This window comes from Elaeis guineensis, chromosome 3 (assembly GCF_000442705.2).
Source record: "Elaeis guineensis isolate ETL-2024a chromosome 3, EG11, whole genome shotgun sequence".
NCBI lineage: Eukaryota > Viridiplantae > Streptophyta > Magnoliopsida > Arecales > Arecaceae > Elaeis > Elaeis guineensis.
Genome location: NC_025995.2, coordinates 120,792,771 through 120,862,677, shown reverse-complemented (window position 1 = coordinate 120,862,677; position 69,907 = coordinate 120,792,771). Strand labels below are relative to the sequence as shown.

At 37.8% G+C, this 69,907-nt stretch overlaps 5 protein-coding genes, 1 long non-coding RNA gene and 1 pseudogene across 15 annotated transcripts in view; 3 read left to right on the top strand and 4 right to left on the bottom strand.

Annotated features, from left to right (window-relative positions):
- Positions 1-4,385: 4,385 nt before the first annotated feature.
- LOC140856657 (probable F-box protein At4g22030) lies at positions 4,386-5,859 on the bottom strand (annotated as a pseudogene).
- Positions 5,860-9,193: 3,334 nt separating this feature from the next.
- Positions 9,194-10,878, bottom strand: LOC140856656 (probable F-box protein At4g22030). The gene has a single exon (XM_073254714.1). It carries the CDS (start codon positions 10,712-10,714, stop codon positions 9,434-9,436), a length of 1,281 nt encoding a protein of 426 aa, XP_073110815.1. The 5' UTR covers positions 10,715-10,878; the 3' UTR covers positions 9,194-9,433.
- Positions 10,879-24,942: 14,064 nt separating this feature from the next.
- On the bottom strand, positions 24,943-26,443 carry LOC140856655 (probable F-box protein At4g22030). The gene has a single exon (XM_073254713.1). It carries the CDS (start codon positions 26,357-26,359, stop codon positions 25,076-25,078), a length of 1,284 nt encoding a protein of 427 aa, XP_073110814.1. The 5' UTR covers positions 26,360-26,443; the 3' UTR covers positions 24,943-25,075.
- Positions 26,444-37,918: 11,475 nt separating this feature from the next.
- LOC105040482 (mitochondrial carrier protein CoAc2) lies at positions 37,919-46,659 on the top strand. The gene is given in 8 exon segments (XM_010917029.4): positions 37,919-38,178; positions 40,357-40,442; positions 40,549-40,756; positions 41,040-41,166; positions 44,017-44,079; positions 44,082-44,200; positions 44,285-44,407; positions 46,311-46,659. Coding segments are annotated over 8 exon segments (1,035 nt in total). The 5' UTR covers positions 37,919-38,010; the 3' UTR covers positions 46,452-46,659.
- Positions 46,660-51,574: 4,915 nt separating this feature from the next.
- On the top strand, positions 51,575-57,806 carry LOC105040483 (BEL1-like homeodomain protein 1). Of its 9 annotated transcripts, none has more exons than XM_073254711.1 (6): positions 51,575-51,768; positions 52,377-52,456; positions 54,225-56,071; positions 56,726-57,084; positions 57,181-57,241; positions 57,434-57,806. In XM_073254711.1, the coding sequence occupies exons 3-6, from the start codon at positions 54,764-54,766 to the stop codon at positions 57,587-57,589; spliced, it is 1,884 nt and encodes a 627-aa protein (XP_073110812.1). In that variant the 5' UTR covers positions 51,575-51,768; positions 52,377-52,456; positions 54,225-54,763; the 3' UTR covers positions 57,590-57,806. The 9 variants fall into 9 exon arrangements, with proteins under 9 accessions (XP_073110812.1, XP_010915334.2, XP_073110810.1 ...); XM_010917032.4 differs by having other exon boundaries at positions 51,575-51,792; XM_073254709.1 differs by lacking the exon at positions 51,575-51,768 and adding an exon at positions 51,881-52,143.
- A 1,348-nt stretch (positions 57,807-59,154) lies between these two features.
- On the top strand, positions 59,155-62,835 carry LOC105040485 (uncharacterized). 2 transcript variants are annotated; one of them, XR_003800147.2, is made up of 4 exons: positions 59,157-60,021; positions 60,384-60,485; positions 60,615-61,657; positions 61,770-62,835. It is a non-coding gene; the product is annotated as an uncharacterized lncRNA (long non-coding RNA). The 2 variants fall into 2 exon arrangements; XR_831135.4 differs by having other exon boundaries at positions 59,155-60,021; positions 60,615-62,835.
- A 150-nt stretch (positions 62,836-62,985) lies between these two features.
- LOC105040486 (ABC transporter C family member 8) overlaps positions 62,986-69,907 on the bottom strand; it is a 9,024-nt gene continuing 2,102 nt past the window's right edge. The window contains exons 3-13 of the mRNA XM_010917036.4: positions 69,212-69,907; positions 68,813-69,133; positions 68,589-68,675; positions 67,850-68,467; positions 66,567-66,731; positions 66,173-66,467; positions 65,808-66,022; positions 65,414-65,719; positions 64,911-64,974; positions 64,588-64,827; positions 62,986-63,476 (exon numbers count right to left, since the gene is read on the bottom strand). The exon at positions 69,212-69,907 is cut by the window's right edge and continues 1,250 nt beyond it. Of these exons, the coding sequence (XP_010915338.2) occupies positions 63,328-63,476; positions 64,588-64,827; positions 64,911-64,974; positions 65,414-65,719; positions 65,808-66,022; positions 66,173-66,467; positions 66,567-66,731; positions 67,850-68,467; positions 68,589-68,675; positions 68,813-69,133; positions 69,212-69,907 (3,156 nt within the window). The 3' untranslated portion in view covers positions 62,986-63,327. The remainder of the gene's footprint in view (positions 63,477-64,587; positions 64,828-64,910; positions 64,975-65,413; positions 65,720-65,807; positions 66,023-66,172; positions 66,468-66,566; positions 66,732-67,849; positions 68,468-68,588; positions 68,676-68,812; positions 69,134-69,211) is intronic.

Genomic DNA, 69,907 nt, shown 5'->3' with positions numbered 1-69,907 from the left:
CTTCAAAAAAGCAGGGATTGACTATAAATATTCATATAAATTTTTAGATTAAAAATGGTCAAAAAATTATTTTTGAAAAATCATGAAGATTAATTGAAAGATTACTTAAGCTAGAAAAAATATTTATCCCACCTTTTATATTTAACTAGGCCTTTTAAATAAAATAGACTCACATAAATATATAGACAGTCTCTCTTTCAAATGATGTTATATCCATCTATTTTTTTAATTGTATAGATAGCAGTAAAGTGATTATCACTTTTGGTCTGTGCTATGGAAAGCTGGAGGTATTGTGGAGGATTGGGCAATTGTTTTGTGGTACAGTTTAGCTTATGGCTCGACAAATGGTATTATCCATTTTGACCTACAGCGCATAACTCGAAGACTATATGGCTATTTTGGACATCATAATTTTATCTCTTAAAAGATGCCTTACGTGGGAAGAATGACTCTTTCCGCCTATACACCACTCTATGGAAGTACATAGACACAGTCTGTGGAGTACACAGATTCTCTCTTGATTGAAGGGACTATGTTGTGATGTAAAACGAAGGACATCATTAATCCCACATTAGTTGGAGTCAAGAAAAAATCTAGTTTATGTAGAAAGAAATCATCTTTTTCACGTGAGACGTCTTTTAAGGAGCAAAATAGTGAGGCTCAATAACGATCTATATAGCCCCTAAGCTATGGGCGGTAGGTCAAAGCGGATAGTACCTCACATGCCGAGCCATGAATATTTGACTGTAACATGTTTTTAACTATATATAAAAGCAGAGAGATGGATTATTTGCAACCTCTCACCAAAGAAAAGAAAAAATGATCAATTGTAATTTAAATCGGTATTGATCCATTAATTAGGTTCTATCAATATAGAAGAATTGCAAAAGACTATATAATATTTCTGGAAGACTAAAGCTATAGGTTTATGGTCTCCTTATATATATAAAGTTATAAATTTCAAGAAGATCCACTTAACTTTTCATTCTTCTTTTTTTTCTTTGTATTTTAACTTTTCATTTGGAAAATGAGGCATTCATGTTAGATAATATTGGATCATGTCACTATCCTTAAATAAAGGTATGCTTCCGGCTTGGTTAATCTGACAATAAAAATATGCATGTAAGGAAAATTTATTACATGGTAATATTGAGGGATTGGGGTATAGATCTTGAAAAAATCCAAAAGACATTTTTGGAAGACAAACTTGATATGATTTGTAAAAAATACAAATAATAACTTTTCTTGAAACATCAAAATTTTTTTTTTTAGTAGTAGTACTAAGTCCATGCATGATACTATACATCCACCTACTTCATTCGTTTGGCTCCTTTCGCAACACTTGTATTATTTTGGATCACTAAGAAATCGGGTACGTATGGTGAATCTCAAACTCATCATCTTGTCCAAAGAGGAGCATGTATCAACCACAAGGCTAATCTTTGGTTGGTACAGATCACCTAAATCTACCAAAATGTAAGTGGTAATCCAACCAAGTAACAAAAACGAAGCTAAAGTATTTGACGTTGCTTTCACCACCTTCTCTGACTAATCAGACATGAAACATTTGCATAGAAAGAAAAAAGAAGAAAAGAGAGAGAGACATGAAAGTCCAGCGTGTTGCCACACCATGCACGGACAACCCTTTGAATCTATCAGATGATCCAAGTGAGTTGCTATTTTACTTTGCGGACCTATGAGCAATTGATTGATCATGCATGGCATCAGGGTGGTTAATGTTTTTGGTCTTTTGGGAAAAAAATTTATATCTCCGCTTTCGGCTGAAAAATATATACTAAACATTGAGTGTGGTAAAAAAAGCCCGTTGTAATATTGAATTTGAAGATCTAAGATTTCTTCGTGATAGGATGGGTAAAGTCTAAGCGTCGAACATAAAACCCATGGATTAAGTTACTGGTAAAGAGCCTGATATCTTAAGGCTAAGTTCATGGGAAAGCTAGGCTGATAAATCGAATGGTTAAAATTGCTCGATTAGATGATCGGTTAGGCTATTCGTTCAACTTCAGAACATGCTAATTCAAATGGACCAAAAGAATGATGGTTCGGAGACCAACGTGTTTGAAAGTCATAAAAAAACGCTACAGGGGGTGAGCTAGAAAGAAGCCGAGAGTAGAATTTTCGGGGATCATGTTCCACAAAATAGGGCAGGTCTAAAAGCGCCGCAAAGATGACATCAAACGGGCCGAATGCGGCGGAAAGGGAGAACCTGAAACTTTGACAAAAAATCGGAGATAAGTAGCCAAGTAAGTGATACGTACTATTTGATGGCCCGGTGGCAAATCAGAAGCGTCCACAAATTAAAGAAACATGATACGTAGACTGGGTTTGATTTATGTCTTGCCTAATTTCACAAAGAACTTTAGGCTCCGGCCCTGTCCGTGGATGATCCAACTGACCGACCGATCAGACTCCGTTTAACATTTCAAATAAACATACTTTTTATCCACTCCACCTATGTCATCTCGATTTTTTTATGTTTACATTAATTGATTGTAACGTGCATTGCACATGTACGTCACCAGGTATGTAACCCAATAGCATATATTTAATTTAATATTACTTTAGAGGGAAAAAAAAATCATAGTCCATGGAAATTGCTAGAAATATCTACTCTTAATTAATGCTCGTATGGTTTATCGATTTTAGTCAAATTTTTAAAATCTTTTTACTTCTGTTTTAGTTTTCTCTCCATGGAAAAAGGATGAAAGTCTGTTTTTCCAATAGCTTTGCCTTTCCGGTATCTTTGTTGAAAAAATTCAAATAGAAGTATTTTTTAAAATTATACAAATAATAAGGAAATTTTTGACCAAATGGGATGATTGTGGTCATATAATTGACATTCCTATCGATAGCATGCCAAAGCATGCATAAATTTGACATTAGAACGATGGAATTTGGGAAAGTCCAAGGGGTGGAACCTGTCAATTGGCTTGGGTTAGACCTTCTGACAGGGTAAAAACTAAAACTATGGTTTGTGGTGTCTGACCTCGTAAGTAATTAATCTGTGCCAAGTTTTACCAAAAAAAAAAAGAAAAAAAATCTATACCAAGATTCAACTGTCAGAAAGTCGTTGGAGGTCCGTTAGAACAATATTCTGCTATAGGGGGTTGGGTCTGACCCTCTTTATCTGGTCGTGATTAAAATTCAAGACCTAAGACTTGTACAAGGATGGCTTCCCTGGGGAAAATCCAGAATCTAGCCTGTAAGTTAGCGCTCCTTTTTTTTTTTTTTGTCGTAAACGAGCATAACACTCCAGTTAAGAGGCCTGACTGACGTTGCATGAGTGGATCGGACAGAGTGATTTGCAGCAGGGCGGCGTTGCAACGCACCGTCAGTCTGGTGCCATATGGTTGCGGGATTTTTTTTTAATTATTTTTTTTATTTTTTAATTTTAAAAGTATCTTCTTTTCCATCTTATTTTTGAAACCACCGTTCACGTTGAAATCGCAAGTTCAATCAATAGTTTCACGATCATGTTGGCACCGACATAGGATTTTTTTTCTTTTTTTTTTTGGGCGAACGGAAGGGAGGAGAGTGTGGCCGGAGGGTCGGAGTGCAGTGTCAGGAAGGAAACACGGCCGAGAGGCCGAGGGGCGGTGTCGGATGCACGATGGGTGGGAGGCTGCAGGAGGAGGAGAGTGCAGAGCAACGATGGATGGCGCGGTCACAGGAAAAGAGGCGTGAGGGACAACGGTGGTGCCACGTGGGTCGGTCGCCGGTAGAGAAAGGTCGGTCGGAGGGGGATAGGAGGAAGGAAAGAGAGAAATGAGAAATAAAAAATATAAATTATAAATAATTTTAAAAAAAAATATTTTAAAATACCACGAACGGATGTCGTGTATGGATGAATTAAATTAATTAAGTAAAATTTTCTTTTCAGTTATCTGGCAGCACTATGATTTCAGACGTTTACCCATACAATAATCTCTGTCAGCACAAACAGCTCCAGGTGAGATGATAAAGATTCAAACAGCTTCCTTGAATACTAGGTAGCCTCTTCTCTATCTCTAAAGCAGAAGCAAGTTGATTCCAAGAACCTCCACATTCTGTCCTGTTTTTATTGAGCCTTGATCCTTGGCCCTGTTTTCCTTTGTATTGGGCACATATCTTGCTTTACCTTTTAGTAGAGGAGGAATTCTTAGGTAGATTTAGTCTACTATATGTGCTATAGATAATTAAAGTTAATAAAAAGCTGCAGAATATGTCAATCGAAAATGTTGATGCGGCAGGCTTTGTTGTTTAGGATTTCTCCTAGTGGTGGCGCTCTTCTGATGATACGTCTCGACCAGTCAAACCTTCCCGCGTGTTGAGGGAAACTCTCAGCTGACCTTTCCCTCTGGGCAAAAGATGTTTGCTCAGACAAGTCTATGAAACAGACCATGTCCAGTTTTAGTATTCTCTCAAAATTACTATATCCAAGAAAAAGTAAGTTTTATCTTGCCGAACAGAATGTACAGTAGAAACAGTCCGGAAAGCGGATGATACAATCAGAACAGCTTTCCGGCGAACTCTTTAATGTCTTCATCGTTACATGAGGGAGAAGCATGTGATGCCAAGTCTTTGAGCTCAGGGAGGCTCCTTCCTAGCTGCAATGCCATCTTCATCTCAAACAACTCCCCATTCTCCCTCTTCTGCAGATCTCTTTCCCCCAAATTCGACTCAATTTCTTCTTGTAACCTCCGGTAGAACCCGGCGTTGTTGCGAAACATATCAAACACCATTCCAACCTGCCCACCATGCTCCAAAGTATTCACTACAGCTGCAAGCGCCCCTCCGACAACCCCAAGCAATACAGGCAATTGCCCAAGAGCAGGAGAGCCAATCAAACCGGCACCGGCCGCAGCCAGGCCAGCCATTAGAGGGCCCGAGGTGGCTAAAGTCTTGTTAATGCTCAAGGCCAGCTTGCCCTCCCTCACATACTTCTCCTCGTCTTTCACCTTCAGCACTCTCAGAATGCCCTTCATCTCCTCCTCTAGCTCCTTGCTCCAGCCGTTGCTTTCCACCCCATTAACATACTTTGGACGTGTCTCCTTCCGCCTTAGTTTAGGCCACCATCGAGTAGGCTCCACGGTTTCAGGGAACTTCTCGAGCATCCCGGGGAGCAACGGCAGTGGGTAGGCCTTCTCGAGTGCGAGCACCTTCTCCATAGCCTCCTCGACATCCAATTCGGTAGGAGCTCCGAGGGCGAGTGTCGCATGGATCGATCTCTCGAGCTGTTTCCACAACCTGGTCGCATTCCTTTGTTCTTCTGCTAGCTGGGAAGGCTGGATCTTGTTGACGACCAGCATCATCCCGGTTGCAGCAGTGAACAAGACCATGGAAGAGAGCTTGAAGGCTAGGAGGTGGGGTTGGCTTCCCCCAGTGGGATAGACGAGATTCCAGCCATGAGGGATGCAGTGAGGTTGATGGAGTTGATGGAGTGGAGGAAGTGGTGATTCCAGTTATTCCTCTGTGCTCCGATGATCGCGTGCATCTCTTTTCGATCCGCGACTGCCTCAGCGATCGCCAGGAGCTTGGCTACCAGGCGATCATGATCATCTTTATCGGCTGTCATTGGTTGATGAGGTTGGGTGTAGCTACCGTCCGAATTAGTATGTTCTTTAAGGCCGAGTTCTTCCACTTTGATCAAAGCAGGGAGCTTTGGAAGGGAGATGGTCTTTGCTCCCAGAGGGGAGGGGACATGAAGACTGGCGCAGATCCTTCGTTGATTTGAGAAGGAAGAAGAAGACAGGAGATAGTTGCTACCTAATTGGAGAGTGGCCATGGTTATAGATCTTTGCAGCTAGATCTCTTTTGTGTGGGTTGTGGTGGTGGAGTGGCTCAGGTATCTCTGTTGCTTTGTGGCTTGTTGGATGGGATGAGGGGGTTAGCTATATATAGAAATGGTTGTGGAACGGGGAGATGGGTGAGATTTTAGCCTGGTATTCAAGTCGCAGTCTTCAGTGTTGACCAGGCAACGTACGCCTTTTGAATTGGTTAAATCCGAAGCGAGGGCTAACGTTGAAGGGGAAACCGTCAATGGCCCTAAATGGGCAAGACTTTTATGAGGGTTGATATGGTAAGCCTTTACGCGTTGGGTCAGACTCGCCCTCCGTCCTGTGCCTCTGGACTAAGCTAACATTAAGTATACATGGATTCGAGCGTGTTGGGAATAAATACAATGGGCGGCTAGAAGAAGAGCTGTACAAAAACGAACGTGAGAATGTAAATATGGAATGGAATTCGGCTTTGCAATGGAATGTATAAAAAGGACGTGTCACGTGTAGGTGATTGTACCCATGGTATTAGACCAAGTTTGGATTTCGGTTAAAACAATAATGATTCTGAATAAGTTGAATAATTTTTTTTTTTTTACTAAAAAAAGGGCTGAATAAATGCTTTTGGGTGAAACTATTGTACCAGAAACGCTGACAAAAAATCGGAGATAAGTAGCCAAGTAAGTGATACGTACTATTTGATGGCCTGGTGGCAAATCAGGAGCGTCCACAAATTAAATAAACATGATACGGATACTGGGTTTGATTTATGTCTGGCCTAACTTCACAAAGAACTTTAGGCTCCGGCCCTGTCCGTGGATGATCCAACTAACCGACCGATCAGACTCCGTTTAACATTTTAAATAAGACATAGTATTTATCCACTCCACCTATGTCATCTCGATTTTTTTATGATTTTAATGTGCATTGCACATGTACGTCACCAGGTATGCAATCCAATAGCATATATTTAATTTAATATCACTTTAGAGAGAAAAAAAAAATCATAGTCCATGGAAATTGCTAGAAATATCTACTCTTAATTAATGCTCGTGTGGTTTATCGATTTTAGTCAAATTTTAAAAATCTATTTTACTTCTGTTTTAGTTTTCTCTCCGTTGAAAAAGGATGAAAAGTCAGTTTTTCCAATAGCTTTGCCTTTTCGGTATTTTTTTGAAAAAAATTCAAATAGAAGTATTTTTTTAAATTATGTAAATAATAAGGAAATTTTTGACCAAATGGGGTGATTGGGGTCATATAAATGACATTCCTATCGACAGCATGCCAAAGCATGCATAAATTTGACATTAGAACAATGGAATTTGGGAAAGTCCGAGGGGTGGAACCTGTCAATTGGCTTGGGTTAGACCTTCTGACAGGGTAAAAACTAAAACTGGAACCTTGCCCCTGGCTCCTGACCGTTTATTTGTGAAAGAGGGAGAGCTTCTTGGCGAGCCGTAACAAAGAATTGTGAATGGATCACATCTTTCATAGAAATCCGTCTATGGTTTGTGGTTTCTGATCTAGTAAGTAATTAATCTGTGCCAAGTTTTACCAAAAAAAAAAGGAAAATCTATACCAAGATTCAACTGTCAGAAAGTCGTTGGAGGTCCGTTAGAACAATGTTCTGCTATAGGGGGTTGGGTCTGACCCTTCTTTATCCGGTCGTGATTAAAATTCAAGACCTAAGACTTGTACAAGGATGACTTCACTGGGGCAAATCCTGATTTTTTTTTTTTTTTTCCCTCCTGTCGTAAACGAGCAGAACTTTCCAGTTAAAAAGCCTGACTGGCGTTGCATGAGGGGATCGGACAGAGTGATTAACGGCGGGGCGGCGTTGCAGCGCACCGTCAGTCTGGTGCCACATGCTTGCGAGGATTTTCATTTGAAAAAAATGGATAGCTGGTAGTTTCATTTTTTTCGTGAACTACAGATTGCGGGATCATGGTCGTATTGACTCTGTTACAGTGATTATCATGAGTATCTGAAATTAGCATAATATTTATGGGACATCTCAGCTCTTCAATTTATCATCGAAATCATTTACGTAAAAGCAAAAATATATACAGTGCAGAGCAGCTTGCATCTGATCTGTCCTATGATCTATCCTGCATATTTTGTTGTCTTTGCAGGCCAATGTCTCAGTGCGTGTATTGTCCTGTTATAATAGCCGGCCCATCTTATGATGTACACGACAGCTGTCTACCTCGAGTGGATGGATTCAGACGTAACAGACTCCCCTAATCTCATAGGAGCAATTAAAGGCTGAATTATCCGTCCGTAATTGCATGTTCAACGGTCCTACAATCTCGAAAGCACACAATCTCATAGCTATTCGATCAGCTGTTCGACAGTCTTCTATATAAATAACCAAAATTTTGAGGATGAGGACAGTCAATCAATTTCTTTTAAAAAATTTGTTGCTGTTTCTATTATTCTCTGAATCTGATTTGAGCGTCGGAGGATTCTCGTCGGAGCAAAAATTTTTGTTTTAAACTTATTTTGCAGATCACTCCAACACCATCATTCCTGCATGAAGCTCAGTCGTCTTCTCTTCGATCTCAACTAAATCGAACAGCAACAGACTCCAACATCAAAATTATTCTATAGCAAAAATCAGAGAAGAAATTGATTGGCTAAGCTTGCTCAGGAAAAAATAAACTATGCCACCAAATCATATAAATTTTTTCTGCCAGAAAACAACATTCAAAATTCTAAATGTCGTGCCCTTTGCAAATATGCACTGCATGGGATCCCAACTCAAATCCCATCCACTGAGGAGAAGAGAATGCTCTCTGAAATATCAAGGCCTGGACAAGGTCGACCGCCCTTATCAAAAATTTTATTTACTATTATAATCTTGAATTATATCAATATACCATTACATACACAACAATATTAATATGCTATTTTTAAACAGGTTAGGTGATTTGAGTTTTTCAATGGTTATTTAAATCAATAAAACAGAAATAATTCAAGAATGCCTGTTGTCCCGGCAATGCGACAAATATATATAACAAATAATAGCTATGTACTAATAATTATTTAAATATTTCTATCTTCATCAAGGGCATAGAAATCCACTGTCACATAGATGTGCATGTAAGGCTGCATCTCATTCAGGATCAGTCTCTGGCATCAATCTTCTCTACTCTAGGAAAAGCACCAATTAATTTAAATAGATAAATATTTTTAATATATTTTAAAATAAAAATGATTTAGAAAATATAAAATATATTTTCACACAAATTCGAACAGTCACTATTAATAAAATCAGAATCATGAACCTTCCACCAAATTAATGTTTACCATTGAAACATGAGTTGCAGATAGCGAGCAATACATAATGCAATAGACACCTTCAACATTAGTGCGTCATTAAGAGAGAGGAGAGAGAGAGAGAGAGAGAATTCCTGTTATTTTAAAACATGATCTCCTAGAGACGCTTCAAATCTCTTGCAACATTTTATAACCAGAAAAATAGTCTCACTCATGACATTTTATAATTTTCCTTCACGGTAGAACCACCGGGACAAACACATCCCTCAAGTATTACAGTAGCAAATATTTACACTTCAAAGAATAATGCATCCAAAAAATCTGCTATGCTTTTATACACTAAGATCCTAACTACCAGCGGGAAAAACCAATTACAGTCAGAATAGCTTCCCTGCAAATTCTTTGATATCTTCATCTTGTGAAGACGGGGAAGCATAGGATGCAAAGCCCTTGAGCTCAGAGAGGCTTCTCCCAAGCTGCAAAGCCATCTTCATCCGAAACAACTCCCCATCCTCCCTCTTCTCCACCTCACTTTCCCTCAAGTTGGACTCGATTTCCTCTTGCAACCTCCGGTAGAAACCGCCGCAGTTGCGGAACAGCTCAAACACCATTCCCACCTGCCCGCCGTGCTCCACAGTATTCACGACTGCTGCAAGCGCTCCTCCGACAACCCCCACCAACACCGGCACTGGGCTGTCAACAGGAGAACCTATCAAACCAGCCCCAATTGCAGCCATGCCGGCGAATAGAGGTCCGGAGATGGCCAAAGTTTTGTTAATGTCCAACACCAGCTTGCCCAATCTCACGTACTGCTCCTCATCTTTCGTCTTTAGAACTCTATGAATTCCCAGCATCTCCTCTTCCAGTTCCTTGCTCCAACCGTTGCTCGCCATCCCATTAACGCATGCTTTCTTCGTTTCTTGCCCCCGTCTTTGAATTTTAGGCCACCAACGTGTAGGCTCCACGGTTTCTGGGAACTTCTCCAGCATCTCCGGAAGCAAAGGAAGTGGATAAGCCTTCTCGAGCGCGAGGACTTTCTCCAAAGCCTCCTCGATGTCCGATTCGGCAGGCTCTCGGTGCGCGATGGTGTTGTGGATCGATCTTTCGAGCTGCTTCCACAGTCTGGTGGCATTCCTTTGCTCTTCAGCCAGCTGAGAAGGCTGGATCTTGTTGACGATCAGCATCATTCCGGTAGCTGCGGTGAACAAGACCACGGACGAGAGCTTGAAGGCCGAGAGATGTGGTGCTGCTTCTCCCACCGTGAGAGCCGCGGAGATGCCGGCCATGAGGGAAGCGGTTAGATTGATGGAGTTGATGGAGTGGAGGAAGAGGTGGTTCCAGTTGTTCCTCTGATCTCCAATGATGGCATGCATCTCAGCTCGGTCCGCTACGGCCTCAGCGATCGCCAGGAGCTTGGCAACCAAGCGATCATCTTTATCGGCTGTCGTTGGTTGATGAGGTTGGGTGTGGCTAACGTCAGAGTTATTATGTCCTTTAAGGCCGAGTTCTTCCACTTGGATCAAAGCAGGGAGCTTTGGAAGGGAGACGGTCTTTGCTCCCGGGGGGGAGGGGACATGAAGACTGGCGCAGATCCTTCGTTGATTTGAGAAGGAAGAAGAAGACAGAAGATAGTTGCTACCTAATTGGAGAGTGGCCATGGTTATAGATCTTTGCAGCTAGATCTCTTTTGTGTGGGTTGTGGTGGTGTAGTGGCTTAGATATCTCTGTTGCTTTGTGGCTTGTTGAATGTGATGAGGATGAGAGGGGCCGGGGTTACCCATATATAGAGATGGTTGTGGAACGAGGAGCTGGGCGAGATTTTAACTTGGTTTTCAAGTTGCAGTCCCGACTCTTGACCGGGCATCGCCATTTGAATTGGCTAAATCTGAAGCAAACGTTTGTTGAAGGAGAAACCGTCAACGGCTCTGAATGGGTAGGACTTTTATGAGGGTTGATGTGGTAAGCTTTGGGCGTTGGGCCAGACTCGTTCCCCTTCCGGTCCCCCTCGATGTACTAGGCTAACTTTTACCACACATGGATTAGATCGTATTACCAGGCTAGGAAAAGAGTAGTACAAAAATGAACGTAAGAATGTAAATATGAAAAGGAATTCGGCTTTGCAATGCAAGGTATAAGAGGGAGGTGTCACGTGCACGTGATTTTACCCATGGTATTGGACCAAGTCAACAGTTTCAAAGCCATGATGAATCTGAATAAATTGAATAAATATTTTTGGAGGAAACTATTGTCTTTGAAACTTGCTAAGCTAATAAATGTTTTTGGATGAAATTATTGTGCATGTGGTTAGCTTATCTAATAAATCTAAATATCTAAATAAATTGAATAAGTATTTTTAGATGAAACTATTGTACTCGAGACTAGCTAAGCTAATCAATCAAAATAAGCTAAAAGGCTAGTTAAGCTACTGAAGCTGAATAAATTGAATAAATATTGTTGGATGAAATCATGTTACCATAGACTAGCTATTTTCACTCAAATAGGACACATCTTTAGGGTTGCACATCTTCGATCATCAAGTACATTTATCATTAGGCGAACAGTGCAAAAAATCAGATTGTCTCTTATATTGTCGAGCACTCTAGAGAAATATTGTGAACGAATATGAGAACTGTTCTGACCCTTTTTTGTGATATTTTATATTCTTGACTGTTTTGCATGTGTCTATACAAGGCTTATATGAGTGATCCATCATATAAAAAAATAATATATCTTGAAGAGTCCTTAGACATCCACAAATCATGTCCTAGGACTTAAGCCATATCATACCATGTCAATGAAGTTATTTACGATAAGAGTTGCCAATAATTGTTAGGTTGCTCAATTGGTGACTATCCTCCTAAGTGCTTGTCCTTGGAGGACATCCTGATTTCAAATTCTAGATATTGCTAAAAAGAAAGGTCATAACAAAAATTAAGAACCTAGAGAGTGATGTAGTTTGCTAAAAATGAAGGTTGAAAGATAACTAACTAATTAAACTCTATCATGCTTCAATACGCTATGCATCTTAGTACAGGGGGCCAACCTCCATTTTCCCCTAATATGCTTAGCTCAGGTAATATTAGAATAGGCCTTTTGATGCTTATATAGCTAATAACATTGAATTTGATGGAAGGCTACTTAGATATCTTGTCTCAACATTTATTGACCTTCTCTAACAGCAATGTGTCATACACAATATAAGGCCCTTGAAACCTGTTGGCTAATTGATTTTGACATGACAACATCTAGAGATCTTGTCTGCCAATCATATACAGTACTGTTCCTTTCCACACAATTGCCAATGATCAACAAAAAATACACACATATTTTTGGACAACAAATTTTCCAATAAAAAGAAACTTTGGGAAAATTAAAGTACAACTTTAATTAATATTTAATCTACTTCCCTTTTCAATTAAGCAACTAAGAATGATCTTCAAAAAATTAGAGATTGACTATAAAAATATTTGTATAAATTTTCAGATTAAAAATGATCAAAAATTTGTGTTAAAAAATCAGAAAGATTAATTGAAAAAATTATCCTACCTCTATCTTTTAGCTAGGCCTATTTAAATAAAATAGACCCACATAAATGTAGAGATGGTATCTCCCATCAAGTGATATTGTATCCATCCCTTCTTCTTCTACTTCTTGTTCTTCTTCTTCTTTTTTTTTTTTTTGCAGGTTTTACGGAGCCAAAAGTAGAGCGACATCACCAGTTGTGGTTCATACTAGAAAGCTAGCTCCAAGTACCCTGGAGAGTCGGGCAATTGTTATAACCATGTATAGAAGCGGAGAGGTGGATTCATTGTGGCCACTCACTGAAGAAAGATAAATATCAATTGCTCATATGGATCTATTAATTGTATACTATCAATGTGGAAGAATTAATTGCAAAAGACTACTGAATGATACTTTTGGAAGACTAAAGCTACATGTTCATGGTTTTCTTGAAACATCAAAATTTCTTGTTCTAGTGGTAGCACTGAGTCCATATATGACACTGTACATCCACGTACTTCATTCACTTTGCTCCTTTCCCAGGGTTTGCATAGTTTAGGCCACTAATAAATCGTGTACGGTGAAACTCAAACCCATGACCTTGTCCAAGAGGAGAAGCCGAGCAGGTATCAACTACAAGGCTAAATCTTGTTTGGCACCGGATCACTTAAATCTAGCAAAAGTGAAGTACGAATCTCAACTAAATTCAAAAATGGAGCTAAAGTATTTACCATTGCTTTCAGCATCTTCTCCGCTAACCAGACATGAAACTCTTTCATCAAAAGAAAAAAAAGAAAACTCCGATGTGTTGCCATGCGATGTGCCGACAACCCTTGGAATGTATCAAATGGTCTAAGTGAGATTGCTATTTTTCCATGCAGACCCATGAACAATTGATCAATCATGGCATCACGGTAGTTATCTGTCAATAGTGGTTACCATATTGCTTTTTCTGGAAAAAAATCTCTATTCTCCATGGAAAAACGTAGACTCAATCTTGAGTTTAGTGAAAAAAGTTTATTATTGGATGTGCACTGATCTAATATTTCTTGGTGATAGAATGTGTCTAACCATATGACGTAAACCCCCATGGATTAAGTGTTAGTAAAGAACCTAAGTTCTTGAGGCAAAGTTTATGGAAAGAGCTAGCATGCTTGATTCAGATGGATCATCGAATTAGATGTGGATCATTTTAACCACTATGGATATCCAGAAGAATCTCTAGACTTAATATGGATCACTTTTACTATTATGAAGACCGGATGCAGATTATATTGGTCACTATGAGTAGAGCTAAATAAAATTCAAGAGCAAGATCCACTATACCAAGAAATTGAATCACATGCTAAGTTTCAGGAGATCATAATTTGATCATATGATATCTATTTGAGATTATCTTTTTTTTTTAAATTGGATATTCTTTCGAGATCTATAACTTTGATATAGCTCATAAAGGTACTAAATCAAACCAAAATTTTATTATTTGAGTCTCAAAATAAACTAATAGAACTAAAATTTTCTTTTTTGAAAAAGATTTTGACTATAGATTATCTTCCAATATATGAAGAATTAGATAGAGTAATAGAAGATAAAATTAATGTAGAAGTCGAGATCTATCTTCTGTAAAATTTTAATTTTTTTTAAATTTATTTATATTTATCATATTTTTTTGTCGTTGAACTGAAGAGTTAAAATTGCTGGCTCGGATAATCTACTAGGTTTCTCGTTCAACTTTCATACATACTAATTCAAATGGATCAAATGACTGATGGTTTGGATACTAACTTGATTAAAAGTCATAGAAGCTGCGAGTGGTGTGAGCTAGAAGGAAGTTAAGACTAGTATCTTTCTGGTGGTGCGTGTAATGGCTCCCACGACCCAAGATTCGAGAGTGGAGAGGTCTAGCACGCCGCCAAGAAAACAGCAAACCGACGGAGTGTGAAAGAAAATGAGAACCGAAAGCATTGATAAAATCGAAGATAAGTGCCAAAGTGATACGTATAATTTGATGGTCTAGTGGTCAATCAGGACCGTCCACAAATTAGCGAAACGGAATCATTTCTATTTTTTATGACATTAAATGTTAGTTTGCACAATGTCCACTTTCAGAACTATGCAAACAGATGAATCATGAAAGAAAAAGATCGAAATACTTTGAAATCTATGCAAAATATAATCTAATGATTAATATCATGAGAAAAGATCAACCATTCTTTCATGTGAAAGACACAATCCATACTATTTCTATAAAAGATACAATTTATATGTTACTAATAAATATTAATGTATGATATCCAATAGCATATGTTTAATATTGCTTAAGAGAAAAAACTTCACAGCCAATAAAATTGCTAAAAATGTCCACTCTTATTAATACCTACGTGGCTTCTCAATTTTAGTGATGTGGCTTGTTAAAAATGAAGGTTGAAAGATAACTAACTAGCAAATTAAACTCTATCATGCTTCAATATGCTATGGATCTTATTACAAGGTACCAACCGCCCCTTTCCACTAATATGCTTAGCTGAGGTCATATGAGTATAGTTCTTTTGATGCCTATATAGCTAATAACATTCAATTTGGTGGAAGGCTGCTTAGATATCTCATCTCAACATTACTGGCCTTCACTATGTCATGCATAATATAAGACCTTTAAACCTATTAGCTAATTGGTTTTGATAAGACAATGTCTAATGATCTTGTTGACAAACCATAATAGTGTTTATTTCCACACAATTGCCAATGTTCAAGAAAAACTGCACGTATTTTTGGACAACAATTTTTCCGACAAAAAGAAAACATCTAGAAAATTAATATTATGACCTTAATTAACATTTTATCTGAATACCTTTTGAATTAAGCAACCAAGAATGATTTTGAAAAAAAGGGGGGAATGACCACATAAATATTTGTATAATTTTTTAGATTAAAAATGGTCAAAAAATTGTATTGAAGAATCATAAAGATTAATTGCAACATTAATTACTTAAGCTAGAATAAAATTATCCTATTTTAACTAGGCCTCTTTAAATAAAATAGACCCACATAAATATACAAATAGTATCTCTTGCTCAAGTGATGGTATATCCATTCATTTTTTCTGGTTTTCGTATAGCTAGGCTAAAGTGATGTCACTTTCTATGGTCTGTGCTAGAAAGCTCCAAGTACCTTGGAGGATTGGGCAATTATTATAATCATATATAAAAGTGGAGAGGTGGATTATTTATAACCTCTCATCAAAGAGAGGAAAAGAGCAACCAATGCATATTGACATGGATCCATTAACCATGTGCTATCAATATGGGAGAATTGCAAAAGACCCTACAAAATACTACCGGAAGGCTAAAGCTATAGATTTATAGTTCTCTCATATACAAAAAGTTGTGTGTGTATATATATATATATATATATATATATATATATATATATATATTCCAAGAAGATCCATCTAACTTTTTTTTTTTTTTTTTTTTTTGTATTTTCGCTTTTCATTTGAAATGGGACATTCATGTTAGCTAATATTGGATGATGTTGCTGTCCTTAAATAAAAGTATGCTTCTATCTTGATCGTTCTGGTATTTAAAAATATACAACATACAACTGGGCCCATAACAGATTTTGCTTACACAGTAATATTGAGGCTAGGGGTATCATGGTCTCAAAAAAGTTCAAGATAGACATTTTTGGAAGACAAACCTACAATAATTTTCAAAATATACAAATAATTAAAATTTTCCTTGAAACATCAAAATTTCTTGTTTTAGGAGTAGTACTGAGTCCATACATGACACTATACATCCACCTATTTCATTCGCTTTGCTCCGTTGACAGCGCTTGTATATTTTAGACCACCAAGAAATCGTGTGTAGTAGGGAATCTCAAACTCATGACTTTGTCCAAGGAGGAAAACGTATTAACTACAAGGCTAAATCTTGGATGGTACCCTTACAAAAGTATTTGACGTTGCTTTCACCGCCTTCTTCGCTAACCAGACATGAAAACTTCTCATTAAAATAATAAAAAAAAAGACATGAAACATTTTTGTATTAAAAAAGAAAAAGAAGACATGAAACTCCGGTGTATTGCCCTGCCATATGCCCACAAGACGACAACCCATTGAATCTATCAAATGATCTGAGACATTTGATGTATTACATAAGTAATGTTGCTATGATAATGTGATTGCAGAGAGAATATGATTATCTGATAAAATTATAGGAAATCTTATATTGCAATATTTGGTATATACAGTAATGTTGTTGCAAAATTATAGAAAATCCTATATTGTAGTATTTAGTGTATAATTTAGATTACATGAAATATAAGTTAATTTTTTCAAAGTATCTCCATTCTTACTTATTGATTATTGTCATTTTCTAGAGGGACAACTTAATTTCGAGACCAACCATTTTTTGTGACATTACCCATTATGTTTTCTTTTTTATTTTCACCAAGTGAAACTATTCATAATTTATTTTGATTTATTTTGATGAAAGTTTTTTGGTCCTAAAGTTATCTTGTTAAAAAATTACAGGATTACAAGATTACATGTAATCACATAGTCACATTCTCTTAGGCAATCGGATTATCTCTTTCTGAGATAATACTGCATTACATATAATGCAGCATTATCTGTGAAAGTGACGAAACAAACAATGTAATCTGATTATCTATTGTAAAATTATATGTAATATTTTTATGATTACATATTACCAAGCGTCCCCTAAGTGATATTGCTATTTGTTCTTATAGACTTATGAACAATTGATCCATCATGGCACCGTGGTAGTCATCTGTCAATGCTGGTTACTATTTTTTTTTTCAGAAAAAAAAAATCATTTCTTTGCTAAACAATGTAAACTAAATCTTAAGTTTAGTAAAAAGAGCTCACTATTGGATTTGAGCTGATCTAATATTTCTTTGCGCTATAATGTGTCTAATTAGTTTAAGGGTCTATCGTAAATTTATTTATATTTATCATATTTTTTGCAGTTAAACTGAAGAGTTAAAATTTCTGGCTCAGATAATCTACTAGATTTTTTGTTCAACTTTCGTACATACTAATTCAAATGGATCAAATGACTGATGGTTTGGACACTAACTTGATTAAAAGTCATAGAAGCTGCGAGTGGTGTGAGCTAGAAGGAAGCCAAGATTGGTATCTTTCCGGTGGTGCGTGTAATGGCTCCCACAGCCCAAGATTCGAGAGTGGGGAGGTCTAGCGCATCGCCAAGAAAACAGCAAACCGACGGAGTGTGAAAGAAAGTGAGAACTTAAATCGGAGATAAGTGACAAAGTGATACGTATGATTTGATGGCCTAGTGGTCAATCAGGATTGTCCACAAATTAGTGAAACAGAATCATTTCTTTTTTTTTATGACATTAAATATTAGTTTGCACAATATCCACTTTCAGAAGTATGCAAACAGATGAATCATGAAAGAAAAAGGTCGAAATACTTTGAAATCTATGCAAAATGTGATCTAATGATTAATACTGCATGGAAAGATCAATCATTCTTTCATGTGAAAGATACAATCCATACTATTTCTATAAAATTCTATAAAAGATACAATTTATATGTTACTAATAAATATTAAGGTATGTGATATAATAGCATTTGTTTAATATTGCTTAAGAGAAAAAACTTCACAGCCAATGAAAATTGCTAAAAATGTCCACTCTTATTAATACGTATGTGGCTTATCAATTTTAGTGATGTGGCTTGTTAAAAATGAAGGTCGAAAGATAACTAACCAGCAAATTAAACTCTATCATGCTTCAATATGCTATGGATCTTATTACAAGGTACCAACCGCCCCTTTCCACTAATATGCTTAGCTAAGGTCATATGAGTATGAGTATAGTTCTTTTGATGCCTATATAGCTAATAACATTCAATTTGATGGAAGGCTGCTTAGATATCTCGTCTCAACATTATTGGCCTTCACTAATGGCAATATGTCATGCATAATATAAGACCTTTAAACCTATTAGCTAATTGGTTTTGATAAGACAATGTCTAATGATCTTGTTGACAAACCATACTAGTGTTTATTTCCACACAATTGCCAATGTTCAAGAAAAACTGCACATATTTTTGGACAACAAATTTTTCGATAAAAAGAAAACATCTAGAAAATTAATATTATGACCTTAATTAACATTTTATCTGAATACCTTTTGAATTAAGCAACCAAGAATGATTTTGAAAAAAAGGAGGGAATGACTACATAAATATTTGTATAATTTTTTTAGATTAAAAATGGTCAAAAAATTGTATTGAAGAATCATAAGGATTAATTGCAACATTAATTACTTAAGCTAGAATAAAATTATCCTATTTTAACTAGGCCTCTTTAAATAAAATAGACCCACATAAATATACAAATAGTATCTCCTGCTCAAGTGATGGTATATCCATTCATTTTTTCTAGTTTTCGTATAGCTAGGGCTAAAGTGATGTCACTTCCTATGGTCTGTGCTAGAAAGGTCCAAGTACCTTGGAGGATTGGGCAATTATTATAACCATATATAAAAGTGGAGAGGTGGATTATTTATAACCTCTCACCAAAGAGAGGAAAAGAGCAACCAATGCATATTGACATGGATCCATTAACCATGTGCTATCAATATGGAAGAATTGCAAAAGACCCTACAAAATACTACCGGAAGGCTAAAGCTATAGATTTATAGTTCTCTCGTATACAAAAAGTTGTATATGTATATATATATATATATATATATATATATATATATATATGCAAAAGACCCTACAAAATACTACTGGAAGGCTAAAGCTATAGATTTATAGTTCTCTCATATACAAAAAGTTGTATATATATATATATATATATATATATATATATATATATATTCCAAGAAGATCCATCTAACTTTTCTTTTTTTTTTTTTGTATTTTCACTTTTCGTTTGAAATGGGACATTCATGTTAGCTAATATTGGATGATGTTGCTATCCTTAAATGAAACTACGCTTCTATCTTGGGCGATCTGATAATAAAAATATACAACATACAACTGGCCCCATAACAGATTTTTTTTACACAGTAATATTGAGGGCTAGGGGTATCATGGTCTCAAAAAAGTCCAAGATAGACATTTTTGGAAGACAAACCTACAATAATTTTCAAAATATACAAATAATTAAAATTTTCCTTGAAACATCAAAATTTCTTGTTTTAGGAGTAGTACTGAGTCCATACATGACACTATACATCCACCTATTTCATTCGCTTTGCTCCGTTGATAGCGCGTCTATATTTTAGACCACCAAGAAATCGTGTAGTAGGGAATCTCAAACTCATGACTTTGTCCAAGGAGGAAAACGTATTAACTACAAGGCTAAATCTTGATTGGTACCCTTACAAAAGTATTTGACGTTGCTTTCACCGCCTTCTTCGCTAACCAGACATGAAAACTTCTCATTAAAATAATAATAAAAAAAGATATGAAACATTTTTGTATTAAAAAAGAAAAAGAAGACATGAAACTCCAGTGTATTGCCATGCCATGTGCCAACAAGACGACAACCTATTGAATCTATCAAATGATCTGAGACATTTGATGCATTACATAGGTAATGTTGCTATGATAATGTGATTGCAGAGAGAATATGATTACCTGATAAAATTATAGAAAATCTTATATTACAATATTTGGTATATGCAGTAATGTTGTTGCAAAATTATAGAAAATCCTATATTGTAGTATTTAGTGTATAATTTAGATTACATGAAATATAAGCTAATTTTTCAAAGTATCTCCATTCTTACTAATTAATTATTGTCATTTTCTAGAGGGACAACTTAATTTCGAGACCAACCATTTTTTGTGACATCACCTATGATGTTTTCTTTTCTATTTTCACTAAGTAAAATTATTTATAATTTATTTTAATTTATTTTGATCAAAGCTTTTTGGTCCTGAAGTTATCTTGTTGAAAAATTACAGGATTACAAGATTACATGTAATCACATAGTCATATTCTCTTAGACAATCGGATTATCTCTTTCTGAGATAATACTGTATTACATATAATGCAGCATTATCTGTAAAAGTGATGAATCAAATAATGTAATCTGATTATCTGTTGCAAAATTATATGTAATCTTTTTAGGATTACATATTACCAAGCGTCCCTTAAGTGATATTGCTATTTGTTCTTACAGACCTATCAACAATTGATCCATCATGGCACCGTGGTAGTCATCTGTCAATGCTGGTTACCATTTTTTTTTCAAAAAAAAAATCATTTCTTTGCTAAACAATGTAGACTAAATCTTAAGTTTAGTAAAAAGATCTCACTATTGGATTTGAGCTGATCTAATATTTCTTTGCGCTAGAATGGGTCTAATTAGTTTAAGGGTCTATCGTAAATTTATTTATATTTATCATATTTTTTTTGCTATTAAATTGAAGAGTTAAAATTTCTGGCTCGGATAATCTACTAGATTTTTTGTTCAACTTTCGTACATACTAATTCAAATGGATCAAATGACTGATGGTTTGGACACTAACTTGATTAAAAGTCATAGAAGCCGCGAGTGGTGTGAGCTAGAAGGAAGCCAAGATTGGTATCTTTCCAGTGGTGCGTGTAATGGCTCCCACGGCCCAAGATTCGAGAGTGGGGAGGTCTAGCGCATCGCCAAGAAAACAGCAAACCGACGGAGTGTGAAAGAAAGGGAGAACTTAAAACGTTGATAAAATCGAAGATAAGTGACAAAGTGATACGTACAATTTGATGGCCTAGTGGTCAATCAGGATTGTCCACAAATTAGTGAAACAGAATCATTTCTTTTTTTTTTATGACATTAAATGTTAGTTTGCACAATATCCACTTTCAAAAATATGCAAACAGATGAATCATGAAAGAAAAAGATCGAAATACCTTGAAATCTATGCAAAATGTGATCTAATGATTAATACTGCATGGAAAGATCAATCATTCTTTCATGTGAAAGATACAATCCATACTATTTCTATAAAATTCTATAAAAGATATAATTTATATATTACTAATAAATATTAAGGTATGTGATCTAATAGTATTTGTTTAATATTGCTTAAGAGAAAAAACTTCACAGCCAATGAAAATTGCTAAAAATGTCCACTCTTATTAATACCTACGTGGCTTCTCAATTTTAGTGATGTGGCTTGTTAAAAATGAAGGTCGAAAGATAACTAACTAGCAAATTAAACTCTATCATGCTTCAATATGCTATGGATCTTATTACAAGGTACCAACCGCCCCTTTCCACTAATATGCTTAGCTAAGGTCATATGAGTATGAGTATAGTTCTTTTGATGACTATATAGCTAATAATATTCAATTTGATGGAAGGCTGCTTAGATATCGCGTCTCAACATTATTGGCCTTCACTAATGGCAATATGTCATGCATAATATAAGACCTTTAAACCTATTAGCTAATTGGTTTTGATAAGACAATGTCTAATGATCTTGTTGACAAACCATAATAGTGTTTATTTCCACACAATTGCCAATGTTCAAGAAAAACTGCACATATTTTTGGACAACAATTTTTTCGATAAAAACAAAACATCTAGAAAATTAATATTATGACCTTAATTAACATTTTATCTGAATACCTTTTGAATTAAGCAACCAAGAATGATTTTGAAAAAAGGAGGGAATGACTACATAAATATTTGTATAATTTTTTTAGATTAAAAATGGTCAAAAAATTGTATTGAAGAATCATAAGGATTAATTGCAACATTAATTACTTAAGCTAGAATAAAATTATCCTATTTTAACTAGGCCTCTTTAAATAAAATAGACCCACATAAATATACAAATAGTATCTCTTGCTCAAGTGATGGTATATCCATTCATTTTTTCTAGTTTTCGTATAGCTAGGGCTAAAGTGATGTCACTTCCTATGGTCTGTGCTAGAAAGCTCCAAGTACCTTGGAGGATTGGGCAATTATTATAACCATATATAAAAGTGGAGAGGTGGATTATTTATAACCTCTCACCAAAGAGAGGAAAAGCACAACCAATGCATATTGACATGGATCCATTAACCGTGTGCTATCAATATAGAAGAATTGCAAAAGACCCTACAAAATACTACCGAAAGGCTAAAGCTATAGATTTATAGTTCTCTCATATACATAAAGTTACACACACACACACACACACACACACACAAAGAAGATCCATCTAACTTTTCTTTTCTTTTTTTTTTTTGTATTTTCACTTTTCATTTGAAATGGGAGATTCATATTAGCTAATATTGGATGATGTTGCTATCCTTAAATGAAAGTATGCTTCTATCTTGATCGATCTGATAATAAAAATATATAAAATACAACTGCACCCATAACAGATTTTTCTTACACAGTAATATTGAGGGCTAGGGGTATCATGGTCTCAAAAAAGTCCAAGATAGACATTTTTGGAAGACAAACCTAAAATAATTTTTAAAATATACAAGTAATTAAAATTTTTCTTGAAACATCAAAATCTTGTTTTAGGAGTAGTACTGAGTCCATACATGACACTATACATCCACCTATTTCATTCACTTTGCTCCGTTGACAGCGCTTGTATATTTTAGACCACCAAGAAATCGTTTGTAGTAGGGAATCTCAAACTCATGACTTTGTCCAAGGAGGAAAACGTATTAACTACAAGGCTAAATCTTGGTTGGTACCCTTACAAAAGTATTTGACGTTGCTTTCACCACCTTCTTCGCTAACCAGACACGAAAACTTCTCATTAAAATAATAAAAAAAAGAAGACACGAAACATTTTGTATTAAAAAAGAAAAAGAAGACATGAAACTCCTGTGTATTGCCATGCCATGTACCAACAAGATGACAACCCATTGAATCTATCAAATGATTTAAGGAGGTATTTGGTGTATTACATAAATAATGTTGCTATGGTAATGTGATTGCAGTGAGAATGTGATTAACTGATAAAATTACAGGAAATCTTATATTGTAATATTTGATATGTACAGTAATATTGTTGTAAAATTATAAAAAATTTTATATTACAGTATTTAGTATATAATTTAGATTATATAGAATATAAGCTATTTTTTTCAAAGTATCTCCATTCTTACTTATTGATTATTGTCATTTTTTAGATGGACAACTTAATTTCGGGACCAATCATTTTCTGTGACATCATGCATTATGTTTTCTTTTCTATTTTCATCAAATGAGACTATTCATAATTTATTTTGATTTATTTTGATGGTGGTATTTTGGTCCTAAAGTTATCTTGTTGAAAGATTGCAGGATTACAAAATTACATGTAATCACATGATCACCACCTTGTCTTAGACAATCGAATTATCTTTTTTTGAGATAATGTCGTATTATATATAATGCAGTATTATTTGTGAAAGTCACGAACAAACAATGTAATCTGATTATGTGTTGCAAAATTACATGTAATCATTTTAGAATTACATAGTACCAAATACTTCCTAAGTGATATTGCTATTTGTTCCTGCAGACCTATGAATAATTGATCCATCGTGGCATCATGGTAGTCATGTGTCAATGGTGGTTACCATTTTTTTTTTCAAAAAAAAAAAATCATTTCTTTGCTAAACAATGTAGACTAAATCTTAAGTTTAGTAAAAAAAGCTCGCTATTGAATTTGAGCTAATCTAAGATTTCTTTGCGCTAGAATGGGTCAAAGTTTAAGGGTCCATCGTAAACCCCTATGGATTAAGTTGCTAGTAAAGAGGCCAAGATCTTGAGGCAAAGTTCATTGGAAGAGCCACTGGAGAGCGACCATCCATCTCTGTGTTCCTGCTGCTTTCAACTTCAGATTTTTTTTTTTTTTCTTTTTCCTCCGGAGTTGTAGTTTGTGCTGGTTTTTGTTCTCTGATGCAACAAGGGCTAATGTTCTATAGACTGCAAGATCCTATGGACGCGTTGACTGCAAAAAAGGAAAAATATCCTAAAGTAAAGATGGGAGAAGAAATTGATTGGCTAAGCTGGATGTGAGACTCTGCATCTCCTTCAGATTGGATCTCTTGCATCTATCTTTTCTTCTAAATATCCTCTGATTCTACTAAAAGCACAAGTCACTTAAATAGATATATATTTATAACATTTTTAAATAGTAAAAATTAATGATAATATTAAATATATTTTTCACACATTCTTGTAGTCATTGTCAATGAAATTTGAACCATATACCAACCTTATATCAAATGCTTACTATTGAGACATGACTTGCACATTCCAAACAGTACATGATGATATAGACACCTTGAACATCAGTGCGTCATTAAGAGAGAGAAGAATTCCAGTTGGTTTAAAACATTTTCATTAAAGACACTTCGAATGTCTTGCATTAACATTTTACAACCAGAAAAATAGTCTCAAAAAAATTCTCATGACATTTTATAATTTGTATTTACACTTCGAACAATAATGTATCAAAAAAATGTGCTATGCTTTTACACACTAACCGAGCCTAATTAAGTGGGAAATACCAATTACGGTCAGAATAGCTTCCCAGCGAATTCTTTGAGATCTTCATCTTGTAAAGAGGAGGAAGAATAGGATGCAAAGTCTTTGAGCTCAGAGAGGCTTCTCCCAAGCTGCAAAGCCATCTTCATCCGAAACAACTCCCCATCCTCCCTCTTCTCCACCTCACTTTCCCTCAAGTTGGACTCGATTTCCTCTTGCAACCTCCGGTAGAAACCGCCGCAGTTGCGGAACAGCTCAAACACCATTCCCACCTGCCCGCCGTGCTCCACAGTATTCACGACTGCTGCAAGCGCTCCTCCGACAACCCCCACCAACACCGGCAGTGGGCTGTCAACAGGAGAACCTATCAACCCAGCCCCAATTGCAGCCATGCCGGCGAATAGAGGTCCGGAGATAGCCAAAGTTTTGTTAATGTTCAACACCAGCTTGCCCAATCTCACATACTGCTCCTCATCTTTCGTCTTTAGAACTCTATGAATTCCCAGCATCTCCTCTTCCAGTTCCTTGCTCCAACCGTTGCTCGCCATCCCATTAACGCATGCTTTCTTCGTTTCTTGCCCCCGTCTTTGAATTTTAGGCCACCAACGTGTAGGCTCCACGGTTTCTGGGAACTTCTCCAGCATCTCCGGAAGCAAAGGAAGTGGATAAGCCTTCTCGAGCGCGAGGACTTTCTCCAAAGCCTCCTCGATGTCCGATTCGGCAGGCTCTCGGAGCGCGAGGGTGTTGTGGATCGATCTTTCGAGCTGCTTCCACAGTCTGGTGGCATTCCTTTGCTCTTCAGCCAGCTGAGAAGGCTGGATCTTGTTGACGATCAGCATCATTCCGGTAGCTGCGGTGAACAAGACCACGGACGAGAGCTTGAAGGCTGAGAGATGTGGTGCTGCTTCTCCCACCGTGAGAGCCGCGGAGATGCCGGCCATGAGGGAAGCGGTTAAATTGATGGAGTTGATGGAGTGGAGGAAGAGGTGGTTCCAGTTGTTCCTCTGATCTCCAATGATGGCATGCATCTCAGCTCGGTCCGCTACGGCCTCAGCGATCGCCAGGAGCTTGGCTACCAGGCGATCATGATCTTTATCGGCTGTCATTGGTTGATGAGGTTGGGTGTAGCTACCGTCCGAATTAGTATGTTCTTTAAGGCCGAGTTCTTCCACTTTGAACAAAGCAGGGAGCTTTGGAAGGGAGACGGTCTTGGCTCCCAGAGGGGAGGGGACATGAAGACTGGCGCAGATCCTTCGTTGATTTGAGAAGGAAGAAGAAGACAGGAGATAGTTGCTACCTAATTGGAGAGTGGCCATGGTTATAGATCTTTGCAGCTAGATCTCTTTTGTGTGGGTTGTGGTGGTGGAGTGGCTTAGATATCTCTGTTGCTTTGAGGCTTGTTGAATTGCTAGCTGTGATGAGGGGTTGGGGTTGCCTATATATAGAGACGGTTGGGGAAGGAGGAGATGGGTGAGATTTTAACCTGGTATTGAAGTCGCAGTCTTGATTCTTGACCAGGCAACGTACGCCGTTTGAATTGGTTGAACCGAAGCAAGTGCTAACGTTGAAGGGGAAACCGTCAACGGCCTTGAACGGGTGAGACTTTTATGAGGGTTGATATGGTAAGCCTCACGCGTTGGGTCAGACGACCCAGACCCCTTCTCCTTCCGGTCCACCTCAGTCGACTCAGCTAACATTTTTTTTTTTTGGGTACAAAAAAGGGGGGAAAACCTTAAGAAGGAAAAAGAAAACTAAGAACGTAAAAAGAAAATATCAGTCCAATCAGTCATTACCAGCATACTAGTAATGAAGGGGAGAGAAGAGATAGCTCTTTTCCCGAATAATACAAAAAAAACTTTTTTATCAAAATATATTCAAACCAAACTTATTTACCAAAGTGATGTGAGAGGAAAAAACGCCATTTTGAATGGCGTTTTTTCCCCTGCCACGTCACCCCCCATTTCCACGGTGGCATCGTCCCAAAAAAAAAAAAAAAAAAGAAGAAACGCCATTCCAAATGGCGCTTTTAAAAACGCCATTTTGAATGGCGTTTTTAAAAACGCCATTCAAAATGGCGTTTTCCAATTTTTCCACCCAAAAATAAAGGAAAAAATCATGAAAAAATGAAAAATTATGTTTTTTAAAATTTGAAATTAGTAAATAAATTAAAAATTTTAATTTTGATTGAATTTTAAAATATAAAGATTTGAATTTGTAATTCATTAAAAAAATTAATTTAGATTTTTTATTTCAAATTTTTTTTAAAAGATGTCCAAAAAAATCTTAAGAAATTAAAAAAAAATTATCATAGAAAATAAAAAAAGAGAAAAAAATATGAAAGAAATAAAAATTTGAAATTAAATTGAAAAACATCATTCGAAATACTTGTCTTCAAAATTTTTAAGAAAATTAAAAATTATAAAATTTTTAAAAAATAAAAAAAAGAATTATAATGTAAAAATAAAAAAGAATAAAATTTTAAAGATAAATTGAAATTAAAATATTATTTCAAATTACTTTCTCAAATAAAAAATAATAAATTAAAAAAAGATTCAAAAAAATTTTAAAAATAGGCTAAAAAAATTTTATAAAAATAAAATAAGTCTTTAAAAACGCCATTTTGTAAATTGAACTTTAGAAAAAATAATAATTTTTTAATTAAAGAAAAAGAATACGTAATAGAATGCTAAAAAGAAAAAAATGGAAGAGAAATGAAATTATAATTTCAAATGATAACTATTTTAAAATAAATAAAAAAAAGAATCATAGGAAAATAAAAAAATAACAATAAAATAAGAATTATAATTATAAATTTTAAAGAAATTTAATTTTAATTTAAATTAAAAATTATCATTTAAATTATTATTTTCATTATTTCATTTAATTTATTTATTAAAAGATTACAAATACATAATATAAAAAATTATAAGAAAAGTAGATTTATATTTTTTAGTCGACCCCATGAATCGACTCATGGCTAAAAGAGTTTAACGGCACGCAAAATTTTTGACTGCGACACTCTGTGAGTCGATCCCTTGACTTTCTTTCTGGTAATTTTTATTTTTTAAATTTTTTAAATAGAGGAAGAGAGAGGAAGAGGGAGAGAGGAGGCAGCTCACCGTCGTGCTGTCGGAGAGACGCCGGAGTAGGGAGAAAGAAGAAGAGGGAGAAGGAGAGAAGAAGGGGGGAAAGGAGAAAACGCCGTTTCCTTTGCGTGCCGTTAAACTCTTTTAGCCATGAGTCGATTCATGGGGTCGACTAAAAAATATAAATCTACTTTTCTTACAATTTTTTATATTATGTATTTGTAATCTATTAATAAATAAATTAAATTAAAAAATGAAAATAATAATTTAAATGATAATTTTTAATTTAAATTAAAATTAAATTTTTTTAAAATTTATAATTATAATTCTTATTTTATTGTTATTTTTTTATTTTCCTATGATACTTTTTTTTATTTATTTTAAAATAGTTATCATTTTAAATTATAATTTCATTTTTCTTCCATTTTTTTCTTTTTAGCATTCTATTACGTATTCTTTTTCTTTAATTAAAAAATTATTATTTTTTCTAAAGTTCAATTTACAAAATTTTTTTTCCACATTTTTACACTGGATTTATTTTTTGATCAAAATTTAATTCAAATTAAATTTTCCTCCCTTTTTTTTCTTTATTTAAAATATTTTTTAAATAATAATATTTAAATTAATTTAGTTATTTAAAATATTATTTTTAATTTTAATTACAATTTTAATTCTTATTTCTTAAAATTAAAAATTATAAACTTTGTTCTTCAATTACAATTACAATTTCTATTTTTTTCAATTCTTTATATTTTTATAAAAATTTTTTAACCTATTTTTAAAAATTTTTTGAATCTTTTTCTCTTTTTTTATTTTCTATGATAATTTTTTTTGAATTTCTTAAGATTTTTTTGGACATCTTTTTAAAAAAATTTGAAATAAAAAATCTAAATTAATTTTTTTAATGAATTACAAATTCAAATCTTTATATTTTAAAATTCAATCAAAATTTAAATTTTTTATTTATTCACTAATTTCAAATTTTTAAAAAAAAAATTTTCCATTTTCCCACGATTTTTTCTTTTATTTTTGGGTGGAAAAATTGGAAAACGCCATTTTGAAAACGCCATTCAAAATGGCGTTTTTAAAAGCGCCATTTGGAATGGCGATTTTTTCTTTTATTTTTGGGTAGAAAAATTGGAAAACGCCATTTTGAAAACGCCATTCCAAATGGCGTTTCTTCCTTTCTTTTTTTTTTTTGGGACGATGCCACCGTGGAAATGGGGGGTGACGTGGCAGGGGAAAAAACGCCATTCAAAATGGCGTTTTTCCCTCTCACATCAGTTTGGTAAATAAGTTTGGTTTGAATATATTTTGGTAAAAAAGTTTTTTTTTCGTATTATTTGGGAAAAGAACTCAGAGAAGAGAGGGACAGGAAGAACCCATCCGAGGGCCACCCAGCTAAACTGTCAGCCGGTTGGTTGGTCTCCCGGTAAACATGTGAGATCTGAAATGAGTCCAAAGAGGCCGTGCAAAAAGTGAGATCAACCAGTAGGGGGTGGATAGAGGGGAGGGCATTAGTCTGCATGAAGCTCCTGGGATGTACTACACCTAGATTAGAACGTGTTACCAATAAATACAAAGAGCTAGAAAAAGAGTTGTACAAAAATGAACATAAGAATGTAAATATGAAGAAGAATTCGGCTTTGCAATGGAAGGTACAAAAGGGCGGTGTCAAGTGTAAGCGATGTTACCCATGGTATTGGACAATGTCAGGAGTTTCACAACTATAATGAATCTCAATAAGTTGAATGTATATTTTTGAAGAAAACTATTGTGCTCGAGATTATCTAAGTTAATGAATCTGAATTGGTTGAATAGATATTATTGGACGGAACTATTGTACCCGAGACTAGCTAAGCTAATGAATCTGAATTGGTTGAATAGATATTATTGGATAGAACTATTGTACCCGAGACTAGCTAAGCTAATGAATTTGAGTAGGTTGAATAGATAATTTTGTACGAAACTATTGTACTTGAGATTAAATAAGCTAATGAATCTGAATAGGTTGAATAGATATTTTTGGACGAAACTATTGTACTTAAGACTAAATAAGCTAATGAATCTAAATAAGTTGAATAAATATTTTTGGATGAAACTATTAGACTTAAGACTAACTAAACTAATGAATCTAGATAAGTTGAATAAAAGTTTTTGTAGTTTTAATGGGGCTAGAAGTAGAGTGACGTCACTACTTGTGATTTGTGCCGGAAAGCTTCAAGTACCTTGGAGGATTGGGCAATTGTTATACCATATATAAAGGTGTAGAGGTAGATTATTTGTAACTATTGTCACAAATCTCTGGATCAAGATCATTTGTTTGATTGGGCAAGAGGCGGTCAATCGGGATTGAACTAGAGAGTAGTGCCTTCCTTCGATGATGATATGAAAGAAAATCTACTAGTTGAAAATTGTCTAATTGGAGATTCTCTAGTGCTTAAGTTAGTCTGAGTAAAGAATATAGAGTGATTCTTCATTTCCTAACTTATCTAAAAGTCTCTTCTCTCCTCTTCATACAAAGGGGCGATCACTAATCGTTATCTGAATTTTTGAAATTTACTCATGGTATCTAGTAACGGACTCGGATCATATGCGCCCATATCAAGCATGACCATCTTGAGCGGCCATTACAAATGTAGGGGCAAAAATATTGAACAACGTGCACACAAGTAGAGGACACAGTCCAGACCACGTGGAGTCCAATCAGGCCAAATCTTTCTTGAGGATGCTAGTCGATAAAAATCAAATCACGATAATCGATTGATCTCATCGGTATGGTGCCGAGGTGGCTCCTCGGATAGCTACTAAGGTTAGAAAATTGGAAGAAACCACAACAATAATCTCTTACCAAAGAAAGAAAAGGATCAATCACAATTAGATGGATATGGATCCATTACTTGTGTGCTATTGATGTGGAAAAATTGCAAAAAAACATCTTTGGAAGACTGAGGCTATAGATTTGTGGTTCTCTTATATATATAAAGTTATAAATTTCAAAGAAAATCTATTTAACCTTTTTTTCATTTTTATTTTTCTGTTGGAATGAGCCATTCATGCTAGATAATATTGGATCATGTCGCTGCCGTCAAATGAAGGTATGCTTCTAGCTTAGTCAATCTGATAATAAAAATATACAAAATACAACTTGATTCACCTGTAAAAAAAATTTCTCACAGAGTAATATTGAGGGATGGGTAGAATTGTTTTGCAAAGTCCAAGATAGACATTTTTGGAAGACAAACTTGTTATGATTTTGTTAAAAATACAAATAATTAAAATTTTTATGAAAACATCAAAATTTTTTGCTTCAGCAGTAATACGGAGTCCAGATATGATACGACGCATCCACATACTCTATTCACTTTGCTCCTTTCATGACACTGACATATTTTAGGTCATCAAAAAATTATTAGAATTTGATGTCTCGAGATTTGATCCACATTGAGCCCATAGCGAGATCCATGATGAAAAACGGAGTCCAACGAGATCAAGATCATCCTAAACAGAGTTCGGACGGAGAAGATACACACGATTGAAGTCGGCATGGAATCTGGAGTGGTGGAGGACCGACGGCGGCCGGCGGTGGACCGGCGGCGGCCGGCGGTGGGCCGGCGGAGAAGCGGCGGTGCGGCTGCGCACAGCCCAGGCATGGCAGCATGCGGGTCGAGCACACAGGGTGCGGCCCAGGCCCACGTGCACCCATGGGAGCCCGTTGCCCTGTCCATCATGGATCGGACGGTGCACAGCCCACTGCGTGGATCGCATGGGCGTTTCTCATATATTTCTTGTAGTCCGCGGTATTGTTCTGTGGACCAGTGCACGATCGAAGGGCGTGGGATGATTCTGATTTGGATCCAACGGTCCAGGGCCTTTATACGAGTATTATTAGGAGTCCTAATCACATTCTAAGTCAGTTTTAAGCCTTTAAAAGGCTGATCGTGGGAACAGAAAGCTGTGTGGTGGCCTGGTGGTCTCGCGGCATATTTTTCTTCAGCGAAAATAGTAAACCCATGAAGAGAGATAGGCACGAGGATGCTGAGAAGAGAAAGAGCAGGAAGCTCTTGGACAGCGGACAGCGGTCACTTCAGGGGTTCAGAGGGATCTTTCTAGAGAGAGCTATTGTGAGGGAGAACTTCCTGTGAGGAAAAAATTGGGTGTATGAGGGTTGATGGTGAGATCTCCTCTTATAATATTTTTTTTCTCATAATGAAGTTTGCATGCCTCGTAGAGGCGAGCTCTGTTTTGGCTGATCCACGTATTTTGATTGTTTCTATTTTATTTCTTCTTTCTTCCTGCTGCATCGTGCGGTATTGAAAAGATCTTAGGAGGTGGTGTCCTGGCCAGACATCTACCCAACAAGTGGTATTAGAGCGAGGTGGTATAAAAACGTAGATTGCAGCGATGGTGAGCAAGACTGAAGATGGAGAAGACAAGATCAATCAAGTTGGAGATCAACAAGTTTGATGGAAAGAATAATTTCTCTTTGTGACAGGCAAAGGTGAAGAACGTGCTCATCCAACAAGGATTGATTGATGCACTCTTGTGCGATGAGAAGCCGACCACCATAGAGGTGCAGGATTGGAAACGGCTATAGATGCAGACGGTGAGTACCATCCACATGTATCTAACGGATGAGGTGGTGATCCATGTGCTTAGCGAGATTTCTCCGACGGTGCTGTAGTCGAAGCTCGAGAAATTGTACATGACGAAATCTCTCACCAACACTCTTTTTCTCTGGAGACAGTTCTACCAGCTGCGAATGACTGAGGGACAAAACGTGCAGGAGCATCTCAGCCACTTCCAGAAGATCCTCACCAACCTCCTCAACGTTGGTGAGAATGTTGAGGAGAAGACTAGGATGCTGGTTTTGCTAGCGTTGCTTCCCCCTTTGTATGAGTCTTTGGTGATTGCTCTTCTAGTAGGGAAGAGCACCATCAAGATGGACGAAGTCATCGCGGTAATACTCCAGAACAAAGTTCTCAGGAGGGAGAACCCGGCTTCGAGCTCAGGTGGTGGTAGCTCAGCTTTGGTGGTTTCTGGAGGAGCAGGAGGCTGTAGACGGAGCGACAAGAGATCGCGACGAGGGCGATCCAAGTCCAGGATGAGGGACTTGAGCAAAACTAGGTGTTACCGGGTGTGACGAGTTGGAGCATCTGGCCAGAGATTGCTCTCAACTCAAAGATCGGATGATGGCTACTGTAGCGATGGCCAGTAGCTATTCAGAGGAAGATGTCTTGGAGATATCTGACGAAGTATCTACTTCTTCCCAGAAGTGAATTTTAGATTCTGCATGTACCCATCATGTATGTTGCAGAGAGGAGCAGTTTGATTCTCTGAAAAACGATGAGGGTACTGTTTATCTGCCGAATGGATTGAGCTGTGCGATCAGAGGTATCGGGACGTCAGCTGCAGGACGCATGATGGTGCAGTGAGGAGATTGGGGGAGATCCGATACATATCCGATTTCAGATAGAATCTTATCTCACCGAGCATACTGAATTCGAGAGGCTACAGGATGGTAACTAGTGGAGGAATTCTAAAGGTGCTACACGACGATAGGATTGTTCTAGAGGGAAAGAATGGGAGGAGAGGACATTATTATCTAGCGGGAAGTCCAGTGTGAGGTGGAGCTTCAAGAGCCAGGTAGAGTCCAAAATGAGGTGGAGCTCCCGGTGGAGGTGGATCGGGCACGAGACAGGAGACTCGGGAGGATGAGAAGCGACATCGCAAGGTGAGATTCCTATTGCTGCAGGATGATGCCCCGAGTAGGTCTCAGGTCAGGGAGAGCACAGTATACGATGGAGATGGGATCAAACAGTCTGGCTCGACTCTCATGTTTGTCCATCTATAATCAGCAGATGATTGCCTCAGGACATGGTGGCAAGGAGATCCAGAAGCTCTCAGAGTTAGAAGGAGACCGAATATCGAGTCGAGATAAAGATTGTTAGGATTTGATACCTCAAGATTTGATTCACATTGAGCCCACAGCGAGATTTGCGATGAAAAATGGAGTCCAACGAGACAATATCACCTTAAGCGGAGTTCGGACGGAGAAGATACGCGTGATTAAAATCGGCACGAAATTCGAAGAGGTGGAGGACCGCCAGCGGCCGACGGCGGGTCGATGGAGTGGCGGCGGTGCGGCCGCATGAGGCCCAGGAGCGACAGCGTGCAGGTCGGGCACGCAGGGTGCGGCCCGATGCATGGCCCAGGCCCAAGCGCGTGGGGCGCGGCCCAGGCCCACGCACGCCTCTAGAACCTATTGCCCGATCTACCGTGGATCGGATGGTGCACAGCTCACCGCGTGGACCGCGTGGGCATTTTTCACATATTTCTCATGGTCTACGATACTGTTCCATGGACCGATGCACGATCGGATAGTATGGGTTGATTCTGGTTTCGATCCATTGGTCCAGGGCCTTTATATGAGTGTTATTAGGAGTCCTAATCGCATTCTAAGTCGGTTTTAAGCCTTTAAAAGGCTGGTCCTGGGAACAAAAAGCTGTGTGGTGGCCTGGTGGTCTCACGGCGTGGTTTTCTTCAGCAGAAACAGTGAACCCGTGAAGAGAGAGAGGCACGAGGACGCTGAGAGAAAAAGGAGCAAGAGGCTTCTGGATAGCGGACAGTGGTCACTTCAGAGGTTCAAGTGGATCTTTCTAGAGAGAGTTTTTGTGAGGGAGAACTTTCTGTGAGGGAGAAATTGAGTGTACGAGGGTTGATGGTGAGATCTCCTCTTGTAATATTTCTTTTTCTCATAGTGAAATTTGCATGCCTCATGGAGGCGAGCTTTTTTTTGGTTGATCTACGTATTTTGATTGTTTCTGTTTTATTTCTTCTTTCTTCCTGCTGCATCGCGTGATATTGAAAAGGTCATGAAAGATGATATCCTAGCCAGATATTCATCCAACAGAAATCGTATACGGTGAATCTCAAAAGCACGATCTTGTCCAAAGAGGAGCAGGTATCAAGTACATGGTTAAATCTTGGTTGGTACAAGACCACTTAAATATAGCAAAGGATAAGTACCAATCTCAACGAAGTCACAAAAATGGAGCTAAAGTATTTGATGTTTCACCACCTTCTCCGCTAACCAGACATGATACTCTTTCATAAAATATGATAATAAAAAGAAAAGACACGAAGCTCGGATGGTCGCCATGCCTTGCACCAACAACCCTTTGAATCTATCTAATGATCCAAGTGAGATTGCTATTGTTTTCCGAGGACCTATGAACAATTGATCGATCATGCTGTCACGGTAGTTACCTGTCAATTGTGGTTACCATTTTGTTTTTTTTAGGAAGAAAATAGCACCGTTCTCTGCTGAAAAAAATAGACTAAATCTTGAGTTCAGTGAAAAAAGCCCATTACCAGATTTAAACTGATCAAAGAATTCTTTGTGATAGAATGGGGGTCAAAGTCTCAGCGTCTAGCGTAAACCTCCCATGGCTTCAGTTGCTAGTAAAGAGCCTGAGATCTTGAGGCAAAGTTCATGGGAAGAGCCAGCCTGACAAATGGAATGTTTTTTTTTTTTTGGTTGAAAACAGGAGCAATAGCTTCATTAAAAGCACAGGTAGCAAGTTACACGATGAAAGGTTGCATCGAGCTACAGAGGATACATACTAGCACCCTGTGGTAACCAAACCAAAAACCAACAAACCTCCCGAGGGTATTGTAAAAGACACTCAAACCAACCTATGTAGCGTAAGCAAATTACGTAAAAATAGAGGAACTTGAACAAAATAGCATCTATTGAACATAAGCCCATATAAGCCAATCCTGAACAGTGAAATGAGGCAATAATGAACTGGCTGCTGACAGCAAGGTAGATGATGAACTGTGAGGCCCATTTGCAGTACGCTGAATAAGGAATCATACAGCAGAGAAGCAGTTGCAGTGATGAAGCTTGGATACCAACAGTACGATATTGGAGATGCTGAGAATATGAAGCCAGAAAGCCCAGAAAAAGTAAAAAGGATGAAAAGGAAGAAACCATAATTGCATTATAGGCTTAATAGATGTTGTAAAGCCACCGTGAGAATTAGAGAACAGAAATTTGAAGCGAGGCCATTAAAGACAACTTCAACATTTGTAACATGATAACCTTGCTGATGAATCTAGAAAAATCCGATTGGTAATGTCGCGTCTTGAATCCATCACCTAGGTTGATTGTGTGACACGGCCGCATGAACCTTAAATTAAAATCCTACAGATCATACATGCAATAATAAACAAGTTCACAAGAATATCAAAAGAATTATAAAATTTCAATCATATATCTGAGCTTCGACAGTGAAAATGGTTGGAAATTAAGAACGAATAAATTGGAAAAAAAAAACCCAAAAAAGAGAAAACATAGCTCAAGTTTTTCAAAAAACCATTCAGAACTCGAAGGGCTTAAAAAGTAGGAGAGGAGGGTCAATATAAAGATCCAGGAATCTTACTTGGCTTCCAGGGATGTTCTGACCGCAGCCATAATGGCGATGGAGAACGATGTTTGGGAAGAAATTGAGGAAGATGCGGTGGCTAACTCTGATAAAGGGTAGGGATCATTGGTGAGGGGATTGAAGGAGAGGTGGAAGGCTCTAAATTGAAATTAGAAGGATGTTAGAATCTGTCTTGATATTGGATTCTATTTGTCCGATAGACTCGGTGAGGAGACTTCAATCGGGACTCGGGAGTCCCTTTCTCTCATCGCATACACTTTATTTTTTTTTTGGGACCAATTTCTTATGTTTAGGCTGGTCAAGTAGATCAGACCCAGATTTCTATTAGCTCAATTGGACCGGTTATCACAGTAATAAAATGCACAAAGAACTGCAATGGCAATGGGCTCTTACAGTTCCCATTATTTTTGTGTTAGTGGAATCTTGGAAATAAATTTTCAAATGGATTTTGAACGTCCCAAGTTTTCCAGGTTGCATGATCGGCACCTTCCTAATTTCCTCTGCCACTTCTTTCTTCGTTCTCTTCAGAAGATATATCACATGAATACGATATGATTGCAATATCCGAGCGTCCAAATAATCTTAGATACCAGCGTAACAACAAATAATCCATGTTATAGTATAAACAGCCAGACACGGTTGAGGCTAACATACCAGTAGTCTTCGTGTCTAACAGGCTGCCGTGTAGGAATGGGCTTGTGTCACAAGAGTGGATCATATCAGACTCTATATGACCCAACTCAATGACGACAACTCAACTGGCCCTGGGCCAGATTAGGCATAATAGGCCTGCGTTAGGTCATGGTCCAAACTCAAAAACCTGACGCAGTTGGGCTACGTTCGTATTTATATTTTGGCACGAGTCAAAACATAACCATCTTTTATTGGGTTATGCTGGCATTCGGTGGGATAAACTCGTGCGTGCAGCTACCGTCGCGGGGCATTTCCTAACCGGCAGGCGGCGGTTCCTTGGAATCGATTGCTTCCACCGCGTCGAGTCGTGCGATTCTTTCCATCATCCAACGCGGTCGCGACACAAAAGGAGCAATGCAATCTCATCTACTCCCGTTTCCCGCGCGATAAACGTGGGACTTAGAGATTCGTGTGATCGTTATGATGCGTTCAAGGTACGCTGCGAGAATATTAAAGCTCACGCGTAATCTGGATATCCAAAATGTATATAAATGTTGTACCGTTTGAAGGACCTAAACCGTACTCTGTCGCCTCCTCGCCCTTTTCCGATTTGGGGTCCCGTGTTCTCGTCCGCCTCCCTCGCAAAATTCCAATAATGCCCCCGCGTCGGCACCTTTTCTTGGTCTCCCCGTCCGCCTTCCTGCTCGGACCGGAGACTCCTCTTTCTTGTTTCCCATCTTCCCCCTCTTCTTTCTCTTCTTATATGACTCCGTCCGCGGTCCTCCGAGCTCGCAAGCGATGACGGAGGAGGAGAGGGGAAGAGAAGAGGGGAGTGGAGGGGCGCTCCAAGGCCTCATCGAGGGCTCGATGCCCCTTGTCGTCAAGGAGCTCGTCGCCGGTGGAATCGCTGGAGGGATCGCCAAGACCGCCGTTGCCCCGCTCGAGCGCGTCAAGATCTTGTTCCAGGTACTTACTTAAGAAAACATATGAATGCCACTCGATTGCTTTTTTCCCATCTTCTTGGAATTTGCACCCGAAGCGTTCTTTGAGTTTTTCATCTGGGTAATAGTTATTTTTTTTTAGATTTTTGTTTTCTTGAAAGCAAGTCATATCCTTTCTTTCTGTTCTCTTTTATGTTGGGCAATGTCGAGGTGGACTGGTTGTTATGGTTAGGGAAGTTGATTCTCCTTCTGATAAAGGGGCATTGGGAACTGTACTGGTTTCACAAGGGTTTCGGATTTAAATGGTTCTGTTTGAATTTTTTTAAATTTGTCTCGAAAATGATTAATACCACATAAAGACACGATCTTTTTGAGTATAGAGATGAATTCGTCTATGCCGAACAGTTTCTTGGTTGAATCTGGTGGGATGGGGAATGAGAGGTGAGCTTGTAATGGGGTATTTGGGGATAATTGCACGGAAAGGAAATAGTTTTAGATAACAAATAAATGAAAACCATTGTGGCGATACTTTGTTTTCTTGATAACTGATTTTACTTCTGGGTTTAGGGGTTTGATCCTTTTGCATTATCATGTGATGGTCTAACTTGGATGACAGATGTCTTTCTTCTTTTTGCAACAATGTGGACTTTTGATTGGCTGAAAATTGATAATATCTTGAATTTTCTGCTTTGGGTTGTCTGAATAATATTGCCGATATTAGACAAAAGTTAGGAGAATTTAGTTCCATTTAATCAAGATGAAGTGATTGAAAGTATACACAAATTCAAATCAGTGGCATGATAACCACTGTATTTGAGTTACCGTTGCAAGAATGCACCCTTCGTATCCCAAAAAAAAGAAAAAGAAAAAGAAAAGAAAGGAAGAAAGAAATACACTCCTGACAACTCATGTGTGGTGCCGAATGAAATTTTCAGTTACAGCTGTACGTCCAGGGTAAAACTTGAAGGGTTCATTCAAGAAAGTGTATTGCGGGCATTAGGGTTCCAAACATCAAGTCTGAAATGTTGCCACTGTTAAGGTACCAAGCTTGAAAATAGACTAGGAAGAGTTTTCGCATCACAGATAATGTGAGAACTATCAGTCAAGTTGAATGAATCACCTTCAAGCATGTTGTCAGTACCATGAAAGTAGAGAAATCTTGCAATATCTTCAACAACCTGCATTATGTAAACTAATCAAGTAATTTTGCCAATTCCATTAAATATGTGCCTAACAACATTGAAACCATGTTCTGAGAATCCTGGTTTGGACTAAAGTCAAACAACGAGTTTAGACTCTAACTAGAAGCCTCTTCCTTGTATGGTTTTACATAAAAAATTGTGTTTTTTCTATACAACAAAAAGTTAGGTAACATCACATGGCTCAAAACTCAAATGGCAGCCTGAAAAATCACATTACTAGGACATCAAATAAATACTAAAACCAGCTACACCATTCTGCCCCGTACCGGACAGTATGGGGCATATTGTACCATATCGATATGCCGACCACCCTATACCAATGCAGATGTACCGTGCTATACCGCATATCGATACTATAGTAAAATTTCATCGATACGATGTCTGGTACCAAAATGGCGAATCTTGACTGAAATTAAATGTAACAAAAATAAGAAAAAGAAAAGAAGAAGATATTCTGTACTTATACTCTGTATCCCTCCCTCAATCAATTGATTATGTTTGATCCTTGATAGTGGGATCCTATCCATTCTGTTATTCCATTTTTCACTCTTGATGTGCATATGCTTACAGTTAGCATCATGAATCTCGATTAGTGTAGAAGTCTTGCATTGTAACTAAACATCTTAACATATATATATATATATATATATATATATATATATAGGAATATAACTGTTGCTTACATGGGCTTGTTGGTCTCACTACCAAAATGATGTTAGTGAAGGAATGGGATTAGGTTTGACTGCTAGCCAAAGAAATGAAGCTGTGTAGGTTGTTTTGTGTTTGATTGACATTAGATTATTTTATGCGATTGATATACACCAACTGAACATGGTCTTAATGAGAAGTTGGATGGGTAGGAAAAGAATGTGGTATATGGTTTGTTTGTTATGCACAGATCTGTTTTAATACTTTAGTGGGAACGTCACTTCCATTTTTTTGTCTTAAATCATTCAGTTTATATATTAGTGAAGAAATGTATGTTTATTGTGAACTGCCAGACCAAACGACCAGATTTTCAGAATGTAGGATTGTTGGGATCTTTTAGGAGGATTGTACAGACAGAAGGTTTATTAGGATTTTACAGGTCTGTTTTAATTTCCAAGTTCAGCTACTTTTTAGCAATCTGGTTTTACCTACTTTTTGTCTGAATGATCTGTTTATTGTCTGATGTTCATCATTTTACTCCCCAGAGGAAATGGTGCCAGTGTTGCTCGGATTGTACCTTATGCAGCTTTGCATTATATGGCTTATGAGCAATATCGTCGATGGATCATACTTGGTTTTCCTGATATTGGAAGAGGGCCTGTTCTTGATCTTGTATCGGGGTCGCTCGCTGGGGGAACTGCAGTTGTTTGCACTTATCCTCTCGATTTGGTTCGTACCAAATTGGCTTATCAGGTGAACATCATTAGACTCCTTTATCATTCCATTTTTGTGATTTAGCTCATCTCTTTCTGCCTCTTTTTCCATCTGTGGGTTTTGGATCCCTCAGATATGGAAATGTTTGTCTTGGTTCTTCTTGCCAATACAAAATAATCTACCATCTCTTGGAAGTAATTCTACATCCCTGGATCTTCTACTGATAAATAATAACTACCTCACATACTTCTATCTGATTTTCAATTTTGTTGTGTGGATATGTTCTCATCTGGAATTAGTTTATCTGGAATTTGATTTGCAGGTTGTTGGACCATCAAGGGGCAAGTTCAGAGGACTATCTCATTCCGAACTGGTTTATGAAGGAATTCTTGATTGCGTTTTCAAGACCTACAGAAAAAATGGATTGAGAGGCCTTTATCGGGGTGTAGGTATGTACTCATTTTTATCTCCTTTTTCATTTTAAATTCATTTTAGTTTTCTTACACATCAATCACTATATTGGCAGCAAACTTGTAAAAGTCATCTCTCAAGTACTGACACCAGTGAGGATAGACTATCAACAGTAGCACACTTGGCCTCTTGCATTTTTAAAAGTTTTGAGAATAGACTATCAACAGCACACTCGACCTCTTGCATTTTGAAAGGTTTTTTTTTCAATTTATGAGGCTTCCATCAAAGTCAGTTAAAACCAAGACTGACTTGTTTTTTTTTTTTTTTTAAAATCTCTTTGAGAAGACAAATTCAGAATTTATTGTTGGATTCTAGTGTTGAATCATTTGGTTGTAAAAGTAAATCATTTTAATCTATAGAGGAGGTTACTTATGTGGCACCATCCTCACTAATATCTATATGCATAAATATTAGTTTGGTTTTTGACTGTTCCATGAAGGATTCAGAATGATTTTTTTTCCCTATCGGAGGGGTTGGAGGTAAGGCTGCAAATGGGTCAGGTTGACTTGTGACCCGACCCAATCTGACCTGCGTAGACCTAATCCAAACCGTTTTAAAGGACCCGTGCATCCAGGTTGGGTTCTAAAATTGGATCCATTCTACTTTCTAGGTTGGGTCTGGATTTATTGAATTTTGATCCGATTCGACCCGACCCGATCCATAGAGACTTTTGGGTTGATTTGGATCTTGAGATAAATTATCCGATCGGACCGACCTAAACCCAATTCAAGATGCGGCCATGATTACCTTCTTTGGTTTCGTTCTCCTCTGTTTATTGAAGTTCAAAGCTCTGCTTCTTTTTATTTTTCTTATTTCTTCGTTTGTTTTCATAATTACAATCCTTCGGTTCTTTGAAAGATGGTCCTTTTAAACTCATATATTCGCTGCTCTATCAACCTCATTTAAGGTTTTGAATATATGTCAAAAAGAAGTACGATGGAAGTAGAATTAGAATATTTATTCATCTAACATTACAGAAGTGATAGAAGCAGACTAATTTAAAATGGATAAATTAGAACTCCCTGACTTCCTCCTACCTTCATTCGTCCAGACTTTACACACAAGTTAGAAAAGAACCAAGATTCTATTGATCAAATATTGTTGGTTGTCATAACTAGCTTTTCAAATTATGTGAAACATCTTGGTAGTCATTTTTATATGTTGTCATTAGTTGGGTCTTGGTACTCATTTTAGCTTCATAGACTTCATTAGAAACATCAACAAGAATAAGAACATAAGTAGAAATAGATATGGGTTAAGAGAAAGCAATAGATTTAGTACTACTTGACAATCTGAAAATTGATACATAAATCAACAATAAAGAGTACATACTGAAGAAAAATAAGTTCTCAGACAGTGTTGCCAGTGCCATGACAGTCCTTATTTGTTGCTTATTGATCTTGTTATTTATAATCCAGATCGGAACCGACCTGGATCCAGACCTAAACCGAATTTGTATTTTATGAATTGAGGTCGGGTTATATATAGAACCGATCCGAATGATCCGTTGGATCAAGAAATTTGATCATGGATCCGATCCGACCCAACCCGATCTTCTATTGGGCTAGTTTTGGGTCTAATATTCAGACTCGATCAAGAAATCGGGTCGGATGGGGTCACTCATGATCCGATCTGACCCAACTCATTTGCATCCCTAGTTGGAGGTCTATGGGTGGGAGGGAGATTTCATTTGTAAACTGGGGCAGAGAAAAAAGAAGGATGATATGGGCAGTGAGGAGCTGAACAAAATGAACTGTGCTTAGCCAACCCCAACTATTTTGGGATTAAGCTTTGTCGAGTCGAGTCGAGGAAATAAATTGTGCTTTTCTTAGAAGCCACTATGATGCTTTCTTTTATTTTTTATCTTTGGTTGGGATGTGGAGGAGTTTTATGTTATTTCTGGTTGAGTTAACATGCATGCTCTTGGAAGACATTTGTAAGGGAAGTCAAGCTTTGCGGTTGAGGTCTGGTTGGGGTGATAAGACAAGGAACCAAATCTAAAGATTATAAAGCAATTGAATTGGGGAGAGGAGTGGGCCTTTATTTCCTTACGCTAAATGGCATGCTTTGTAATCCAATTGTGCAGGTCAGAGATTTGATGGATGAAGGATTGGAGGGAACTTGGGCTACAGTAATTCACAATTTGGTGGATGAGGTATTCGAGGTTGATCCTTTTTTCCAATTTGGAAGAAGGATTGTAAATAAAACAAGAATATAGGATGTAAAGGGGTCGTGATGAGTTAAAACTTATATGATGTGACTCTGCAAGGAACTATTCTGCTCTGTTTTGAGTGTGCTTTTGTGCGTGTATATTATCTCTATTTATTTGTTACAAAATGAAATTTTAAAACTCTTATTTGAGAACATTCTTTAGTGAATAAATCTTCTAGAGTTAAACAGACTGTACATATACATAATATCAAGAGTCTAAAAGTATCTATCTATAGAATTGAGCTACAAATCTTTTTAATAGGATTTGAGCCCAAATCCTTGTATCTAAACTACATGATGGGCCATCAACATTGAGAGTTCAAATTGTTTGTAAATATGATGGTTGTTTACAGACATAGAGTTTCGTGGTGTTGAACTTTTATACAATCCAGCACCTTTCCATCTCTTGCCAATTTATTGTTGACTTTTATTGAACAGGACATAAAAAATCTATGGATGGAAGAATTGGTTTGTTATCCATGCACACTAAGTGAAGATGATTTGCATAGCCATTTTTGTTGACATGATATGTTTTAGGGGAATTGTGATTAAACCGTTCACCCCTTTCTTTTGGGCAACTTATTGCTTGGTACACTAACAGATAACTCCATGATCAGGTCCAACATTATATGGAATCTTCCCTTATTCTGGTCTTAAGTTCTACTTCTATGAGGAGATGAAGAACATGTACCTGAACAGCACAAAAAGGACATCACTGTGAAGCTTGCATGTGGATCTGTTGCTGGTTTATTGGGTCAGACAATAACCTATCCTCTTGATGTTGTTAGGCGACAAATGCAGGTATCTTGCCCTTGCTATGTTGATTGCTAATTGCAGAAAAAAAAATTGGAACAAGAAGGGTATAAAGAGAAGCACTTTCGTTAGGTACAAGCACTCTCAACATCTAACCATGGAATGGATAAGGGAACGCTTGAAAGCCTTGTTACAATCGTTCAAAATCAAGGCTGGAGGCAACTTTTTTCGGGACTAAGTATAAATTATTTGAAGGTGAGTCATCCTTAACTATTTCACTTAAATAAGGTATACATTCTCTATGACTGTCAGGTTTTTCAAATCGCTCGCTTTATTGTCGTTTTAAGACTTCCACTCTTAAACCATTAAGTTTTGACTCCATCATGGTCAGCACAAGTAATACAACATTTAGACCATCGCTATTGTCCCTCTTGGTGCTCTTACTGTTGTCAAATCCCTCTTGGATGGGCAGAAGAATGACTACCCTGTCAATTTTAGTTATCCTAGTTATCCAATTTTTCGGCAGCTTATCAACAAGTTTGCCTTCACATAACTGTCATTGTAGTAGCATATGGCCTAGTATAGGATGGGCCCGGGCCTATCTAAACCATGCCCAATCCAACTTAGGGCCTGCTTGGATGGTTGGGCCCAAATCCTACGGGATTCGTGGCCCAAGCATAAAAAAAAAATAAACTACAAGCAGGTCAGGCCATTTGTTTATAAGTATCCAGATCTACTTTTTGAATGGGCTAGCCCGAATCCTATAAGGAGAAAAAAATAGCCTTAGCAGGTCATTTTTTCCTTCCTATGGGATCTGGGCTAGCCCACTCAAAAATGATCCTAGATATTTATAAATATAGAGCCTAGCCTACTTATAATCTAATATTTTTTAGGGTTGGGTCATAAATTTTATAGAATTTTGGGTCCAATTATCTAAACAGGCCCTCAGGGATTTTCCTTTTTAGACTGAGCTGGGCACAAATTGGGCCAGCATTCATTTTCCCAGGCAGAGATTGTCTGCGATTGCTCAGATTGTACTTTTGGGCTGAAAATGCCATCGCATTTTTCCAGTTGGGTCTGGGCCTCTTGGGTCCGGCTCATTCCATTAACTTCCCTAATGGTGAGAAAAGTCACTCAACTTCCCTAATGGAAAGTCACTAGATACTTTCTTCTACCGTTTGTCCTCAAGTGCTACCATATTTATCATAGGATTATCTAAAAGTGTAGGGCCTATTTGGGAAATCCAATAGGATTGGGCTGATTTTCCATTGGATTCATGGAGTGGATAATCTATTTGAGTAGTCTCATATTAATTCCATACCTCTCCAGCCCAAATCTTGCGCGAGGAAAAAAAAAGACCCATAGATCTCTCTTCCTTTTTTAAAACAAAATTTACTATAGGCCAACAGGCCCACAGATAGGACTTAGGCTAAGATTAGGACAGGCCCTTAGAAGAATATAGGCTGGACATGCCAACAGATCAGATTTTTGTAGGAAATCCAATCCAATCCAATCTTACTGGATTTCCTGCTTGGATAATTCTGTGCAATCCAATAGGATTCACAAAAATACAAGCCAGGCAAGACCCATTTCATAGTATTCACAAGAATTTTTCAGAGTGGGATGGCTTGAATCCCATAGGGAGAAAAAATTATCTCACTAGGTCTTTTTTTTCCATCCTATGGGAATAGAGTGAAGGAGGTCCGGTTGACATGGTTTGGACTAGACCTCATTCTATAATATTCATAATCTATGCAATAGTTTAGACCATATGTGGTGGATATGTCATGCCCGAATTTGCAGCTCAATTTTATAGGAATATCCAAACATGTCTTAAGGGCATGTTTAGACAATCCGGCAAAATTGGACTGAATTTCTTACTGGATTTGTAGATCAGGCCATTCATTTAAATGTGGGATTTGGATAGGCTCTTAAAAATACAGTTGGCATGGGCCAGCAGACCCAATTCATGCAGGAATATTCAAACATGCATGCCTTTATACGAACAGCGGGATTTTTTTATGATTATATGTATAGAATCCATTCTATCTTATGCCTTTTCTTCCGGTCTTTACGTTCGTTGTTCTAGCAGCATAAGGATACATATGTGTGTGTGTGTGTGTGTGTGTTATTTTTTATTTTTATTTTTTTTCTCCAGGTCGTCCCATCTGTGGCAATTGGGTTTACAGTTTATGATGTGATGAAGTCCTGGCTTAAAGTTCCATCCCGAGATGAAGCAGCCATTCCGGTGGTGACAGAAGAAAGCAGCCGCCATCCAGCGTCCCTTCGCTCTGGATGATCAATTTTTTGACGCATTTGTCCCCGACTCTTATCCAACTGCTGCTTTTAGGGCAGTTTACCATTCATTCTATATGTACAGATTGTTTTCGTATTCTGTCTCTAATATTTGTTGGGTGCTCTTTTTCAACCAGAGCATGCATCCTGTACTAATAGCTGATAATAATCCAACAATAAGCTCAACCAGCTGAAATGGTGGGCAGCGGCAATTTTCAGATGTTACTGGAAGAGTGACAGTTGATGCATTAGGGCTCCTGGTTCATATAATTGGCCAGGATAAGCTAATATCTCATCAATTAAAATTAAATTATACTGAATCACAGTCACATATGTATTCTTATCTTATCTTTTCTTTTCTTCTTTCAAGTAATTGATGGATGTACGGCAGGTAGATAAATGAGCAAGTGAAAAAAAAAAGTACAGGAAAAAAGAACAGGAAGTAGATAATGCAATCAGAACATTCAATTTTCAAATTAATTCAATTTGAACTCGATCTGACTATGAATTTCATCCGGCTGTCACGATGGAATTGTCATGTAATATCTCGTGTGTGGCAGAAGGGGATAATACTTATTATCACATGATAATTTCATCGTTGGCAATCGACAGAATTCATAGCTCGCATTCGGATTGAATCAGCCATTAATCTCCGTTGGGAGTACGAGGAGACGGAGATCTCCATCTTTAGCTCGAGCTCTTCACCTTCATCCTTGTGTGGGAGCAGAGCTCAGAAGAGCACCGCCCCAAGCGGCCTTGATTTTCTTGTTGGTGATCTTGGACACAAACTTAACCTTCACAACAGTAGGTAACGTCTCCTAGTTGAGCACTTTGAAGTACTCGGATTTGGTGTTGTCGATCATGGGGGTAGAGCTTATGGCTTCCTTGACATCGTCTATGACGGACGATCAAGGGCAGTTGATGCTGATGGTGGGGTAATTGAACTTGTTGCGGAGGAAGGCAGTGGAAATAGCACATGCCAATCTTGCCGAGTGTACCCAGAACGGCATTTATGTGGAAGTTGATATATTGGATGTGGGTGCATTTTTCCCCAGCATTACTGTGGTGCTTTCGATGCATGCCAATCTAGGGGCTTCTCACACTGAAGCACCAGTTGATCCCTCCCCATAGCAGGTACTAAACCTTGGGAACACCTCCAGGAGGATGAGGGTCTTATGGGGGATGCAGTCAATCGAGAAAGGGGAGAGGGATGGAGAAAAGATGGCAATGACAAGAATTCTGGCAACGGTGGAGGGTTCCCGAGGAAAGCCGGTGGCGGAGGATTTGCTCTTTGAGTTCTATCATGGAGTTGGACTAGATTTGAGGGGTAGAGTTGCTAGTGATCTCCACCACAGATTCTTAGAACATTCCTTACCTACACTTACTTGTGGGAGACTAACTTCATAGTCAACCTTGGCTTGAGATTTCAGTAGGATCCTGCTCCTATGGACTATTGCCTGGAGCGCGTTGGTGCCTCCAGGGGCACGTCGAGGCACGTGCGTCGGATCCCCAGCCATCTTCGTGGGCGGGATCGACCACTCGGGCTTGGGCCGCGTTATATACACCAAGCCAAGGAGCTGCTGGTCCCAAAGTCGGAAAAAATTATTGCTTGGACCACGCCTTGGTAGACCAGTGCGCATCTCAGAGCATGTGCACGGTGGATAACGTGCAATCGAGAATTTGTGAAATACAAGAGTTAATATGGTGTGTTAACCATCATGGGATTTGGGTGGTCTACTTAGGCGTGGTCCAGATAATAATTTCTCTGAAGTCTGTAGGAGAAGATATAGGCCCAACTTCTAGCTCACGAAGATCGGTCACGTCAGCATTTTTTATCTTGTAATTGCAGGAGAGGCAGGAGGTGCCCATAACGGTAACCATCAGGAGCACAATGGTGATGGGACAAACAACGATGATAAAGGTAATATCTTTCTTCTCATTGGATAAGAGAAGAGGGTGAGGGGGCCAAACTAGGAGAAGATTTTAGAATTTTAGGGATCTTAGAATTTCTTAGGGCCAATTAAGAGATTTTGGAGATTTTAGGCCCTTATGTGATGGTCACATTGGTTTTTTATTGAAGCTTGGTTGACATGTATTGATGGATGGAGTAGTTCAAGAGAAAAATATAACTTGGAGGACAGGTCTAGTAAAGCGGAGGCTGTCCATGTATATATAACTTGGGCAAAATTTAGATGGAAACAATATTTTTTTTCGAAACACGTGGTAAGAAAATACAATATCATCCATAAATTGTAAAAACTACATATACCTTAATTGGCAAGGCCCTCTACGAGAATTTCGCTCCAAAATTCGCGATTAATTCTTGACCATGCATAGCATGTGTATTATATGTATTCTGCAATTTCCGTGCTCAATGGATTGCCGATTTTATTCTCATTGATCTTTCTTTTGCATTGTCATCGGAACTTCACAGCTCTAAAAGGCTGCATAAAGTCACCAATTTCATTATCATGTCCCATACAAAATGCCGATATCTTTCCCTACCAATATTCTTTTATTGTGTTTTCTCTCCCCTTCATTCTCTATTTGTCTCATCAACTGCATTAATATTCCTTGCATCCATGTCAGCTTCGGTGCTGGGGAGCACTGTTTGTATTTGTCTTTTAACTGTTGGAACTTGGCCTTGCGAGGAAGAGGAACCAATTAAGTAGTTATTGTCGCTAACAACAAATGGAGGTTTTCTTTTTTGTTTTTCCCCTGATCAATTTGCAGGTATCGGTAAAGCTCTCTTCACTTATTCCTTGTGCTCTTATGCTTAATGACATGCTTTGCTCCAACGTCGAACGTTACGCTGCATCAAAAAAGAAATAATTAATTTTACACTCGAACAAACAAAAGCAATGAATCTTGTAACCATAAATTCATATAAAAGGTGCACTTGCTTGTGCAATTCGTATAACACATTGTGAATCAATACTACTGAATATTTAGTCAACTCAGAAAATGTTCACCTTTAGGTGTTCGAGCATATGCAAGTCAGTAGTCATTTAAATTGTATTTTTATGTTTCGATCAACATTTGATCATCTTTGATTTTATGTTAATTTGCTGGTTACTTTCATTTGCTTGCGTCTGTCCCATGTTTCAACTTTTTATTTTGCAAGGGAAAACACAGTCTATAATACGTAACCTACAATTTCATTACATATATATCCGTGAGAAAAGTCTCTAATATGTACATTGTTTTCATTGCTACAAGCGTTATTTGATCCTCATTGTTTGACACAACCCAACCATTGATTATAGCATGTGTTGATATTTTTAATATTTTAAAATTTTCTCAAGATTTGCTTGAGCCAAAAAAAATGTTATTTCCATAGCAGCGTTACCTTCTCTCTCTCACACACACATCCAAACTCAAGTTATGTCATGTGCATGCGAGCCGCAGTTTTCCAAAGCATATGTGGTTTCTACTTCACTCAGCTACCGCTTCTAAAAGTTCATGATCTTCTCAACAATTCTATTAGGTAGCACTGTAGCACTTACTGTATTGAGCATTGCCCAATTCTTTTCTTGAAAAAAAAAAAAGAAAGAAAAAAAAGAAATCAGGTAGCAGTTCACTAACGCGGTTTTGTGTGATCCCCTGGAGCCTTACTTTTGGAAGGAGGCCTGGTGCAGGGAAGAGGTAACCTCTTGTGGAGATGCAGTGCATGTGATACCATGCAGTCGAGTACAGACCTGAGCGCTCTCAGATGGTAACTCAGGAAGGCAGGCCCAGCTTTTTCTTCCTTTTCCCAGAACTCTCCAGTTTTGGAGTATTGCCTTCAATGCAGTATTCCCTACTTCACTTTCCATTTGCATTTGTCTACTGTATTATAAACTCTATGGTGATGCATTAGTGGCTAAAGCATAGGAGAGAGACTATCTTATGGATACTTTGAGAGCTCCTAGGATCAAAGAAAGAGTCAGAAAAGAGCTCCAGTTTGGCTGAACTCTTTGGTCTGGAGTCTGAGCACCAGGCCTTCTCATGGACCCAAAGTCATTGAAGTCGAGCAGTGGTGTTGGATGGCCTTATGCATGTAAATAAGCAACTCCTTGTCTCCGACCGACCCCATTAAATCTGCCAGAGATCTCCCAACTAGATTTTGCTGACATCATCTTGTCCTCCCTTTCTTTCCCAATATTGCATTCCTTCCACTGTAGCCAAAAGAAAAAGCTTGGGAGCCTCTCTCTCTCTAGTAATTCTTTTCTTCTTTAAGGTAAAAGGGTAAGCTTAAAAGCAGGGTGCTCGTTGTGTGAGGTGTAGCTGAGAACAGCTGCCAAGAACAGGTGGCCTGCATAGAGATCTCAGCTGTTTTTGTTGCCACTATCATTGCAGAGAGTAGCAGATGGAGATCGGGAAGGCAAATGAGAGAGAGAGAGAGAGAGAGAGAGAGAGAGAGAGAGAGGATGGGGGGAAGATGGGCCCCAAAAGCCTGCACAAAGGGGTAAGGCTTCCTCCTCCCCCAGCTCTTTTGTCCTTTTACCTTCATGTGGCTCTCCTTCTCCCATCTCTTCCCTCTCCCCTTCCTTTTCTTTTATTTCACCTTCCTCAATTGCATGGCCTCGATTGATGGGCCTTGTACGCCCTCTTTTTAAAGTGTTTTTGGATCCATCCCATTTTTTTTAATTTTTTTGGTACATTTGGATCCATCCATTGAAATGCTATGTTTTCCCCCTGTTTTCAGTTTCTACCACTGTTTAGAAATTCGAGGATCCAAAATCAACAGTTCAATCAAAAGTCCAACGATTCAACTAGTTTAACCAGGACAACTTTTGAACGGGTTGGTGATCCAACTCAATAAAATTTTTAAAATTATTCTTCGATTTATGTTACATGCATTAAATTTATATAATTATTATCTAATATTTTATATTCATATTCTTACTTACTTCTTCTTGATTTGACACTTACATTTAATAAGCATATATTAACATATATCTATCATTTACATGCACATATGTAGATTATTTAGATATTATATTATATGTTGTATTAATTATTTTGTATTAGCCCGCTAGTTAACTCGGATTTTTGGAAATCCAGGCGACTTACCGCGTTTCGACCACCGAAAACAGAGCTTATTTTGGTTGGATTTTGTGGGCTGGGGTGGAAAAAGGTGGAACAAGCTCATATAAGTCTGGCCTCGTCATCTTCTGAGTCAAAAGGAAGTCGGACAACCAATTTAATCCCTTCCCGTGGCTCCTGTTACCATGGTAAAGGAATGGGAGGAAGAATGATTGCCATTGTGTAGAGCTTTGAATCCCATCCTAGGGACAATTATGGGCAGACTGAGACCCCATGACTTCCGTTGATGGGCTGTGAGTCTACCGCTCTGGCTTCTGGTAAAACGCATTTTATTATATATACTATATATATATATATATATATATACACACACATATATGAATCCTTTTGGCTTGTTTTCTCAGGTGTTGATCAATGGTAGGGAGGGGAAAATCCATGGGTATTTAGGTGGTTTTGTCCTTTGGGTTTGTAACATGAAGGCAGATAACCCCACTTCTCCGATCAGTCTGAGAGAATCCCACTCAGTTTAGCTGTAGCCTTTGGCATTATTCTCTTAGAACAGGGGAAGGGCATAATTCTCCTTTAGCTTTGGGGCCCATTCTTTTGGTTCTGGTGCTGAGTGAAAACCCAATTCCCTGATCACTCGCGAACAAACACATACTTCTAGTGTAAGTTTTGAAAATGATGGATGCCTGGCAAACTCTGTAGTCTGTACCCCATTTGTTTTCTTGCTTCCTCTTGGATGGTGAGAAATCCTTGTAGTCAGCTTGTAAGGAAATGAAACGCTTTCCTTTTTTGGATATAGAAGAGGAGATTTCTCTTTGCAATTTTGGAAAAGGTGGTGGGGAGATGTCAATCCTTCGTTCTGATTCTGAGATCCATTGTTCTGGTTTTGGTTCAGGTTCTGGAGAGGAGGCCGCATGGGGCTGCTTCTTTGGTGCCTGATGGTTTCAGTTCCATGCACTCTACCCCCCTAGGGAGGTTGGTTTCTGAGAAGCTCTGTCTGTTCACTTGTAATTGCATTCTCATCCCTTCTTGTAGTATCTGTTAGTGTTCTTGAAATGGGTTGGAGTTTCTGAGAGTTTCTGAATTGCATGAAGGGAGAAGCTTTCGGTCTAGTTTGTGATAGTTTCTACTGTAAATGAAGTTTTTTCTTCTTCATTGTCACCCTATTAACATCTGCTATACATTCTGTTTATGTATCTAGTTGTTGTTTTCCCTTGTCCTTTCTTCTCCTTCACCCTCCTTGAAGTAAATTTGGAGTTGAATGATAAGGCTTTGGGATCAAATGCCAAGTACTGCCATTATGATCACACTGGGGTGATTCTTCCACCGCCTTTTATTTCATCTTCGATACATAATTTGCTTGCGGACATTGTGCATCTTCATTCTTATTTCTTGTTATCTAAAAAATGTGAATGTTGATGCCTGGAACTGATCTAATAATCTTCTTTGTTTTCCTTCTTATCCTGTCTCCCATGCAGGGACAGTGGCTAGAAATTTGGTTGTATATATTTCATTGCGCTACCTTATGCAAATAACTTTGAGATTTAATTATGACAAACATTTTGACATGACACTTTTACAGCAAGTTCAAGCTGATTGACTACATTTTCGATGCATTTCAAAAGCTATGGATATGTTCTTCTTTTCTTTTTGTTTTCCTTCAACGTCACAATTCTCCTCTGTTGCTGAGGAAGATGGTATTTATGTTATTGTGTCTGAGCTCGTATAAGTGAAGCTCATGACACTTACAACATCACTGTCAATTTGAGGCTAACAAAGTCATGCCGCAAATGACTTCTAGTGGATGTATGCATTTGGAGAATGTATATTGCAAGATAGTTGACCTTGGTCCTGATGTAATTTATGGGCTTATTACATCAAAAAAAAAAAAAAAAAAAAGAAAGATGTACTTTATGGGCTTACTCCTTGCCAAACCACAAGTCCCTACATGAATGTGCAGGAAGGATTAGTGCAGTGATGTTCCGTGTAAGTGCAAGATTGACAAAACACGGTGAAGAATGATGTCTAAACCTGACTCCAAGCAATTGGTATTAGGTGTGATGGCCTTTATTATATTTTTTACTGATTTCCTTCCTTTTTGGCCTATCAATTTGGGCTAATTTTATTTTCCATGCAGTTTTTCGTCGAATAATACTATGTGAGTCTTGTTTTGGTTTAATCAATTTTGATCATGACCCTACTTTATATTCCAGATTTAAGCATCCATATCAGCTCAAATATTATGACTGAAGCACTAAGTTAACCTTAATTAACCTGCTCGGCCCCTGAAGATATGAAGTCAGCTTTATAGTCAATGTAAGAACATCCTCTGCCAAATGTGTCTGCAAAAAAGATGTCATGGAAGCCATCGCTTCTATTAGTTTCTTTGAGTTGACAAAATCAATATGTAGAGGAGGAAATCTTCTTACTTGCCAAACCACATTCGGGAAGCGAATTTAACAAATATTTTAACCATACAAAATAATAATCAAGGTTATCTCCATCTAGAGAATTACATTTATTTTCATTTTATTCTTGCTTTCATTAATTATGTTTTTTTTTATATATAGTTAATTTTTCCTGTTCTGTTATTTTTTTGTCCTGAATTCTTTTCATAATCAATTTTTTATTGATGATAACAGATATATTTATATTTCTTGTTATTCTATATCAGCTTATTTCTTCTTAGTTACTTTTGATTTCCATTCATTGGTCTGAACAGCTTGAGCTTTTGATATCTCAGCTCTGTCTCCATGTTAATGGAATTTCAAAGGATACAAAGCTAGTCAGAATTTTCATATTGTTTGTGAATCCATATAATCTTCTAGTGAAGTCAATTATCTCCAAGTGCATTAAGGATGTGGATGGAGATTGTCCATGCGTCACATGACTTGCTTGAATTGTTTCCCATGAGAGAAGTTGGTGACTCCTACCAAGCCTTATGTAAGACGCAGATGCTATATCATGTTTCTTTTATTTGAAGTCAAGCTCCCTGTTTTGCTGCTTCTGGCTCTCCTTTTGGAAGACTGCAGGAAAGTAACCTTGCTCTGCTGCTAGTTTCCTTCAAAGACATCTAAAAATTTGGCAGTTATGTGAATAGGATACTAGTAGGAACTACTCAAAAATGATTGATAAGTGATACTGCTGAAGTTTATTTGGATATTGACAATGAACCAGTAAAATCGGTTGTTGATTAATTAAATCTTCCCCAGAGATGAAGAGGCGTTTGAACTGTCCTCTAGTAGTTGCATGACTTGCTTCAACTTTTGACAGCCTGCTGTGATGGAGCATGATCTATTTAATGCCTCTCTGTCATTACCAACTCATAATGAACTGGCCATTGAATCAGCTTCCCTGCATATGCTTTCAGATCCACTCACACAGTCAAGCTTACCAGGTAACAACAACCATAGACAAACAATGGCTGGTTATCCATTGCTTTCCACATTTCAAGAAGAAGCACTGAACAGTCTTTATGCAGCGAATAATGGTGATATGTTCAATGGCAATCTGTCATATTCCAGAAATATGCCTCACGTTGGAAATACTTCATATGATGGATCCAATGGAAACACTGACTTGAGGGAACATTTCATGGGAACTTGCTTGTCTGCCACTTCACTTGCCAACCTTTTGTCTGCCAGCACATGTTTACACGAAAATCTTATCAATATCAATACTGTGTCAGCTTCCTCATTGCCACCTGAAGAGACGCGAACTTCTGTTTCCTGTGATAGTTGCAATACTATAGATTCTTCAGTTACAACTTCAGTAAATTGTGCAATTGTGCCACAAGGCGATGGAGGCCTTTTGACATCCAAAAAGGGTGCTTGTCTTAATGGGCAATTTAATTATTCATGGAATTATGAGGAAGTTCTAGGTCGTGAGATGCCTTCAGGTAAAACATTTACCTCAATTCATCCATCTTATCATGTATTAGGAAGCTCAGAGACTGGCTGGAGTTATGATAAGGCTAGTTTGAAATTTTCCCATCCATTCAATAACTATATGCCAAGTAATGAGCTTTCTCTGAGTCTTGGCGCCAGCCAGCCTTCCATTATCAGCATGCCTCATGCCCCAGACCAGGGCTCCGAAGCAAGCTGCTCTGGCGTAACTCTAGTTACGTCGAATGATAGTGGATACCCTGTTCCTACCGAATTGCCAGCCTGCTCTCATGCTTTCCGAAATTCTCCCTGTGATGTCGGTTGGGGAATGGGAGTAAGGTCGGGGCAGCCGCTTCCTAACAATGAGAAGTTTTCTCTGTACCATATGACTTCTAGTCTGTTTCGGCTTTCTCATGTGCTATCAGGATCAAGATATCTCCATGTGGCCCAACAAATACTTGCCGAAGTTATTTCCTATGCCGTTCCAGATTGGCATGAGATGAACAGTGACTCTGTTGCTGGGATTGAGGGTGAGGACAAGATGTCTTTTTCTTCAAGTTGGTCTAATATACAAGAACTTGCAATATCAGGCTCTGATGAGTATCCACTTGCTTCTGGAGAGATTAAATCTCAAGGCCTTGTTGATGGCCAAAGATGTCTGGAAGCTTTTACAAAGAAAACTGAGCTAGTAACAATGCTTCAGTTGGTAAGTGAAACTTCTTTGCCATGCTTTCCATGGTTATACACAATTTAGATATAGTACTGCTCAAAATTGTTCACTTTGCAATTTGCGCAAGTTTGTGACCACTAATAATTTGTCAAGTGATAAAGAGCTTGAATTATCAGTAGATTCCCGTTCCTATTTTTCGTATCCTATTTTTCGTATCAGTAGATTCCAGTTGCTGTCTGATGTCAACCCTCTTAGTCGACGCTGCATTCTAATTCGAAGGCATCTTTAGGCCACAGGGGATCCTGCCATGTAAACCAGAAACAAATTGGCGGGTAGAGAGACCATCTTCTTTTTCTTTTTTCGGCTGTGCAGTTAAGTTGATGCAATTAGGAAGAAGCCTTCTTGGTTCTGTAGACCAGAAAAAAGAGTATATGAGGTGTGGTTTTATGCGAGTAATTGCTTCCATCTTTGGGTCATGAAAAGCCAAAGTAAAATATAATCCTGGCTTTTTAACATAGCATGCGCAACTGAGAAATGAGAAGAAACAATGGAGGTCATAAAACATTCATTTGCTAGATAACACTGAAGCATTTTATTGTGTACCTATTCCTTATTAGTTCAACCTAGGTATCTTATTAAATTTTTCTTTCCCTTAATTAATTTTTTCATGGTCTGCATCTTGGATTATAGGTTGACCAAAGATATAACCAGTGCATAGACCAGATCCATGATGTCATATCTGCATTCTGCAATGCAACTGGGTCAGGCACTGCTCACATGCATGCATGGTTTGCTCTTCGTACAATTTCTTCTCTTTATAAAAATTTGAGGAAGAGAATTACCAGTCGGCTTCTCCTGATGACCCAACGACCTAGCACCGAATGCATGAGAGAGAAGGAGAAAAGCCTTGAATCTTCATTAATCCAGAAACAATGGGCACTGCAGCAGCTTAGGAGGAGAGATCAGCATTCTTGGAGACCTCAAAGGGGCTTGCCTGAAAAATCTGTCTCAGTTCTACGGGCATGGATGTTCCAGAACTTTCTGCACCCGTGAGTTGCATGTCACTTGGTAGTCTTGAACAAAAGGCTTTTCATGACAAAATACAATTTAGTTGATTTCTGAATCTCTTCTGATAATGATTTCAGGTACCCAAAAGACAATGAGAAGCATTTGCTTGCCATCAAAAGTGGTTTGACAAGGAGCCAGGTACGTGAAATATTTGTTCATATCATCATATTTTAGGTTGGTCATCTTGTTCCTCTCCTAATACTGCACACTGGATGATGTGATTTCATTTGTAGCAACTCTGATGGGAAATCCAGCGGTGCTGGATGGATAAGAATGCAACTCTAATATATTCGTGTCTACTAATTATATCATTCCATTTTGCAATATCAGGTATCCAATTGGTTTATAAATGCACGAGTTCGTCTGTGGAAACCGATGATAGAGGAAATGCACTCCGAACTTACTAAGAAGAACCAAACTGATGGATCAGGTGGTGAAAGTAGGAGCCATGGAAACATTCGTGGTCAAAGGTTGCAAACGACTTGAGGTGCAAGAAAAAAAAAGGGTTGTGAAGGACTTAGGTGCCTAAATCTTGTCTTCATTTAGTAGTAATACACTAATCAGGCCAATGTTCTATGGCAACTCATGATCTGATCCCAAATTTAAGCATATCACTAATTTACTTTTATTTTTGTTTCATTAGAACAATGCAATCGCTTGAGATTGGTCTGCATTATGATCCTTAAAATTAGATAATTTGGTCGACCATCTGAATTTGGTCATGAAACAGTCTGCGACGATATGTATAATGAGCTAAAGGCCAGACAATTGGTCCTTGGTGCAACCTGAATGTTAGCATAGGCAGGCAACTTTAATTTGAAGAATCCCACTAGAAAATGAGGTATTGATGATTAACATATTCGCCATGTGATGCAATGTCCAATGTTTTCTCATAAACTGTTAAAAAAAGGTTTATTTGGCTATGCATGCACAAGCTTTCGGCCTTCGGCTTGGTATCCAAGTTGGCCTTTAACTTGGGTAACATTGCCCTTCCATGGTGCACGTGTATGAGCTTCCATGTTGGAAAGGATGCTTGAAGGTTGCCGAGATGGTCTATTGTGACCCAATGTGAGAAAAGCCTTTTGTTTCACTCTCACCTGTTAAGCTAAGCCATGCAGAGCTGCGCCCATCTACGTTATATAAAATTGTACGTTATTTCGGGGAAGCCTAGTCGATTTTCTTTGCCCTTACGTGAATGCAGAATGCATCATGTAAAGGAGATACTGCAGCTAATTGCTTGGCCAACAACATGGAGAGATCTCAGCAGCGTCATGTAGATTGGTTCTCTTCTTTTCCAGCTAATGCACTTCTATTGATATATAACGACAGCATGTGCGTAATGTACAACCATTTTTCGTTAATAATAAAAACCAAGGAACATTTGAATATTTTGTAGATTGTATAAGGATCAGAGTGTAATTTTCTCTCGCAGCATAGATCGGATGAGATATAAAATAGATCAAAAATATATCAATTAATATCTCATCTATTTATTAAATTGATCAAAAATAAGATATGGTAATGAGTTGGATGTGGGTCGGATTGATTGCTATCCATATCCTCTTTGCAATTAAAGATCCTATATTTGTATCCACTCTATACTCGTTTTGGATCGGATCAAATAGAGGTATGGATTGAATCGAATCATATATATATATATATATATATATATATATATATATATATATATAAACAAAAATGAATTGGATCGAAAAAAATATTTATTATATAAATATTATAAAATAATTATAATATTAAAAAAAATTAAATTAAAATTACATTAGATCGGATTTAGAACCACGCATACTAATACTTATATCTAATCCAAATTTATTTCAAATATTTTTATTTTAAAATTTATATCTATTTTGAGTTTTGATTTGATTGAGTGAGACCGAATATCGATGGATCAATTAAAATTATCATTCCTATCAAAAATCTATACATGGTAATTTTATTAAACAGATAATTTAAGTTGATTTATAATGGTTCGAGTGGGTTAAAGAGTTAAGTATTGCCACCTTTAAATTTATAGATTTGTTAGATTCCATACGGAAATGCAAAACGAGGAATGCGGGAGGGAGGGGTCTTGGATATAATGTTCTTTCTTTGAAGTCTGTCCTGGTCCCGGCGATTCTTCCCAGTCCTCGCTTCCTCGTTCTTTTTCTTTCCATGGCGATCTCCACGGCTCTCTGGAAGGCACGGTTCTCCGTCCCTTTCCCGAAACCCTGACCATAAAGCCCTCATTTTTACCCTTCGAATCCTCGTCCGTGGGCCTTCCATCGTGACCCAGACCCGAACAACGGAGCGTCCGAGAGACGACGACCGGGCGGTCGTCGATTGCCGACCACCCACCATGCCGTCGATCTCGGTGCGGACTGCAAGGAAGGGAATGTCAGAGATTCTGTCAAGCTCATGAACCTAAGCACTCTCCGATTCCCGGGCCTTCTTCTCTTTGAGTGCTTGAGGAAATCCAAGTGCTTTGGACGCCTGCTCGATGGTTGATCAAATGGCTGAATGAAGGACGGGATCTTGGTTTGATTCCAACGGTCCCGGAGGTGTTTGAGCTGATGAGAGAGTTTTAGTTGTGATCCGGTGCCCTGAGAGAGCTGGAGCTGTCAGAGATTGGAATCCATGCTTAAAGACTGGATAATCAGATCAGGCGTGAAGGGTGATATTTGGAAGGTTGAAGCTTTTGGAAAATTTTGGGCATCTCGATAGATTGGTGGAGTTCATCAAGGAGACGCCATTTGAGCCAGTAGCAGCAATCTAGGAGTCAGTGGTTGACGCAATGCAATTAAGATCAAATCTATGATCAGCTGGAGGGATCTCACCAGGAGGAACAACCATTCTTCCCAGGATCCTTCCAAGGAAGGGTCCTGTCGATATAACTGGTGAAGATGTGGCATCTGCTATGGGTATGTGGTCTAAATTTCTTAATGTCTGAAATAACTATTTTCAAAGAGAGAGTTGGAATAACATTATTGCTAGAATAAGACCATCTTTTAATCATACGTGCTCTTTTAAGAAACAACAACATTCTCACCCTAGCTGTTATTCCAGAATTTTTAGCCAAACAGAAACAGAAATAACTTGTGTAATAATTGTTTCGAAATGATTAATTATTTCTATGCCAATTTTTGTTTTCCTGAACTGAAGGCAGCCAAAGCTCTCTTCATGATAATAAGATTTTATATTTAAACATGGTTAATCATCTTAATTTGTTTGCAAATATACTTTATGAGCGTAAAAACTTATTATTATTTTTTTCCCTCAAAAGATAACAGTGACAGAGCCACCTCATCGAGTCAAACTCTAAAGTTCTTCCTAATGTGAGGGAAGGTGCAAACCAATGGACCCAAATCATCAAGGCTATTTTGAGGTATCGTCCTATTCCAAAGACAAGCCCTATGTGATTTAGTTGTGATGGATATCAAATTTCTTATTATGTGCATGCATGAAATTAGACTGGAAATTCAGGTCAAAACTTTTTTTTTTTTTTTGATGAAAGTTGGAGGGCGTTAGGGCCACCAGAAAAATATATTAAAGGGAAACAGGGCAAAGGTTACAGACTCGGGTAAGTACAAACTCTCAACAGAGTGGAAGAGAAAACTACTGGGAGACAAAGAGGGTACAACAACAATAAGAACAGAGCAGGAGAGTGAGACAGTGGGAATTAGGTGTCGGGCAAGAAGAAGGCTACTCACTTTATCTTTGACCAGATTGCACCTAAGTCTTTGAGTTGGTTGGAGTTGCAGAGGACTGACCAATCTTTGAAGAGAGACAAAACATTGCCTGTAACCACCTGCATCGAGGAAGCTCTCTGTAAGAAGAGCCTGGAGTTACGTTCCCTGTAGCATCTCCAGACGAAGGCAGTGAAGAACATTAGTATTATAGGTTGGGCAGACTTAGGAAACTTTGTTGCATCCAATCCATGCACGTGTACCTGAAGGTCGACTGAGGGGGGAGGATGCCCAAAGCCACACAATGGATTTCCAAATCATGGAGAAGAGGAGGCAGTAGGAGAAGAGATGATCCACCATTTCTGGTGATGAGCCACATATAGCACAATCACCAAAGGATTTGCCAAGCTTCTTTCCTATAACATCCCTGGTATTCAATTTATGCTTCCAATATAGCTGCAGAAAACATCGAATTTTCAGAGGAATGGATAGACTCCGCAAGGTGGAAGCAAACCTACAAACAGTCCTAGAGGAGTTGAGGAATTGATAGAAGGTGGTGGAGAACTCGCCATTGCAAGTAGCCTTCCAAACAAACCGGTTCTCATTGCTGCAAAGCGTGATAGAGTTCAAAAGACTGGAGATGCAATCAAGTTGGGTGCGTACGTCAGAGAAAGGATTTGGAGGCAGTTTGAGATGCCAAGTTCTTGATCTATGGTTTAAGTAACTTGGTATTATGCCATTCTTGTTCCTGCAGAGCTTAATACATCAGGGAATAGAGTTTGGAGCAGGGCATCAGCGATCTAATTGTCCTTCCAGAAGAGGGTGCGAAGACTGTTGCGACAGTTGAAATGAGTGTGATTCCAAAAAGCAGGTAAGCTTTGGATTACGTCTTGCCATAAGGAGGAGCACCTCCTAGGTAGTCTCCAGGTATTAGCAAACCTGACTTTCTTGTGGCATGCCCACTGGACTTGCTTCTTCCACAGACCAGAGTCATTTGAGAGCAGTCTCCACCCCCACTTGGCAAGAAGAGAGGTGTTGAGTTGGTGAATGTCCTTGACCTCGAGGCTACTCTCCTCTTTCTTCAAGCAAACGGTGCTCCAACTCAAGTCAAAACATATATGGATTTTGATGCCTTATAGTTTATAGATGAATTTTGAAAGCTAGTATTATAGATGTAAAGTGGTGCACTGAAGAATGGAAAAGGTAAACACCATGCTTAAAAGTTGTATAATGCTATAGTCTCTTTTTTTTTTTGAGAGAGAGAGATAGAGAGAGAGAGAGAGAGAGAGAATATACTTTAATAATTCTTGTTCCTGTATAATTATATGCCCATTTGAGTGAACCTTTATGATTTTTTTTTTTTTGTTGACTAACTGTACATGTAATGACAACCAATATAATGATTATAATTTAATTTCTAATGATGGAATTAGTAAAATCTTCAGATTGACCTCTAAAGTTATCCCTTTTTATCTCTGTTCCCATGCTATGCTGCCTTTGTTGGGTCAAAGATTTAAATAGTGAGGAAATGATGAATGAACTGGTGAACCAATCACAGCTGCTAAGTTACTTCAACGGATAGTGATTGATAGGTGCCACATGCCATGATTGAGTGGAGCACTTGCAAGCAAGTGGCCAATTGATAACTCTAGAATATTTGGACGAATTAGAACAATTGATCTTGGATTTTTCTAATATCCTATGATGAATGGTGTAAGGTACACCCATCATTTCCAAGAGAATCCTCAAGCTGGCTTTGTGCTGCAAAATATTTGTATTTATTAATGTTGGTATCTGAGAGCACCCAATTGCAGTAACTCGTCCTGTTTAAATATCTTAAGTTCATAGGTCAACCATTACTGAAAAATTTTTTAAAAATCATATGTCAATCTAAGAATGTGATATCATCGGTGTCTACTTAGATTATTGAGTTCAATTATTAGGTCTGTCAAGTGGGTAATTAGTTGTTATACACTGTAATCTTATGATTCATATCATTGTCTGCATTTGTGGCAATCAGATCTTCCTATAATTTTCTAATTGTTGTTATATACATTAAGGTTGAAAGAACATGCAAATAACAGTCATTATATTATTTATAGATGGTTATTAAGGCTGACATTCATTCATTGGGGCCAACACCTTCCTCGACCTTTATCACAGAACCTTAAGATTTGGAGCCACTGATCCGAGTGCCACTTCCAAAAGTATCAATTGGGCTGTTAAGCTAGCCGTTTTGGCATTTTGTGACAAGTACACTTTCTGCACTTAAAATAGAAAAAACTGCCCTGGCTGCAATGTCAAGCAGTTAGTCTTTAAACAGTACAAGTATGACCTTTTGAATATAATACCCTGCCATAAATAAGATCAACATCTCACAAAATTCTTTCATGATCCATGATTTTTTTTATTACTAGCATTCACTTATTTTGTAGAGAGAATGAATGATGAAGCATGGAGACTTCTCTGGATCAAACTATACTCTTCAGTTGGCGAATTTTCAAAGGTTGGACCACCATATCATAATGGGACCTGTTTGTTTTATTCCCCTCTTAGGTCTCCGAAGATGGATGTGAGGGTATTGCTGGAGTTTCGCTTACAGTTGGACCAGTACTCTGCCACAAGCTTAGAAAAGGCTGAATTTTGGGTTTCCATTAGTTTAGAAGGCTTGTCATATTCTACAAGCTTTCCTGCAAACAGTAAAGGCATTAGTGGTGTAAGGATTGTGATCATCAAATGGAGCATTTCACCATACATAACATTCAAAATAATTTCATCTCCTATCTTGTCTTCAGATATATACTCTTGCAAGGCTAATGCATACCAACAACTTTACTTTTAATCTTTCTGAGAGAAATTTACTTTTTGTTCATCCATACTGATTACAAAGTAATTGTTGTTGACCCATCTTATATAATGTGTGAATAACAAATTCTTGTTGTTCACCTGCCTTAAGAAATTGTGCTTACAAAATGATAACTGCTTAAAGTTTTGTTTATAATTCAAGTATGGTGATTACTAGTAATGTGTCTCTTAATCTTAAGGTTTCAAATATATTTATGATGATTTGCAAGGGAGCCTGCTGATCGACTTGTCGCGGCTTGATGTGATGTATTATTTGAAAACTTCTCTTTATTTAATACAAAGCCAAGTCCATCTGTCAATGTTCTGTTTCTCTTTCCTAATTTTAGTATGTATGCATGAAACTCTTGATTATTTTTATCCCTAAAATATTTCATACATTTCATGTGGTTTGTCTTTTTGAGGAAACTTTTTTTTTTGAGGAAAGATTTTATGGTTTGTCATATCTTCCATTTGCAACCACTTTGTTTTGCTTCCAAATTCTTATATCTATCAATGTGGTCTATATCACCTCAGCTGCATTTTCTGATCGTGAATGGTTATCTTTACTTTGACTGTATGCAGCAGTATGGCATTTTGAGGCAGATTTCCAGTTTGTTCATTAGCAGTTAAATTTTGTTGGTGAACAACTTCATAGCAAATTGGCTGAGATAGACTTTTGGTTCTCAAATATAGCCAGTTAATTCTTCATGAACAACTATAGCATTTTTTACTGGGATTTGCAGAACTGCTAAATCAGCATTATTATTAATGGCCTACATATTTAGACAAGAGATTAATATTCTGTTTGAATTGGACTAGCTGGCGTGATATGTCCATGCCATGACATTTTGCAAATTTTGACCATAAAATAATGACCCTACAATTATCTGACAAATATTTGTTGACATTTGCACAAGGCTTTCTGAAAAAAATGTAGACAAAGGTGCTCAGACATACCATAAGAGAGGACCATGACCATGTCACTGTCCATAACAGTTGGGACTCTGTGCGCTACTGTAATCACTGTGCAGCTTGAAAATTCCTGCCTGATGACTCTCTGAAGTATCGCATCAGTTGCAGAATCAATGGAGGCAGTGGCTTCATCTAGAACAAGAACTCTGTTCTTACGAAGGAGCACGCGACCAAGACAGAAGAGTTGGCGCTGTCCAGTGCTCCAGTTTTCACCATCATCACTCACTGCCCAATTAGAAGACCATATGAACATTGGAGTGCCGCTTAAAAGAATAAAGAGCTTAGTATCTATGGATGAATTAATTCACCTGATGAATCAAGAAGAGCAGGTAGACTGCTAATAGTAGCCTTTAGTTGGCACTTCTCTAATGCCTGTGATAAACAAGTCGCATCAGATGATTGATATGACATTGGGAGTTCTCAAAAAAGACATCACAGTGAAAAGCAGAATTCAGCTTTAGACTGGAAAGAGTATAGCAATTATATGAGTTGGCATTTTTAGCATGTTACAGAAATTTACTGACCAATAAGATCTAGAAAATTATAGTATTTATGTGACCTAGTAGCAGTAGTTGTGATTATATTGACCTAAACTTTTGAGAAAGAAATTAAAGCACATACAAAATTTAGTAAAATTGCTGGTATACAACATTTCTTGAAAATAAATATTGGCAGCAATGGAACATGAATGTTTTCTGTGGTAAAATCTTATGTTCCTTGGTCATGATTCACCCTCTTATTTTAATCATAACATTGTGGAAGTATGTTAGCTACCCCTAACTAATTTGACAATATCATTTAAGTTGCTAACCTCCCATATTTCATGATCATTATGCAGACCGAGGGGATCCATGTTACTCCGGACACTACCCCTGAAAAGAGTTGGCTCTTGAGGAATAATACTAAGTTTCATTCTCAGGTCTTTCAGGCCAATGGAACATATGTCAAGATCATCGATAAGAATTCTGCCACCTGCTGGATCTACAAGGCGAAATAGTGCACTTATTAGAGTTGTTTTCCCACTTCCAGTCCTTCCAACAACCCCAACCTTGTTTCCAGCCGCAAAAGTGCAATTGATTCCTTTTAGTACCAAAGGAGCAGTCGGGCGATATTTTATCTGTCCATAAAGATGGTATTGTGAGTATATATCAGTTGGAATTGCTTTCTGACAGTACCTAAATCCAAATATTATTTCAGGCCCTCACTTTCAGTTCTTGCAAATCTATCCTTCCTTCATGGGGCCATGAAAGTGGAGGCCTTCTTTCACTGATTACTGCAGGAGGTTCAGATGGAATGTGCATATATTGCTTGATTCGTTCCACAGAGATGATGTAGTTTTCTAAGTAGGAGTAGAACCGTGTTAAAAACGCTTGGGTAGAAGAAAGTGTCAAAGCATAGGAAAGACAGAGACCCGAGAATCCTGAAACACATTCAAGTAAATTTGGTGATCGACTTTAAAGGATTATGTTTCAACTCACGACTTGAAGAAACATAGAAGTTGAAGGAACGCTACCAAACAAAAAAGGGTAAAGGAACAGCACTTGAAACCCAGAACTCATTATCACAGTACCTGGAGCGATAACTCCTCGAGGAATGAAAACAAGGAGAAGGGTTGAAGTAAACACAGTCAAGTTTTGGAGTGCTTCGACTCGTAGAAGCACCCATTCGAGTGCAGCAATGGTATGAAAGAACAGTGTTGCATCAGTGTCGATGAGCTGTAGATTTGTATGGATGAACTTCTCTGTCATTGCGAATGCCCGTATTGTTACCACACCGAGAGATGATTCTGATGCGTAATTCATAACTGGTGCTTTTGTTGTTCCGTTGATTCTTACCAGCTCCCTTGCTGAGGCTAGATAGTACCTCTTTGACATTTAAATATGTTTAAAGCCATATTAAATGATATATGAAATCCATGTATCCCAGTTTTCTGGATACTAGAGATAAATATAAACTTATATTACCTGTACATATATTGTTGCTATGATTACTGGAATTGCTACAATTAATACTTGCCATGTCACGGCAACCATAATTGTTATGGTTGATGCAATCTCAATCACAGCAGCCACTTCAAAAGCAAAGGAGAAAGGTATATCGAAGTCCAGAATACTCATATCCGAGGATGCCTGCATACCACAAACTTCAAAATGACTCCTCAACTAAACCAGAAGCTAAAATTTTTTGAGCAAATGAACCAGAAGTAAAACTTAAAAGATGTGTTCATGCACATTCTTAAAGTTTATTACCATGCCAAATACAAAGGTGATCCAATCAGAGAAAAGGATAGAAAATTTTTTTAACTTGCTGAACTTGATTTTCTGAATAAAATAGTAGAAAACAAGGCTATAAGCTTTGTATTTTCATTAATTTTCTGCTATTCATAGATTATGATATATATTATGGATAAAAAGTGGAGTCTATGCTCTTTGCTTTTACTCCTATGTCTCTCTCCAAGACTATAATGTACGTCATCCATTTATGCTAGTGATGTCCTCTTTATTTTAGTCAGATTCTTCTTATGCTAAAAAAGAAGCAGCAAGTTTTCTATTATTCTTTAGAAATCCACTTTTTTATTTGAATCTGATTTTCTTTCTGGTTAGAAGATGACGAAAACTTTCCACTTTTATGCGAGTGAAATCCAGTCTAAATCAAAATGGATTTCCCTCCAAATGATCAAAAATAATAAAATTATTTTATTTAAATTTGGACAGAAATTGGTTCTTCACTTCTATATCAATTTTATTCTCGGTCACATCATTGAAACTTTTTTCAGATTATTAGTTATAGCTTCACAAAATTTCAGTACTTGACTGAGTTCTAGATATAATGGATTTTTTCCTTGAAACTTATTCAGATCTATCTCCAGCGATCATGTTAGTTCACTACAAATCGGATGATCCTCCTAGACCAAAAGATGTGTTTATATTATTTCTGGATGTTATGCAAGTGTTGTATTGAGATCTAGGTAATGTAATGCCTATAAAACTTAGCTCTCTAATAGCTGCAGAATTCAGATAGTTAATTACATATGAAAGAATGTTAGCCTCTGCTCTTCCTATACGCATACGAAAAAATGAAATATCTACTATTATGATATAGTGCACTCATATAACATGCAAGGGCCAGATAAAATCTTATAAAATTTTCCAGAATAAACTGTTCTGCATTAACAGTGTATTTCTAAAGGTTAGCAGGAAATGTATCATAGGGTATTACACTGGTGATGAGACATGAAGAATCTTACCCGTGTTAAAATTCTACCAACAGGCGTTGAATCAAAGAACAACATGGGTGCCTTAACCACTGAATCAAGGAAACCAGAGAAGAATGCCTTTGATGCCCTCAGTCCAAGATGGGCTGCTACCCAAGTCCTTACATATGCAAAGAGACAGCTGATGATTGAAATTGCTGCATAAACTCCAACTAAAATTCCACTGCCTATGTTGTGTATTTGAACAGCTACCGCCAACCAATAGGTTGAGAGGCTTTGAAGCACTACAAAAGTAGTCTGAGCAAAAATAACTGAAGCAAGAAGTAAATGACCCTTTGAAACATGAAAATAATCTATGTATGGCTTCCATCCAAGATCTCCCACTTCTTTCTCTTCATCTTCTGTTAGCTGAACTGCCGAAGGGCCGTTGGCCGATATTTCTACCTCACTGCTCTGCTTTATAAGCTGCGATCCTCTAGACTCCAAATGATCTCGAGATGTTCTGTGCGTATGAACTTGCTTTTCATGATTCACAGAATCTATTGTTGTCATTGAGGACCGATGAGCATTAACAAGCTGTTCAAATGCTGTTCCTGACTTCAGAAGTTCCTCGTAAGTTCCCATCTGTGTAATTTGTCCATTTTCCATGACCTAGAAGAGCAAGTATCCGATATTATTCCTTGTCAAATACTTAGGAACAAAGTATGTAAGACAAGTTTTATCCAAAAAAGAAAAAGAAAAGAAAAAACTATGTAGGAGAAAGCTTCCTCACCAAAATTCTATCAGTTTCAGCAAGAAACTCGACTTGATGAGTCACAAGAATGACGGTCTTTTTCGCTAGAGCAGTCATAACACAATCCTGCAAGTATTTTCTGGTACAATCAAACTCATAGCAAGAAATGTCTAGTTGAACACATAAACTGAGCCTGCACACAGGTAGAAATGAAATAGTGCTCTAAACTTTGGACCGGCATGCACAAAATGGTGCTTTCTTACATGGAACAAGATTGCAGCTGTATGCGCATCAACTGCACTGAAGGGGTCATCTAGGAGGTAGGTATCTGCATCATTGTAGACAGCTCTCGCAAGCTGAATCCTTTGCTTCTGTCCTCCACTCATGTTTAATCCTCTCTGTCCTATTTCTGTAAGGTCTCCATGATCAAAGTTCTCGATGTCCTTGTCCAGCGCACAGGCTTTGATGGCCTTCTCATAGCGTTCCTTGTTCATTGGCTTCCCATAGAGTATGTTGTCGCGAATCGTCCCACTTTGGATCCAGGATGTCTGGGAAACATACGCAGTGGAACCAAAGACCTCAACCTGTGATGCAACAAGAATGTCAGAATAATGTAGTTATAGTTCAAATATTAAGCACTTCTTCATTGTTTAACAGCTCACCAAACCCGAGAGTTTAGGTATTTCCCCAAGTATGGCACTTAGCAGGGATGATTTTCCAGCACCAACAGGTCCACAAACTGCTACTTTCTCTCCTCTTCTTATGCTAAAACTAACACTCTTCAGTGTAGGAATTGCTGCACTTGGCTCCCAGCTAAAAACCCCGCCATGTACTTTAACACTTTGATCTGAATTCTGTGCAGGGCTTCGTTTCACATCCTCCTCATTGATCTCTTCTTCTAGTAGGAATATGCTGATGCGGTCTAATGATACCTTAACTTGGATCATCACTGAAAGAACTTCGGGCAGCATTCTCACAGGCTCTGCCATAACTCGCAAAGTCGCCATAACTGTGAAAATGGTACTAGCATTTAAAGGAGCAGTTCTCATAGCTGCTGTTCCACCAAAGATCACCGCTGTAACAATTGTGGGGCACATCCAATATAAAGCAGTTCCATAGGACTTCTTAATCTGGGTTTCTCTCAACCAATGGAACTCCACATCTCTTAGAGACTCGATCGTTTTCCTGAACTTCTCCTCCCATGATTGTAATTTGATGATCTTCATATTGTTCAAGACTTCAGATGTGGCTCTCAGTCTCTCATCTTGGGCCACCATGAACTTTGCTTGGTAGTCCTGCAACGTCTTTGCCAATGGAATATTAATGATAGCACAGATGGTTAGAGGAATTAGACCCGG

Bases quoted from the DNA above. Each gene is read 5' to 3' on its own strand.
- LOC140856656 (XM_073254714.1), bottom strand. From the start codon at position 10,714: ATGGCCACTCTCCAATTAGGTAGCAACTATCTTCTGTCTTCTTCTTCC.
- LOC140856655 (XM_073254713.1), bottom strand. From the start codon at position 26,359: ATGGCCACTCTCCAATTAGGTAGCAACTATCTCCTGTCTTCTTCTTCC.
- LOC105040483 (XM_073254711.1), top strand. From the start codon at position 54,764: ATGGAGCATGATCTATTTAATGCCTCTCTGTCATTACCAACTCATAAT. The intron at 56,072-56,725 runs GTAAGTGAAACT...CTTGGATTATAG, and splicing joins TAGTAACAATGCTTCAGTTG to GTTGACCAAAGATATAACCA. The intron at 57,242-57,433 runs GTACGTGAAATA...TTGCAATATCAG, and splicing joins GTGGTTTGACAAGGAGCCAG to GTATCCAATTGGTTTATAAA.